This window comes from Pantherophis guttatus, chromosome 2 (genome assembly GCF_059756535.1).
Source record: "Pantherophis guttatus breed Tessera chromosome 2, ASM5975653v1, whole genome shotgun sequence".
NCBI lineage: Eukaryota > Metazoa > Chordata > Lepidosauria > Squamata > Colubridae > Pantherophis > Pantherophis guttatus.
In genome coordinates this window covers 92,288,926-92,361,014 of record NC_142064.1, presented here as the reverse complement: position 1 = coordinate 92,361,014, position 72,089 = coordinate 92,288,926, and the positions used below count along the sequence as shown (strand labels likewise).

At 40.5% G+C, this 72,089-nt stretch overlaps 2 protein-coding genes, 1 long non-coding RNA gene and 1 pseudogene across 3 annotated transcripts; 1 reads left to right on the top strand and 3 right to left on the bottom strand.

Annotated features, from left to right (window-relative positions):
• Positions 1-394: 394 nt before the first annotated feature.
• Positions 395-8,702, bottom strand: LOC117662021 (uncharacterized). The gene is made up of 4 exons (XM_034411277.2): positions 8,676-8,702; positions 3,208-3,275; positions 2,022-2,431; positions 395-530 (listed from the first exon to the last, which is right to left on the bottom strand). Exons 2-3 carry the CDS (start codon positions 3,259-3,261, stop codon positions 2,039-2,041), a joined length of 447 nt encoding a protein of 148 aa, XP_034267168.2. The 5' UTR covers positions 3,262-3,275; positions 8,676-8,702; the 3' UTR covers positions 395-530; positions 2,022-2,038.
• A 5,680-nt stretch (positions 8,703-14,382) lies between these two features.
• On the bottom strand, positions 14,383-20,171 carry LOC117662020 (uncharacterized). Its single transcript, XR_004590243.2, has 4 exons — positions 20,084-20,171; positions 17,394-17,461; positions 15,524-15,724; positions 14,383-14,519 (listed from the first exon to the last, which is right to left on the bottom strand). It is a non-coding gene; the product is annotated as an uncharacterized LOC117662020 (long non-coding RNA).
• Positions 15,951-16,384, top strand: LOC117662018 (complex III assembly factor LYRM7-like; annotated as a pseudogene).
• A 36,202-nt stretch (positions 20,172-56,373) lies between the features above and the next one.
• Positions 56,374-60,621, bottom strand: LOC117662017 (uncharacterized). The gene is made up of 4 exons (XM_060690216.2): positions 60,583-60,621; positions 59,404-59,471; positions 58,019-58,567; positions 56,374-56,515 (listed from the first exon to the last, which is right to left on the bottom strand). The coding sequence occupies exons 2-3, from the start codon at positions 59,455-59,457 to the stop codon at positions 58,049-58,051; spliced, it is 573 nt and encodes a 190-aa protein (XP_060546199.1). The 5' UTR covers positions 59,458-59,471; positions 60,583-60,621; the 3' UTR covers positions 56,374-56,515; positions 58,019-58,048.
• Between the last annotated feature and the right edge of the window lie 11,468 nt (positions 60,622-72,089).

Here is a 72,089-nt window from a genome sequence, read left to right as displayed (position 1 = left end):
ATAAAAATCTAATAAAATAAAATAAATAATAAATAAATAAATAATAACTTCATGCAGAGATAGTGAGTCAATTATCTATTACTGAGTTTAAACATGTTTGAGATAAACACCTGCCCTTTGGACCAGTGGTGGTATTCAGCCAGTTCTATCCAGTTTGAGCAAACTGGTAGCAGCTGTGGCAGGAAGCTCCGCCCATCTACCCAGACATCATCATGTTCCGTTTTTGAAGCTCTGTGCAGTGTGGAAGGTCCTGCAGGCGTGCGCTCACATTTATGAACCAATAGTGAAGGTAAGTGAATATCACCCCTGCTTTGGACAATGTTTCCATCTCACTCATAAACACCCTCACCCACCCACCTACACAAATCTAAACAAAAATGTAGAAGAAGAAATGTAATGTTTGTCAAATTTATTTAAAGGAAAATACTGCAAAGTTGAAAAAGTCAATCTAAATCAGGATCATTTGTTCAGTTGTGCCAGAAGCAAATGGGTGTCTTCTAGATATCTTGCAAACAGCATTTCAGCAAGATCTACAAAACAGGGGGAGGGGGAGAAAAGATGATCAGGTATTATCTCAGAACTCCCTCCTCTACAACTAGAGTAAGTGTTACCCGCCTACTTTGTAAGTTAGTTCTCACAGCTCCCGAATAATTGTTATGTTCTTTGCTCTAAGCAGCCTTTCTCAAGAACTCATTCAGATGCATTCCCCATGGGTTCTCCATGCCAGAAAGACAAGTTGTTGGGGTAACTCCTGCATAGGCTTAATTTCTTTTCCTCCATTTCTCCTCTTTGATTCAGAACGTCAAGGGACAAAGGATCAGGGAAATAGCGCACTCTGCTCCCAGCCACAGAAACAGTGATCAGTGGCTCTATAGCATCTTCTCTATTCACCAGCAAGGGAAGGTCAAGTTGGGCCCAATGCCAGAGTTTGACTTGTCACTTTGGTCTGCCATTATGCAACTGATGGCCCTCCAAGCTCATTCACACAAATGTCTTCCAGCTACAAGATTTGTTGGGTAAGGGACCAAAGAAACAAAAGCCCAAAGTGCACTATGAGAAGTGGTTCAACTCTGCAGTGCACTTCATTTCCACAGGCCTTTTGAAAATCCTTTGCTTTGACTGACATATGACAGGGAATAAAAGTGATATGTGACTAACTGCCCTCCATAACTTAGCACAATGTCTCTTTTTCTCAAAATGAGCCTGGTTGCCCATGTGCAAGGTAACCTATCATTCCATAGGTGAAGCTCCTTTGTCATTTGCCAGGAGACGTGGGAATGTTGCTAGAGACACTGTTACCAGAGGAATGGATGGAGTAGCTGCCTTAAGAAAATATCCACTACTCACACAAGTGAGAATGCACGCACACGCTTGCCCGCCACTTCCGGGGCCCAGTTCCAAACCGCTCAAGGCCCAGTAGTGGGCTGCAGGCTATGGGTTGGGGACCCCTGCTATATAATATTACCCAGTATATAGGATATTATCCAGGATTTAGACCTTCTTGTTATAAAGTAAAACTATAGCATAAAGGACACCCAAACTTTAGTTTTCTATCACTTTTCTATCATTTTTCTGTCACTAGACTTTCAGCCCTTGATTGGAGTTCTGGTTTCTTAAATGAAAAATAAAAATCAGGTTTAGTAACCTGAAAAAGGTTAAGCACCTATGCTACAGAAGAACCAAGCTGGGTAAAGAATAAACAGCTGTTTGATGGTACTTGGGCAAGGAGATTTCAGCCAAAGTTTTAATTCTCTTGGTAAAGGGCAGAATTTGTATTACCATCTATTTTTCACAGAATGACCCCAAATGGGTCACAGCAACCAATTAATAATAAAAAAAGGTATTCCCCCCCCCGCCCCAACACGCGCACCAAGCTCCCAGAACCATTCCATCCTGGCCCAATGCTTCAGGCAACAGCTTTCCTGTGCCTGAAGGCTAAAAGGATAAATAATCTTGGGATGGTAGTAGAAGTAGCCCACAGCATATTCCCTTTTAAGGTGAAATATCTCAGAAGGACTTACCAGTCAACAGAACAGGTTTAGCCTCCGGGAGGCCCGGGAGGTCCTGGAGGTCCTGGGGGACCTGGGGGACCTGGGGGACCAGGGGGACCTGGGGGACCAGGGGGACCTGGGGGACCTGGGGGACCTGCAGGTCCTGGGCCTCCTGGAGGACCTGGAGGACCTGCTGGTCCTGGGGGACCTTCAGGTCCTGGGCCTCCTGGAGGACCTGGGGCACCTGGGGCACCTGCAGGCCCTGGGGCACCTGCAGGCCCTGCAGGCCCCGCTGGGCCTCTGGCCCCTGGAGCTCCTGGTAGCCCTGGGAGACCTCTACTGGCTGGTCCAAGAGGATAGCGATAAGGGCCATAATTTGGAGCTGGATAAGATGGATATCGGTATCTCCGTCGTTCATGGCTTCCACTTTCACTGCTGGCCTGGAAGGGAAGGAGAAGAATGAAGAAAACATCATGTGAAAATGGATGGGTAGATTTAATGTTGTGGTTATAATTAATTTAATTAATTTAAACCATTCAATTTTTTGTGATAACTGTTTTTGACCAAATCAGCTCATCAGCTATGCTACTTATGGAACTGATTCCCCGAGCCAAATCAATCATCCAGAATTGCAGCTCATCATAAGAGCACCAAATATTTTGGTTGCTTTGGGCCAAGTATCTGGAAGACCATATGAAAAATGAGGATGTTGCCTTCCAAGGAACATCATCCCAAATCCACCTTGGGAAATTTTTTAACAGGAAATACTTAGTTTGAAACCTCTAAAGTATGCCACTGTTTCCCGGCATTAGCAATTATAAGATGTGTGCTCATCAATTCCCAGAATTCCACAGCCAGCCATTCCACACATTTAAAAGTTGCCAAGGTTGAGAAACACTGCTCCGTGCTTATGAGAAGAAGAATCTGATTCAAGTCTTTGCAAGTGATGAACTTGCTATATGAACTCAACATTCCCTCCCTCTCCCTTTCTCTGTCTCCCTGATTCTTCCATCCCAGCCTCCTTTTGCAGGAATAATAATGCTGACTTCCCTCACTGGACCTTCAAACAAGAACCGTGAGAAAACGATTGTCTGCCCAACCCATTCCATAAACACCACATGATCCCCTGACCATCAAATTCTTACTGCCATTTTTTTCGAGCATTAAATAAAACCTAGCTATTTCTATCATGCAATCACAATGAAATAATGTGTACCTCTAAAGGAACAACGAGGGCGAAAAGACAGGCAAGAACAATCACAATCTTCATTTTGTTGGATAAATCTGTAAGAACAAATAGTTATTAGTTATTAACAATTAGGCAACTAAATGCCAAGATAATTCATGCTGCTCAAGAAAAAAATTGTTGATCTCCAAATGACTATTAGAACTCTGTCCTACCACAAGGTGGACATCTGGAATTTTGCTTCCCAGATCCCATGGATCTACCCAATTGTGTTTAAGAAAGTGATATAATCATGCATTGATTTCTAATGAATATCAATGGTAAAAAAGCTTTCAACATTCAACATGAAAACTTCCTAATTATCTTAAAACAAATCTAAACTTTTATCCCTCCCATTGGCTGTAGCAGAATCTGTACTGAATCTTCTGATTTATATTTAAGAGACCGAGACACTAGAGACATTAATGGTCTTGAACAATGTGAAACTTTTGATATTACACCCTTCCAAAGTAGAATCCTCTCAGTGGCTGAATTCAGGTGATGGAAACTCTTGCTTCAAAACCTCTGAATTTCTAACAGACAGAAAAGACTATCGGTTCCTCAGTGACTAATTCTCTGAATCCTTTGCTTGAACCTAAGCTTTATCTGACTATGAGCATTGGAAGGAAACCATTAATAGAAAAAAGTATTGCTATTTTATATAAACACTTTTATGTTCTCCTTTATTCATCATGGTAAGAAGAATACAACAGTTAAAATATACATAGACACTACAATCCTATGATCCTCAGGTGATTGGTCCTGAATTTGGTATGTAAATTTGAAGGAATGTATCTTTCTCATACATAAAAGATGAATTTGATTTTGACTTGCTCTATCAAATCAGGAGAAGAAAAGAGGGAAATAAAACAGGGAAAGGCAGCCAACCCTTATAGGCTGGCCTATAAATTAAAAAAGGAAAATGAAAAAGGGACAATTCAGATACTAGAAGACGCTGAGGGAAATCTTTTAAACAAAGAAGAAGACAAATTGGAAAGGGCGAGAGAGTATTATGAATCCCTATACAAAGAAGAGGAGGCCTCGGAAGAAAAAATAGACCAATATCTGGCAAATGCGGAGCTCCCACAAATAACGGAGGAAGAAAAGGAGATGCTAAACGCTAAGATAACAATTGAAGAATTTAAAAAGGCTCTCTCCAAACTCAAAAACAACAAATCACCAGGCCCAGATGGATTCCCAGGAGAAATATACAAAAAATTTGAAGAAATCCTACAACCTAAATTAATGGAAATTTTCAATGAGGTTTTGATGGGCGCAAAAATTCCTGATTCGTGGAGGGAAGCACATGTTACACTCCTGCCGAAAGAGGGTGCCGACCAAAAAAAAATCCAAAATTACAGACCGATTTCGCTTTTAAACACTGATTACAAGCTATTCATGTGTATAATGGCAGAAAGAACCAAAAAAATATTAAATAATTGGATTCATAAAGATCAAAATGGTTTTCTCCCGGGGCGACAAATTAGGGATAATTTGAGAATCATATTAGATACTTTAGAATATTACGAAGAACACCCAGAAAAGCAGTTGGCCTTAGTTTTCTTGGATGCCCAAAAGGCATTCGACAATTTAAATTGGAACTTTATGACCAAGCAAATTAAAATAATGGGATTCGGGGAAAACTTTGAAAAGACGATAAAGACTATCTACGACAATCAGAGGGCGAGCATTCTAGTTAATGGAGATAGGACAAGAACATTTCAAATTAAGAAGGGAGTAAGGCAGGGCTGCCCCCTGTCACCACTATTATTTATTCTGGCTCTAGAAGTTCTGCTACGTAAGATTAGAAATAACAAAGAAATCAAAGGCCTAAAAATTAGAAAAGAGATCTATAAAACGCAAGCCTTTGCGGATGACGTGGCACTAATACTAGAAGACCCATTAACATCTGGACAAAAAGTATTAGAGGAATTGGGTAAATATGGCGAGGTGGCTGGCTTTAAATTGAACAAATCTAAAACTAAAATACTAACTAAGAATGTAACTGAGGCGCAGAAGAAAGAGATAGAAGGAACTTTGGGCCTACAGGTTGTCCCAAAAATAAAATACTTAGGAATTTGGCTAACCAAAAGGTGTTCATCTCTGAGAGAAGATAATTATACTCCACTAATTAATAAATTAAAACAAGATTTGGATAGATGGAAAAAGATTAAATTGTCACTTATAGGCAAAATCGCGGCAATCAAGATGAACATCCTCCCCAAGATCTTATTTTTATACCAAAACTTACCAGTGATTTTAGAGAAAATTTTTTTCCTAGAATTAAATAAGATCACGAGGGATTTCGTTTGGGAGGGGAAAAAATCGAGGATTTCACTCAAAATCTTACAGGAAAAAAGGAACGTGGGAGGATTTGGACTCCCGAATTGGGAAATGTATTATAGAGCAGCAAAGCTGATATGGATAAGGGAATGGATCACTTTGGAGAATAAGAGAATCTTAATGTTAGAAGGCCATGATTTACAGAGAGGGTGGCATGCGTATTTATGGGACAAAGATAAGAAAAAGAAAACCTACTTCCACAGGCATAAAATCAGGGACTCCCTAATACAAACGTGGGCGGGGATTAGACAGAGATATTATACAAAAGTCCCAAATTGGCTCTCTACGGTAGAGGCATTGATTTATCCCAACAGGTGGGGAATGGAGAAACTGTGCAGATACAAAGACATCCTCGACGGAGGGGGAAACCTTAAATCAAATGATGTCCTGAGAGACCAAGACATAATTTTAGATTGGTGGACTTACATGCAAATAAAATCAAGATACCAGAAAGACAAGGATGAATTTGGTTTAGAATTAGGATACAACGGATTAGACAAAATTCTGATGGGACCAGGAAAAAAAGCGTTGGCCAAGCTGTATAATTACTTATTAGATGAGGATAGAGATGAGGACATAATCAGAAACCAATTGAGAGCGTGGGAGAGAAATATCGGACATAGTTTGAACTTCAACGAATGGGAAGAGGCGTGGAATAAAAATTATAAATTAACTAGAGCAGCCACGTACAAGGAAAATCATTACAAAATGCTTCATAGGTGGCACTTAGCACCTGCAAGATTAGCACAGATGTTCCCCAATGTACACCCAAGTTGTTGGAAATGCGGTCATGGTCAGGGCACCTTCTTTCATATGTGGTGGACATGCCCCGAAGCCAAAAGATACTGGAGCAAAATTCAGAGATGGTTGAAAGACATACTCAAAGAAGAAATTGATTTGAACCCAGAAATATTTCTCCTGGGAATGGTAAAGAAAGGGCATGGAAAGGAAAAGGTCCACCTCCTAATACACATAACTACAGCTGCCAGACTGGCGTACGCTCAATACTGGAAAAAGAAAGACCTACCACCAGATGACCTTATAATTAGCAAAATATTAGAGTGTGCAGAGATAAGTAAATTAACATACGAGATAAGTGATGATGAAAACTCAGATTACGATATGATATGGGGAAGATGGTACGAATGGATAAATGATAGAATCAAGGAAGGAGTTAAAGGTGCGGAAATTAATTAGAAATGTATAGTATAAATGACACCAGATATTTTTTCATGTATATATGTATAAACACTGCGAATCCGATGTCAAACAAAATTGCTATTATATTTTATTTGTCTTTAAAAAAAAAATCAATAAAGTATATATAAAAAAAAAAAACAGGGAAGGGCAAAGCGCCTGTTCTTCTAAAAGCATAACTGACTATTTGGTCACTTTAAAATGAATGATGGCAATAATATCAAATCACCAGGACCAGATGGATTATACCAAGGTTCTTTAAGGAATTGGCAGACAAGATCTCAGAACTACTGAACCATATCTTTCAAAGACCCTAGAGTACTGGGGAATTGCCAGAGGACTGGAAAAGACCGTGATAGTGAACCTATGGCACGTATGCCAGAGGTGGCACGCAGAGCCCTCTCTGTGGGCACGTGCACCTTTGCCAGCTGTTCTTCTGGGTTCCATTGTGTACATGCACACCAGCCAGCTGCTCTGTTCCAGGTTTCGGCGCTCCGGTGCATGCTCCAGTTTTGGCACTCAGTTCCAAAAAGGTTAACCATCACTGGGAAAAGAGCTGATGTAGTTCCTATCTTCAAAAAAGGAAAAAAAGTGGATCCAGGAAACTACAGACCTATCAGCCTGACATCAGTATCTAGAAAGTTTCTAAAAAAGATAATCAAGCAATGAATCTGTAAACATCTAGAGGCAATCAAAGTGCATAAGCGGAAGCCAACATGGGTTTGTCAAAACAGATCAGGCGAGACAAGTCTTATTGCATTCTTCAACAAACTGACAAAATGCTGTGGATAAAATATACTTGCATTTTAGTAAAGCATTTGATAAAGTGGATCACAACCTACTACTTGACAAAATAGAAAAACGTGGGTTAGACAGCAACACTACCAGTTGGATTTGTAACTGGCTGACCAACTGCATTCAATGTGCTGTCCTTAATGGAACTACATCTACATGGATGGGGTACCTTAAGGCTCTGCCCCTGTGCTCTTCAATATCTTCATCAATGATTTAAATGAGGGGATAGAAGGGGCACTCATCAAATATGCAGATGACACCAAACTGACAGGAATAGCCAATACTCCAAAAGATAGGCTCATGATACAGAGGGATCTTGACAGACTTGAACACTGGGCCTTATCTAACAGAACAAAATTCAATGGTGAGAAAAGCTGTTGAGACTCTAGAATGACAGCAACCAAGATGGTTAGGGGACTAGAGGCTAAAACAAGCAAAGAACAGTTGCAGGAATTGGATATGTCTAGTTTAATGAAAAGAAGGGCTAGTGGTGATATGATAGTGGTATTCCAGTATCTAAGGTCTGCCACATATAAGAGGGGGATCAACCTATTTTCCAAAGCACCTGAAAACATGAGAAGAAGCAATGGATGGAATCTAATAAAGGACAGAACCAACCTAGAACTAAGGAGAAATTTCCTGACTGTTAGAATAATTAATCACTGGAATGACTTGTCTCCAGAAATTGTGGGTATTCCTTCACTGGATGATTTTAGGAAGAGATTGGACAACCATTTATCTGAAATGGTATAGGGTTTCCTGCTTGAGAAGGGGTTGAATTAGAAGACCTCCAAGATTCCTTCTGATTTCTGTTAAGACTTGTTTAAAATAAACAGAGCACCTCTATGCTATATTTTGAGGTTTCTCTGTTTTGGATAACAGTTGACCATAATATTAAAAGAAGCAGTTCAATATAAAGACCTGCGGTGCAAAGTAGCTGTGAGTAAATTGATTTCTGTGATATAGCTAAGGATGTGTTGCTATTTCTGTATCACCCACTAATTTCAAAATATCTCAAAGCCATCAAAATTCACTGTCTGATATTTATGCAGCTCTTCATGTCAGTAATTCTGCTTGCCAAATAACTGCCGAGGAAGCGTCAAAACAAAAATATTTTGACTTACCTTTTTCTTTGCAGTGCTGCTTTTGCTCTGCTCTCTCTGAGTGATGTTCTGAGATGTAGTGGCAGTGGTTTTATACTCTCCAAAATTTCCTGGGATTAGGTAGATGGTCTATCAACACAGCTTCTGGGATTAGAAGAGTTTTGCCTTAATGCATGTAATAATCTTCAAAGATCCCATTTTGAAATATTTTGGGTTTTCCAGAAGATTGTTTTGTGGTAAAGTTGAGCAAGTTACTTTAGAAATTTGTTCTCAAGAGTTGATAGTTGTGATCCAGCAAGAGACCTGAAGAGTTTCTTTTAGTTTCTTCTTTTAATTACCGTCAAGTCAAAGTGGATTCATAATGAATGACTCCATAAATACATATTATTTTCTGCTATTGACATGGAAGTGATTTTCCATTTCTTTGTTCTGGAATGCTTTTTTCTCATTTTCCCAATTTAGTACACAATCCTAGGATTTCTTTCTAGACTACCAGAATTTTTATTAATTATTAGAATTCTACACCACACATCTCAGCTAAGAGACTCACAGTTTTACTTTATGGGGAGCGAAAAGGTATAAACAATTTGATTGTAGAAATCCTTTCCTGTTCCGTTACAGTTGGCAACTTGGCGTTAAATCTTAGGACAGTGATGGCTAACCTTTTAGTCATTGTGTGCCGAAAGCGTGAGTGTGTGCAGCCATAATGCAATGTGTGTGTGAGACTCCTGTGTGCCCCGCCCCCTGCACATGCAGGCGTAATCCCCGCAGTCCCCCTGCCCCCCACGCATGAACATGCATCTCCCGCCTATTCAGTTAAGGTCCTGGAGCTGTGACTCATCAAGTAAAGTCAGAAATCTTGAGGGTCCAGGTACTGAAGGTTTAATTGCTCATTAAATTGACCAAGTGGTATGGGCATATTTTTAAAAACGAGTGAATGCTATATACAATATTAGGGCTTGTCCCTGGCTTGGCTTATTTCTTTAGAACAGGGGTGTCAAACTCGATTTCATTGAGGGCCACATCAGGGTTGTATTTGATATTGGTGGGCCGGGGTGGGCATGGCTGGAATGGGTGTGGTCAGCTCAATGTCACTCGTGTTGGAGGCGCCTGTGGTGGCCTGAGTGATCTGCTGGAGAAAACAGGCTCCCGAGGTCCGTTTTCGACTGTGGCGGCCTCCTGCAACCCTCTGCCAGTGAAAATGGAGCTCGGTGGAGGTGTGTGTGGCCTGCCCAAGATCCATTTTCACTGGCAGAGGCACTGCAGGCCAACCCTTCGCAGTTTCCAGGGCGGCCCCATGGGCCAGATCTAAGCATCCCGTGGGCCAGATCCAGGCCCTGGGCCTTGAGTTTGACACCCCTGCTTTAGAATATCGGACTGTTTTTCTGGATGTTTGTACCTCCCTATTCACTTGCCTTGTCCTAGGAAAAATCCGGCCTCTGAGTCAGATAAATCACCATCTAAGTTTCAGCATCTTCAATGGAATTCACCATTGGCCAATATTTTTAATTCCCCCATGCTTTCATAAGGTGAGCCCCACTTCAGAATTCAATTTTTGCCACATGTATGACCTGCTTTTCCTCAGACAACTCTAGCTAACTTTCATGGGGTTTTCTCTTCATTTTGTCCCACAACAACACTGTGAAGGAAACTGAACTGAGAGTAACTGGCCCAAATTCCAAGCTATATTCAAGACTGGCTCAAATTAATGCTGGAAGCTGGAGATTAATGTCAAGTGGAGATTTGAGTCTCTTGAGTCCTAGTCCAGCATCTCAATATTTAAGGACTACCTGTAGATGCTGTTGTAGTAAATTCTTGAATTGAGCAAAGGGCTGGATTAGTTGATCTCCAGGATTCTTTCCAATCTATAATTGTTTGACTGAATCTAATTTTTTTTTCTCCGTATTGTACTTTGATATTATCTCTAATGTTACTTTCTTCTAGATAAAAGACTGCTTTGAGCAACAGTGCAGTGAACTATTAGAGACCTTTCTTAGATATTCCTTTTTCTATTTGCTAAGAGAATGCGGCCTTCTTGAATTAAGATGATAAAACTAACAAAACAAGACATTTTCTGCACTTGCGGTTTTAGGGTTTAGGATTAGATTTTGCCAAACCCTTAATATTAAGAGAATGTAAGTTTGTTTACATCTGTGGCTCCCTGAGGCAAAGAAGAATTCCTACAAAATGAAGCAGGTGGAACCAGGAAAGATTTACAAGTGATGTGCTGCTTGGTAATAGTGCAGAAAGAAAGGATATAAAAAAGAGGCATATTTTTCTTTATGAAATACCTGGATGGTGAGTATTTTGGGTGGAAGGGAGAAGAACTGAGCCAACTGATTAACAGATTTATTATTTGATCACAGGAATAATTCAGTGTTTCTCAATCCAAGGGTTCTTCCTCATAACTTCATAGCCAAGTTAAAGTTCTTGAAATAACAGAAAACTACACAGTCATAAAAATGTGTGGTCTCCACTGGGAATCCTTATCCTGCATAGGCTCAATGCCAGCTACTGCATTGACTCAATGACTCAATGTCATTCTGTGTGGAATGCAGGGCACGTTAAGGAAAGAGATTTCCCACAATTTTTCTTTTTTAATCTCTAGCCAAATGTCATCAGGTGTAAGAAAACATCCACCATCCATTTTCCTTGTTGTGGGATAGAGATGGGGCTAGAAAGGATCATTTTGACAGGTGGAAAGATAGGCAGGCATAGCCCATTGTCAGAATTCATGCTGCATTGGCAGCAATGTTTTATGTGATATATTCAGTTTGTAATTGGGCTCTTTTGGAGAAAGCCTTAATGCAATCCTCAAATAGATCTATCCTGCACTACTACTAAGCTTATGTTAAAAGAAGTCTAACACCAGCTGATTGTTGGGTTCCCTTTGAATGCAACCAGAAGAAAATACTTGCACAGAACCAGAGCTATTCCTCTGGATTCTTTTGGATATATATTTAGTGCTCTTCCAAAAGAGTGAGAAACCCATTTTCAAACACAGCTAAAACAATGACTGACAGTCATGGGGACATTGTACCAAGAACCAATAAAGAACTGGTGCTCTCTCTCCTGCTTCATGCTATATCCACCACTGCTCATCTGTTATTCATATTGATCCAAATCTCTGAGCAAGATATCATTTCTGTAAACTGAAGGGACTCAGGGGAGGAAGGAGAAGGAACTGATGGGCAGGCTGGAGTAGCTCGCTTTCCACTCAGCGGAGCTTCCCCATCGAGCAGCAGGAGGAGGAGGAGGAGGAAGCGGCGGGAGAGGCTTTGCCGGGACCCAGAGGTGGCGGCTGTAATATGGCGCTTGGTACGCAGAGGGTGGGAGAAAGAAGGTCTTCTGAGTGTATCTATGGATGTTTTTTTGCATTTTTTTCTGCAACCTCTTAAAGTTGTAGAAAAAAATGCTTTTAAAAGTTAAAAAAAAAAAGTTGGCCATGCCCACCCAATCACATTACCTTCCTACAAGCCACACCCACAAAATAAGCCACGCCCACAGAACCGGTAGTAAAAAAATTTAGAACCCACCCCTGCCTTACATGCTTAATATGCAATAGCCATTTCTATAATAACCAACATATCTAATCAGCAAAATCCAAAGTCAATTTTTCCCCCAACTCAAGCACAAAATCCAAAAGCAGTTTCCAAAGTTGGATATGTTCTTTTCTTTGATTAAAGCAGTTAATTTAGCCATCTCTGCTAGTTTTATCAAAGTCAAACCGGTAGCTTTTTAAAACTAATTTAAACTCTTATTTCAGTTATAAGAGACAGAGACATCCTTCCTGAGGTGACATCCAAAGAGGTATCTTTACAGAGAACCTTATTTTATATTTGTTCTAAACCCTTAGCATGTCCAACAAAAATCAACATTTATTTTAACCTTGTCATACCATAGGTCAGTGATGGCTAACCTTTTTGCCATCGCATGCCAGGAAGGAGGAGCAGGGGAGGTTCGCGCGCGTGTGTGCCCACACCCATAATTCTATGAGCCCTGCCCTGTGCATGCGTGTGCAACCCCCACTCCCCCCCCCCACTCCTGCCACATGATGGCTCGCTAGGCCCGTTTTTCTTTCTCACCTGGCTCCAGATCCTCTCTATGCATCTGGGAAGGGCGAAAACAGCCTTTCCCACTCCCTCAGAGGCCCTCTGAAGGCCTGAAACGGCCCATTTCCCAACTCCCAGTGGAACAGGAAGTGATTTTTTTTGCTGTCCCCAGCCTCCAGAGCCTCTCTAGGAGACTTGTTCTCTTGCATGGAGGCCAGTGATGGGTTGCTACCAGTTCACCCTGAATTGGGCGAACCGGTAGTGGCGGCAGCGGGAGGCTCTGCCCACCCGCCCAGATATTGATGTGCATGTGCAGAAGCATTGCGTGCACACGTCCACGAGCGAATCTGTAGTGACGGGATTTGAAACCCATTACTGATAGAGGCTATTTGGAAAGATGGTTTAATGGTGGACAGGACCACATGGTTTGAGGTCCTGGACAAAATGAGTACATGGATGTGTGTGTGAGAGAGAGATTTAGACTTGGTTTCTTCTTACAGTAACAGAGTTGGAAGGCACCTTGGAGGTCATCTAGTCCAATCCCCAGCTCAAGTAGGAGACCTATACTAGGGATTTGAACCACTGAACCGCCGACCTTTCTGATCGACAAGCTCAGCATTTTAGCCACTGAACCACCTAGCTAGGCTAATGATTCTTCTCATCATCATGTTGATAATTCCAAAAATGTCACAAAAATATGAATTATAAGGTTAAATCCATTTAATTTAGGCGTTTATAGGCAATATTATGGTCTTTGGCTCCCTTGTGTGGTCAAACACCATCACTGTCCTATTAAGGTGTAATGTACAAGCAAAATTCTAGTCTTGAGTTTCCTCTTGTGTTCAAATATCCCATTACAGTCAAGCAGCTTTAAACCTGGTGTTAATTTCTGTCCAATCAGCTTCAAGTAAATTGGAATTCTTCCCCCCACCCCCCATCCACATACAACAAATATCTTAAAAGCTCTACTCAGACTCTGAGGTCCCCTGTTTTCATAAGATGAGCTCTGCTTCAGTATTCAGTTTTTGTTGCATGTATCACCTGCTTTTCCTCAGACAACTCTAACTCACTTACATGGGATTTCCCCTCATTTTGTCCTACTACAACACTGAAGGAAACTGATCTGGCCAAAATTCCAAACTGTAAACTCTGTGGTCAAGTGGGGTCTTGATTTTCTCAATCTTACTTCAGCATCCCACCAACTAGGATCTGAAAGAAAAAAAAGTGTTTTGAAAAGCACTGAATCAAGTGCCCAAACAATTCTTTTTGATAATAGCTCATCTCACTTGTTTTCCTAATAGTGCTCTTTGTACAGCCTCTAAAGCGTGTGTGTGTGTGTGTGTGTGTGTGTGTGTGTGTGTGTGTGTGAGATTACAATTGGTGGAAGTTTTGTTACATGATTTTCACTTCATTTATAGTTATATGTGTTAATAATGAGGTTGAAAATTGAAAAAAGCTTTTAGTATTTGATAACTGGCCTTTCTTTCGGAAGAAGAATGTCTTCAATTCCTTTTTCTTTTATTTTCATTTTTAAACCTGCACATTTTATTCCAGTCCTTTAAACTGATGAGGCAGAATATGCCCCCAGCTCCAAAGGCCAGTCTTTGGAAAATGTTTCCCATGTGTTCAAACCACACCACAACCATACAAATATAAACAAATATCTTCAAGAAAAATGTAATTCAGTCAAATTTATTTAAAGAAAAGCATGAAAGCTTTTAAAAAGTTGATGTAAAGCAGAATCATTTGTCAGGCTATGCCAGAAGCAAAAGGATATCTTCTGAGTATCTTGTAAAAAATACTTCAGCAAGATCTACAACAGAAATGTAAAAACAAACAGTTAAAAAAATATTATCATCATTATTTACTTTATTCATTAAACACGAAACTCAGTCAACTGAACATTCAAAAATGCATCACAAATACCATTGACTGGTGCTAATGGTTGATACAGGTTGCTGCCAGCGTCCTAGGTATCAACCAAGTACCTTCTTAAGATGTATGATGTTCCAATTAGCGCAGTTTTTTGCAGTTCCACTGGTGTTATTGCAGGAAGCTGCAATTTGTTGATGTATCTTATAAAATTATTATTGTTGTTGTTGTTGTTGTTTATTATTATTCCAGAAATCCTCCCTTCATGAATAGACTAAGTGTTGCCTTCCTACTTTATTAGTTAATTGTCACAGCTCCATAATAACTGTTCTGCTCTTTGATTCTAAGTTAGGCCTTTGTCTTTACTGGGGGTTCTGGGAATTACAGTGTGTGTGTGTGTGTGTGTGTGTGTGTGTGTGTGTGTGTTTTAAAAAAGAACAGGTTCTGCCATTTTGAGCTCCCCACTTCTACAGAAGAACCAAGCTGGCTTCTATAAACAGTTCTTTGGTGCTTCTTGGGCAAGATGGCTTCACCTAAAATAAGGGTAGGGAACTATGGCCCCTTTATGACCTGTGGACTTCAATTCCCAGAATTCCTGAGCCAGCAGTCTGGGAGTTGAAATCCATAGGTCATAAAAAGGCCATAGTTCCCCAGCCCGATTTTGAGGTTTAATTCTGTTGATAAAGGGGGGAACTTATATAAGCATCTATTTGTCACAGAGTGATTCTAGATGGCTCACAGCAACCAATAAAAGCAACCACTAACACTCCTCCCCACAAACTCACATACCAAGGTCCCAGAACCATTCATACTGCTAATTCCTTGACTGCATCCTATGCTAGCCAAATGCTTGTGGGAATAGACAAAGGATATGTTATCATGAAATGATAATAGGAACAGCCCTATAAATTCTTTTCTGTGGTGAAATATCTCTGCAAGACTTACCAGTCAACATAACAGGTTTTATTTAGTCTTGCTAGCAGGTGGTATGATAGCTGCTAGAGCCCTCTTTAAATCCTCAAATAAGATGCCACCATAGGATGGAGGATACATAGGGGCAAAATTTGAAAATGGCATTTGGTTTGGATATGATGGATAAGATGGATATAGCCATTGTTCACTGCTTCCACTTTCACTACTGCTGGCCTAGAAGAGAAGGAGAAGAATGAGGAATACATGAGATTGAAAAAGGTATTTAATGTTGTAATTATACTGTAATGTTGCAATTATATTTTACTGTTGTAATGAAAGGGTATTTAATGTTGTAATTATAATTACTTTTTTTAAAAAAGCATTTTTGTGATAATTGTTTTTCATCAAATCAAAAGGTAATATCAGTAGTACTATTTATGGAACTGATTCCCCTAGCCAAATGAAGCCAGCCATCAGCAAAGATTGCAGCCCATCACAAGAGTAACCAAACAAGCATTTTAGTTGCCTTCAACCAGCCAAGTATCCAAAAGACCATATTAAAAAAATCTGGATCCCAATCCCAGTGATGTGCAGAGATCTTGAAAGGTTTCAAGGTTTTACATAGGACAAGGCAAAATGTGTTCAAAGGTGACACCAGAAGCTTAGACGCTGCAAAACTTAAGATAAATGAAGAATTCAAAAATAATAAAAATGAGACTTCTCCTGAAAAAAATAGCTGAGTTTATAAAGTTAGCTTCAGATGTGGAAGTTATAGGTAGAACATATGTCCTACAAGGTGTTTGTGTGGATGCCAACAAAATTAAGCTTTTACCAAGAAAGGAGGTGCTGCGAGAAAATGCCCCATTCGGTGATACACCAAAGCAAAGCACATGAACAGAATAAAACTTTTGATTAATTAACAGTGCCATGTAATTTTAAAAAAATAAAATAAAATCACTTTTCTATAATACTGGCCTAAATAAAATGTTCAACAAAAAAAAATAAAATCTGGATCCCAATTTTCAGTTGGGTTGGGAGGTCATAGAGGTTGATCTTCCCAGCAGGCCGTCACCTTCCAAGTCTTCAAGAATATCATCCCCCGATTCACCTTCGGAATATTTTTTTAACAAGAAATACTTTGAAACCTGTGCAGTGTACCAGTGTTTCTCAGCATTGGCAACTGTAAGATGTGTGGACTTCAAGTTCCAGAATTCCCCAGCCAGCCATGCCACACATTTTACAGTTGCCAAGTTGAGAAACACTGCTCCAGGCTGATGAGAAGAAGAATCTAGTACAGAGGTAGGTTTCAGCAGGTTCTGACCAGTTCTGGAGAACCGGTAGCGGAAATTTTGAGTAGTTCGGAGAACCGGTAGTAAAAATTCTGACAGGCCCCGCTCCCATCTATTCTCTGCCTTCCAAGTCCCAGCTGATCGGGCGGAAATGTGGATTTTGCAGTAACCTACCCCTGGATTGGAATGGGAATGGACATTTTACAGTATCCTTCCCATGCCATGCCCACCATGCCACACACACCAAGTCATGCCACACACACCAAGCCACACACACAGAACCGGTAGTAAAAATATTTGAAACCCACCACTGATCTAGTAGTTCAAGTGTCTGCAAGTTATGAATTTGCTATATGGATTCAACATTCCCTCTCTCTCCCTTTCTCTGTCTCCCTGATTCCTCCATCCCAGCCTCCTTTTGCAGTATGGAATAATAATGCTGACTTCCCTCACTGAACCTTCAAACAAGAATCTTGAGAAAATGAATGCTCTGCCCAATTCATTCCATAAGCACCACATGACCCCCTGACCCTCCAAATTTTGCAGGTTTTTTTCCCAAGCATTAAATGAATCCAATATATTTCTATCATGCAATCACAATCCTTAATGTTTACCTCAAAAGGAACGATGATGGCCAAAAGACAAGCAAGAACAATCACAATCTTCATTTTGTTGGATTAATCTGTAAGAATAAGCAGTTGTTTTTTAAAACTCTCATAGTAAAAAATGAATTAGTCACACATGTAAGGTTTCATATATTCTGAATGCTAGTTAATTCCTGTGCTTCGGGAGGGGGGGGGAATGGTCTTCTGAAAAGAAACAGAACTAATCTGATTCAAAGTTGGACCTTCGTGAACCTTCCGAAGAGAGTCATGATCTGAAAGCTACAGAAAGGTAGGTAATATTCATTACAATTTGTTTTACACAAATTAACTATTTTTATAAAATAAAGGTTATTCTTTTTTTTTTATGGTTTTCTTTTTCAAAATTCCAATACATAATCGAACTGACAGTGTCATTTTCCCAAAAGACAGGTTGGATTAGTTGTAAGTCTTGGTGTATTCAGGTCTTTTCCTGTGTAAGATTGAGAGTATCTTGGCAACGTTTCAATGAGGTCCCACTCGTCATCTTCAGGCTGGTGTCTTCGGCTTCATGCATGTGCAAGCAAAGCGTGATTGGAGATGCCGTCTCTCTATAAATACTGGTGGGGAGGTGTGGAGTGCTGGCTTTGTTGTTGTAAGCGGGTTAGTTGACTGTGTTGTTACATCTTAATTAATTGATGGAGTTGATGTTTGCAGATTAGTCGGCTGTTTTGTAACATCCTGTGTGGACAAGGTCCTAGCTGTGTGCCCATTAGACTTTTGTGTTATAATGACCTGGGTAATGGGCCATGTGGTAGCATCCTGAGCTCCAGTGTTGTGACATCCTGAGTCTTGTGCTGCAACATCCTGGGTAGTTGGCTGTGTTGTAACATCCTGAGTTCTGTGATGTATTGTCTTGAGCAGATGGCTGTGATGCAACATCCCGGGCTTTGATTTGGCTCCGAATCTGAGGTCTTGTCATGTGCTCATGGCATGTGTTAGTTTGCTTTGTGTGGGGATCAGAGGGGGGCGCAGCCATCTTAACTGCCATCTTAGCAGTTAAGTCTATTATGCTGATTCACCAATGATTCCACCAAATCGCCGCTTATTCTCTCACTGGAAATCTTATTCTAACTTGAAAAGACCAAACTCAATTTCTGAAAGCAATCTTTGATCCTGCAATGTTCCAAATACACACTTACGATGACACCGCCTGCTTCGAAAATTTTCTCTTCCCTGTACTTATCGGCTCATCACAGCCTCAAGTCTGCCATTACAAGCTGTCAGACACATTCGCGTTGGATCAACAGAGATGTCCGTTCATGCCGTGAGTGATCGCCCTTCAGTTTGCCACACTCTGGACTCCCTCTCTAGTCCGCAATGCCCTCCAGGCGTTTTACACCCCGAAAGGTCCCCAAAACGCAAAAAATCTGGGTTTGAAAAACAGAGGCCATTCTCCTTCCCCCTCCACACTGTGAATTGCCAACCGGAAATCCTAAAATAAAGGTTATTCTTAAACAAACAAATAAACAAACAAACAAACAAAAGTACTCAATGTATTTAATTCAAATCTGGTAGGCAATATATTTTAAAACTATACCTGCAAATTTCCCATTATGTGTCTAGAAATAAAGTAACAATCCTTTAAAATTCAACATGTAAGAATGAAAGAATACCATTAAAAAACAACAAGAGCCTAGCATTAAAAAAACACTGAGACTAAAGTGTTGGTGATCTCCATTCTATTTGTAAAATCTACTACCTTTACCATTACCAGATCTAAGTTACAAAGCTGCAGATGACAAGTGGCAGTCTCTTCAACTGTGAAATAGACATCTGGAATTTTGGTTCCCAGATCTCATGGTTCTAATTATACCTGCAAATGCTATAGAATTGTATTTAAGAAAGCGATGTAATCATGAGTTGATTTCAAATGAGTATCAATGTTATTCATTCAGCATTCTCTTGAAATCATCATCCTAATTATTTTAAAAGAAAATCTAAACATTGGTCCTTCCCATTCACTGTATCAGAGTCCAAACTGAATCTTCCGATTTATATTTAAGAGACAGAGACACTAGAGATATTAATGGTCTTGAACAATTGTGAATTTACATTACGTGTGAAAAGTGACATTACACTTTTCAAAGCCTTTGGGTAGAATCCTTTCAGTGGTTACATTCAGGCTGTGGACCTTCTTGCTTCATAAAAAAAATACCCCGGAATTTCCAAGAGACAAACAGAGAATACCATGGAAGGTTCAGTGACTAATTCTCTTATGTGAATTTGAAGGAATATATCCTCCCCATTCATTAAATGTTTGCTTTAATAGAAAATGAATTTGATTTTGACTTGCTCTGTAACAGCACAGAAAAGGCAAGGAAACAAAAGACAAGAAAAAAAAGAAATGAAAGACTCTGTTCTTCTAAAAGTATGGCTGACTATTTGATCACATTAAGAAGAATAATGTGTTTTGTTATAAGAGTTGACCATTGTATTAGAAGAAGCAGTGCAATATAAAGAACTGGGGTGCAAAGTAGATATGAGTAAATTTTCTTCAGTGATATAGTTGACCATGTATTGCTGCTTCTATATACCCCACTGAACTCAAATTATCTCAAAGCAAAGTAACACAATTCACAAGCTGATATTTATGCAGCTCTTCATATCAGTAAGTCTGTTTGCCAGATAAAAAGCATCAAAAGCAAAACCTTCTGACTTACCTTTTTCTTTGTGTTGTAGGCTTGCTCTGTTCTTTGTGTGTGATGTTCTGAGATGTACTGGCGGAGGTTATGTACTCTCCGAAACTTCCTGGGATTAGGTGGAACATCTAATAAAACATCTGCTGAGATTAGAAGATTTTTGCCTTAATCTCTTCCAAATATGCATGAATTAATCTTCAATATTCTTGTGTTTTGAAATGTTCTTTTTAATAAAGTTTTTTTTATTTTTTAAACACACAAACAAACATACAATGCATCTTTTCTGAACAGAATATTGGCCCGGTTTTAGATTTGTACAGATTTTTGTTAATCTTTAACACAATTTTAACACAATTTTATATATAAATTTTCTCATACCATTTATTCTCTCTAATTCTAAGAAACCAATATTACCTTCATCTTAACTTCTCATCCTAATATAGTTCATTTTTTCTTTCCCCTCCTTAAAATTTGAACCCCTAAATTTAAATTCATATAACATAATACCATCCCCAATTATTACCTTAAATTCTCTTATTCCAATCACCAATGATTCTTTTATCAACTATTCCAAATAATAGATTTCAACAATTAAACATATTCAATAAAAAAATCAATTAAGTATCAATCTTACTCCAATACCTCTACATTTACATTCATAAAGCATAATACAATTCCCAATTATTTTCTTAAATTTATAACCTAATACCATTCCCAATTATTTTCTTAAATTCTTTAGTTCCAATCTCAAATAATTTTTTCTTTGTCAACTTTTCCAACTAATAGGCTTCAACATTTTTATAACATTTTATATCATTTTTATAAAGACCAGTTAAATATATGTAATTAATTCATAATCCAATATATAATTAAGGATATTTCATTTATTACAATCCCCTTCATTAATTAAAAACATTCCAATTATTCATACACCCATATAGTTTTAAAATCACTTCATTAAAAATACAATTTCATCTTTTCCCTAGTATTCATTTTCTTTACCCCATATTCTCCTTCCATTTCTTTCTCCTTTTCTATCTTTATATTTTACTTTCTTTTTCTTACCCCTTCTTCTTTTTGTATTTTAAAATCCTGATCTCTCTTTTCCCTAATCCCAATGTTTTGTTTTTTAAGATCATAAACTCTTCTATTTTGCTGTATCTTTCCCATTATTTTCCATTCCTTTCCCCTTTTTCTTATTTTCTCACTGAGAACCCCAGTGTAATCATTTAAGTTTTTTATATTCTTTCTATTCCATTCTCTTTTATTTTATTTTTCTTTCCCCTTTTTCCATTTTTTCCATTGTTAAACCCAATGTAATAATCATTTAATTTTCCATAATCAATCTCCTTTTTTTCTTCTTCTTTATTTTCAGTCTGTTTTCCTTGCTTCTCGTTGTTTCTTTGTCAGCTTGAATGTATCCTAAATCAATTTTTTGGTCATCAAGTTTCAATTTTCCATGCAACATTGTAGTCATTTCCCTTATTTCCATTTTCAATGATAGGTACATCGTTATTATCATTTCCTTCAGTTCCTGTGCCATTTTGTTCTTTCTAAAAAGTTCAGTGCTATAATGATTTTTTTCCCTCCTGAAGATGGCTCTCTACAATCCACGTTTACAATTGACAAACTTAAAAGGCATCCATTTTGGTTGCAGTCCGTTTTAACAGTTTTTACTTACACCAAGTCAATTTAAAATTCAGTCCAGATTTATATAGTCCAAATTCCACGTTACATTCATTAGGTTCCAATTTAGAGTCATTAATCAGTCCTTTCTATTACAGGCTTTTCTTCGTTGTTGTTTTTTTTAATCTCCCTTTAAAGTTTCCAAATTGAAAAAGAATCTTTTTGGGTTCTTGGGTTGTTGTTTTTTTTAAAGTTCTCCAAATATTTTAAATTCAAAACAATCAAATTTCAAGTTGGGTTCTGTTACTTTGTAACTTCCGCCTTACTCTTCTTCTTCTGTCCTTTCCCATGCCTATCAGCTGCTATTATGACACCAGGACATTTGCAATTGTTTTAAAAATCCTTCCTTTTTTTTTCTCCTTTCTGCCTATGAGTTAAATATCACTCACCCGGCAGCAATATTTTGTTCAATTCTCTGCTCCTGCACATCACTGGGTTGCCCCAGCTTACTGGCGGTCATAATGGCTGCTGCCCCACGCTGCAGAGTCAGAGAGAATTTCCTCTGACCTCCAAGGAACTTACCTGTTTCTCTTGGTCTTCCAAGGTGCCTCTCTTTCTTCTCTGTCCCTACAGGACAGATCTGGTCCGAAGACTCCTCTGCAGTGGTTTGTCAGCCCTGGATTTCGAGGAGCTCATCAGAGCCAGCTAATCCCTGACTGTCCCGCCATGATGCTTCCGGTCGAATCTTGTGTTTTGAAATGTTTTGGGGTGTCGAGAAAATCAGTTTGTGGCAATGTGCAGCAATACACTTTGGTGGAGGTGGACCAGCAAGACAGTTTATTTTAGTAAGAGGAAAGTTACCTTCAAGTCAAACTGCATTCCTAATTACTCCATGTATACAGTAGTGGCCAAAATTGTGGAAACCTTTTGGGAAAAGTGTATTTTTGAGGTTTGATTGCTAATAACACCACTTTTTTCGGAGTTTCAAGATAATAATATTCCACTGCTGGAATTGCCTTGTAATGGCCTTAACCCAATTCAAAATCTATGGAGCCGACGAAAGAAACTTGTTAGTCAAAAGCGACCCAGCAATAAAACCCAGTTAATAGAAGCAATTATTCAATCTTGGTTTCACATTATAACAGCTGCAGAACTAAAAGACTTAGTTCACTCCATCGGAAGATGTTGTAAGGCCATAATTCATGCTAAAGGTTACCCAACTAAGTATTAACTGACATGATAATTTTTGTATACCTCATTTTTTCTCTGGTGATAATTTTTGTATACCTCATTTTTTCTACATGTTTCACTTTTCTTCTTTATACCGTAACTGTTATTCTAATAGCAAATCCTTCATAAAAGTTATTGCATTACATTCTTGATTAAATTGTCTTTCCATTGTTATATAATTTTATGGTACTACTCCAAAAAAAAAAGTGTTATTAGCTAGTTTTAGAAAATACACTTTTCCCAAAAGGTTTCCACAATTTTGGCCACTACTATAAATATTCTTTTCTAGTATTGATATGAAAATGCTTTGCCATTTCTTTGCTCTGGAATGCTTTTTTTCAAGTTCCCAATTTAGTCTGCAGGTTGACTTGAAAGTTAGCTCAGGTCAAACTGGATTCATAATAAAGTCATAATCAATGGCTCCATGGATATCTATTCTTTTCTAGAATTGATATAAAAGTTCTTTTCCCATTTCTTTGGCACAGTTTTTCTCAATTTCCCAATTTAGTCAACCATCCTAGAATTTCTTTATCCTCTGCAGTCCAAGAATTTAATTTTATTTATTATTAAATTTCTATACCATACATGTCACCTAAGTGACTGACAATTTTACTTCGTGGTAAGCTAAAAGATACAAGCAATTCGGTTATGTAAATCCTTCTGTGTTTACTTATGGTTGCCGCTGTCTCTTAGAAATGTCTGATACTAATTTATAATGTGTCTTTTTTTTTTTAATTTGATTTATATGCTGCCTTCTCCGGAGACTCAGGGTGGCTTACAATGCATTAAGCAATAGCCTTCATACTTTTGTATATTTATACAAAGTCAGATTATTGCCCCCACAAACTGGGTCCTCAATTTACCCACCTTAGAAAGGATGGAAGGCTGAGTCGACCTTGAGCCTGGGGAGAATTGAACTCGTAGTAATTGCAGGCAGTTGGATGTTAAATGCTGCCTAAGGAGGCATTAGCCTCTACGCCACTCAGGCTCCTTTAACTAAGATTCTTTAACTAACTTTAACTTTAACTAAGATTCTGGTTAATTAGAAATGCTGTGTGATTCAATCTAAGTCATAACATTATTCTGCCTTCATAGAGTTTTAAGGAAGTTTTGGCTGTAAACACATATGTCATAAGGTATACCTAGTTACTGATTGATCCCTCCTTCTACAGCACTTGTAGAAAATCTGAATGTAAGCTGTGCTTTCACTACTCCCTTTCCAATCCTGATTATCTGTCTCATGTTCTTTACTACTAGTTTATCTACAGTTCTTCCTCATTTTAATAAGCCTAAATCTGCAAGTCAGATTCACACAAAGAGGCCTCTTCAGTTAAAGTCTCTTCAGTTAAGGTCCTAAAGCTATGATCCACCAGGTAAACCATATAGCTTAAGGGTCCAGAAACTAAAGATTTAATTCCTCATTTAGTGGTATGGTTTATCTTGAAAAATTAGTGAATGCTATAAATTAGGATTTGTGTTTGGCTGGGCTTATTTCTTTAGAATATTGGGCTGTTTTTTTTAAATTGTTTAGCATTCTTGTGGCTATAAATTAAACTTATTCACTTCCTCATCCGAGGAAGAATTCAGCTTCTAAATCAGATGTAAGATTAAGAGTCTTCATTGGAATCCACAGGTGGACAACACTTTCAACATTGCATGATTTCCCCCACGTCTTCATGGGCGAACTCTTCTTCAGAATTCAATGGTTGTTGCATGTATGACCTGCTTTTTCTCAGACCACTCTAGCTCACTTACATGGGGTTTTTCCTCCTCATTTTGTCCCATAAAAACACTGTGATGGAAACTGATCTGAGAAAAATTGGGCTCAAATTGATTCTGTAAACATTGTAGTCAAATGAAGATTTGTACTAGTTCAGCATCTCAGTCTTCAATTTAATCTCATCAATAAAATGCTCATGGCCTTCATATGCATATAGTTGCTGTAGTAGTAAATTCTGAAACTGGAGAAAAGGTTGGATTAATTCATCTCCAGGGTCCCTTCCAATGTATAATTCCATGACTGAACCTCAAATTTTTTTCCTCCATATTCATGTTATGCTTTGATATTATTTCTAATGTTATGCTAGTCTAGAGAAAAAAACCCTGTGAAACAGCACAATGAAATGTTGCAGAAGAGATCATTAACTTTCTTAGATATTGCTTTTGGGTGGAGAAGTGATGTTAAATTTACTCTGTACAAAACAATTGGGTCAGACCAGTGGTGGATTGCTCCCAGTTTCGGCCGGTTCAGGCGAGCCGATAGTGGTGATGATGTGATGTCACCGAACTGGTTCTCTTTGACTGGGAGCTGGGCCCTCCCACCCATCCCTGCATTAAACTTACCTTTATTTCTCATTTTTTAGCTCAGTTGATAGGCACGGCAGAGTGGATTGCTGCACCTCAGCTGGGTAGAAATCTAATGTGCTTGCGGAGAGCACAAGTCCTTTGTGGCGATCGCAAAGTGCAAAGCGTGTGCGCGAAGAGAACCGGTGATAACACCGGTTGGAACTCATCACTGGTCAGACGTTCCATTTAATTGTCACCTGTGGAAGATTACACTCCTTAATCCAGAATTTTGTCTTCCTTTTCCTATTTGCTCAGCGAAGGGGCCTTCTTGAATTAGGATGATACAACTGTGACAAACTGGAGAGTTTCTACATTTGGGTTTTTAAGGCTTAGGACTAGATTTTGCTAAACCCTGAATATTAAGAGATTGTGGGCTTTTTCAGATCTTCGGCTCTGTGAGGCAAAGAGGAATCCCTGTAAAATGAAACTGGTTGAACCAGGAAGGTTTTACAAGTGATGCTTCATAATATTGTAGAAAGGGAGGGTGTAAAAAAAGAGGTATGTTTTACTTTATAAAATACTTGGATAGTGAGTATGTTGGGTGGGAGGAGGAAGAAGAATTGAGGCAAGTGACTAAGAGTCTGTTTAATTTTTTAAAAAGTGACTGTTTAATCACAGGAATAATTCAGTGTCTCTCAATCAAAGGGTTCTTCCTCAAACCAAGTTAAAGTTCTCTAACTAACAGAAACCTATGCTGGCATGAAATGTGTAATCTCCACTGGGAATCCTTATCAATGACAGCCACTGGTGATGCCCTTATGTGTGGAATTCAGGGCTCATTCTAGAAAGAAACAAATAGATTTCTCCAACTTTTCTTCTCTCCAATAAAATATGATCAGACATGGGAAAACATCCACCATCCATTCTGCGTGATGTGGGATGGTGATGGGGCTAAAGAGGAGAAGAATTTTGACAGATGGAAAGTTAGGCGGCCATAGCTTATTGTGGGAGTTCATGCTGGATTGACACTAATGGCTTATGTGAGATATTCCGTTTATAGTTGGACTCTTTTGGAGAAATCCTTAAGGCAATCCTGAAATAGATCTATTCTATAGTACTACTTACTAAACTTATGTTAAACGAAGTTAAAAGAAGTCTAACATCAATTGATTGTCGGGATCTCTTTGAAAGCACCAGAATTTACAGGGTGGACACTCCTCTTATCATTTTAAAGAAATAATTTGATTCTCCCAAAGTTGTTTGGGCCTATTCATGCCATGGTGAGATGTTCCTGGCATAGCGGTACTCTATCCTTTCCTTGCTAAGAAAAGAACAGCCATGCAAATATCAGAAAATAATGGAGAATAAGAAGCTGGACCCATTTCAGTCTGGCTTCAGGCCCGGTCACAGCACGGAAACAGCATTGGTCACATTGATAGACGATCTCTGGCATGCCCGGGATAGGGGTTACTCCTCTGTCCTGGTCTTACTTGACCTCTCAGTGGCTTTTGATACCATCAACCATGGTATCTTACTACAACAGCTAAAGGGTTTGGGAGTGGGAGGCACTGATTTTCAGTGGTTCTCCTCCTACCTCTTGGGTTGTACGCAGTTTGTGCTGGCAGGGGAGCAGAGGTCAACCCCTAGGCCCCTACCTTGTGGAATGCCACAGGGGTCAGTTCTCTCGCCTCTCCTGTTCAAAATATACATGAAGCCACTGGGTGAGATCATCCGGGGATTCGGGGTGCGGTATCATCAATATGCTGATGATACCCAACTTTTCATCTCCACCCCGCATCACCCCAACAATGCCCTTGACGTGATGTCCTGGTGCTTGGAGGACATACGGGTCTGGATGGGGACGAACAGACTTAGACTCAACTCCGACAAGACCGAGTGGCTGTGGTTACCGGCACCCCACTTTGTCCACTATGTTCCATCGCTATCCCTGGGGGGGAGGTGTTGACCCCTCTCAGAGAAGGTATGCAATTTGGGAGTCCTCCTGGACCCACGGCTTAGCTTGGAATATCATCTGACTGCCGTAGCCAGGGGGACCTTTGTCCAGGTGCATCTGGTTCACCAATTGCGCCCCTTTCTGGAACAAGATGCCTTACTCACAGTTGCTCATGCCCTCATCACCTCTCGTTTGGACTACTGTAATGCACTTTACATGGGGCTGTCCTTGAGGAGCACTCAGGAACTTCAACTGGTGCAGAATGTGGCCGCACGGATTGTTATGGGGGTGCCATGGTACTCCCATGTTACACCACTCCTTTGCGGTCTGCATTGGCTCCCGGTTGTCTTCAGAGTGCAATTCAAGGTGCTGGTGATCACATTTAAAGCCCTATGTGACCTAGGACCAGAGTACTTGCGAGACCACCTCCTGCCACCCGTGGCCTCCCATCGCCCGGTTCGCTCCCACAGAGTTGGCCTCCTCAGGGTACCTTCGGCTAGACAATGTCGACTGGTGACCCCTAGAGGAAGAGCCTTCTCTGTGGGAGCCCCTACCCTCTGGAATACGTTACCCCTGGAGCTCCGGATAATCCCCGACCTCCGAACCTTCTGCCGGGCCTTGAAGACCTGGCTCTTCCAATGGGCGGGCCTGGGTTGATTCTATACTGATTTTGTAGCTTTTTATATTCTTAAATCTTAAATTTGAATTGGTATTCCCACATTTAACTTTATTTATTGGATACTCTGTTTTAATTTGTTTTTTAACTTGTATTTTCTGTTTCTTATTGTTGTGAGCCGCCCTGAGTCCTTCGGGAGAAGGGCAGCATATAAATCAAATAAATAAATAAATAAATAAATAAATAAATAAATAAATAAATAAGTATTATATATGAATTAAAACTGTGACTCTGCAACCCCCTGAAATCCCAGCGCAAGGTAGACTTGCTTGGACTTCCAAACTCTAAGAGTTCTAGAAGGACTTGATGAAGTGAAAGGTAAAACTTCCATGGAAAGGTATTGTACTGCATTGTACATTTGCATTGAGTCCAAAATTAGTTTATATTCAAATCAAAAATTCCTTGTCTTTTCCATGGAATTCGGTCTAAATCTTTGTTCTTGGTAAGTAAATATCACTCCCAGCGGAATGGGATCTTTCTCTTCCTCAGGTTGTCTGTTAAGAAACTATAATTTTTTCTCTTTCTCAAACTTCTGACAGGGATTTCCTCCAGGATGATTGTATCCACATTGTCAATTTTCACTGTTGATTTAAAGTGACAATCTAAGACTTATTCTCTTGTTTTCTTTTTTTTTTCCCCCTTACAATGTGAATTAAAACAGCTCTCAGTACTTTTCATGTGGTGGCAAATCATTAATTTATTCTATACATTTTGTCTAATTCTGTTTCGATGTTTTCTTCTTCCACACCAATTAATTAAGCCAAGGATTTAATCATTCTCTCCTTTATATAATGTTGGGTATACCAGGGCCTCCTGGTATATTCTTCTTAGACATTTCAGAAACTGTTCAAAATCTTAACTGAAGTCCTTTATTTTATCGTTTTATCCTTTATCATACCCTTTCATCCAAATCAGTTTCATCCTGAATGTCTTTCTTCTCTGATTTGTGCTCAAAAAAATAAATTCTATGCTGTCTAAAACATCTGTTTAATTTCTCCAGTTAGCTGATGTATTTCCTCATAAAGTTTCCTTCAGAGCATATCAATTTTTAGTTCAAGGTTTGTACCCATTGCTAGGATTGCTTTATGTGTTTTTCTGGAATATTCCTGCATAATAGCTCTTAGGGACTCAGATTCACCCGATCGTCTTTTCTTTTCTTTTCTTTTTATTTTTCTTTTCTTTTTTCTTTTTCTTTTTTCTTTTTATTTTCTTTTGGGGTTTATATACCATCCTACTCCCGAAGGACTCAGGGCGATGAACAGCCAAAAAGATAAAACACACAAACTATAAAATTTAAAAGACAATATAAAAACCCATTAAATAATTTGGCCCAAAACAAATTAAAACACCCCTAATGTTTTAAAACAAATTTACAATTTACAATTAAAAGGGAAGTTAGGCCAGGCCAGCCTGTTGAAATAACAAGGTCTTGAGGTCACGGCGGAAGGTGCGCAAATCCAGGATTCTCTGTATCTCCGGGGGGAGCTCATTCCAGATGGCAGGTGCCCCCCACAGAGAAGGCTCTCCCCCTGGGGGCTACCAGTCGACACTATTTAGCCGACAGCACCCTGAGGAGCCCCTCTCTATGTGAGAGTACTGGCCGGTGAGAGGCTACTGGTGGCAGAAGGCGGTCCCATAAGTACCCAGGTCCTAAGCCATGGAGCGCTCTAAAGGTGGTAACCAAAACCTTGAAGCGCACCCAGAAGACCACCGGGAGCCAGTGCAGCTCACGCAGGAGAGGTGTTACATGGGAATACCACGTCGCTCCCATATCATTCTTATCATTGTCATATTTATACTTCCCAAAATATCACAAACATATGAATTATAAGTTTAATTCCATTTAATTAAGTAATTTACCAGCAGTATTATAGTATTTGGATCCCTCCTATGATTGAACAGTACCACTACAAGTTTTTTCTGTTAAGGTGTAATTTATAAGCAAAGTTCTGGTCTTGACCTCCCTCTTGTGGTCAAATATTGTATTACAGGCAAACAGTTTTTTTATCCCCACAACAAACTTAGAAGCACCAGTTAGAAAGTCTTTATTTAAAAACTGCAGAACATCAGGTAAAATCAATATTAAAAGAATAGAATCCTCAAAGACATATAAATCTTTAGGTTTCAAAAATAGTTTCCAGCTACAATTTTAAAATCATGGAGCTTCAAAAATGACATTTTTTTTAAGGAGAAACAAACTGCAGTCAAAATGAGCCTCTTTTGAAACAGAAAATTTAAGTATACAAAAAAGATGTGTCTATGAATTAGGGGGCATGCTTTATTGTCCATTTAAAAAATATTTTAAAATGCCTGATTCTTCCATGGTGAATTTGCTTCTTGGTTGCCCTGTCCCCAGTTGAAGACTCATCCAATCTGTTTTTTCCTTTGCTCCAAAGCTTCTTGGAGAACCCAGCTACCTGCGAGATCACAATGTTGATTTTGAAGATTCCCCTTCCCCGTGGAAGTTTCTTGAAGCCTAAAAACCAGCTCCAAGTATGAAAACCCTACTCCCTCCAAATTGGTAGAAATGCCTTCAGGTGGCCTACTGAAAAATTTCTTTGAGTGGGATATGACTAGTATATAGAATCTGGGAGATGAGAATTTCACTGGGAAGAGAGGAGCCAAAATTTGTGTGATTTATGTAAAACAAAGCTGACTGGCTCAGAGCTGCCTCTCAAAGTCCCAGAGCAAGTTAGACTTGCTTAGACTTCCAAACTCTAAGAGGTCTAAAATACCTTCATGAAGTAAGAGGTAAAGCTTCCATGGAAATGATGCACGATTATTAGTTCCAGACACTATATTTCGCTCAGTTATCTAGAACACTATTGTCCAAGACAATTAAATTCACCTGTCACTTCAGACTATACAACAGGGATTTTGTGTGTTTGATTTTTGTTCCAAAATTAAATATTCTGTTCTGCTACTATTGTCCCCAGTTTGGGTCTGAGCCTGGTGTCAAGGCTGATGAGGTATATCAGACACAAGGTGTAGGTTTTGATTTCCTTTTTATTGGAGCGCTCCAAGAAAAGGGGGCCAAAATGCCAAGAACCCCAAACCATAGAATTAAGAAAGCTTTATACATTTTCACTAAAGCAGAAGGCAGGATAAGGCAGGATATATAAGAAATATCATCCAATAAACATTTTAGTAAAGATCTAACAATTATTCTATTGGTCTCTAGTTATCCCTGTTCCTAAGCCTTGGCTAATGAATGCTTCAGGAGTTACCTAATACACATTCTATTTGCTATAGGCCATCTCTATTCCTAACTTCTAGCTGAGATCTTCAAGTTGCCTAAATCTTTGTTACTTTTATCAGCTTTCTAACCACCCAGAACTGTTACAAGCTTTATATGTGCATATTCCCTGTGAATAAGCATTCTTTGTTCTTGCCAGACAGACTCCACAACGACACACTTCCCAGTTTATTTTCAAGTGTATGCCATAACCTTGCTTTGTTTTAGCAGAAAGACCATCACTACTATACTATGAATCTTATTTTCATGCAGAGCTTTTGTGATGGTAAAGTCATTCACACTGACTTTAGCCCACATGAGAGAAGCCAGCAGCTTCCTGGATGTTGTTCTGTTTTGTGCTTGTGCGATTTGTGTGGTCTGCAATCTTGGAAGGATTCTGACAGGTTGGACCTGACCTGTGGAAGGATTTACTATTGTCCCTAATCTTCTCCCTCTCCAGACTGATAACCATAAATGAGTGGAGTTTTCAGAGATTCTCTTTGAGTCAGATATGACCAGCCTGTAGAATCTGTGAGATGAGACTTTTATTGTGGCGAAAAGAGCCAAAGTTTGTGAGATTTATCTAGGACTCATCTGATTGTAGTCAGTTCTCACAAAATTAATTGATGACAGCAGTATGAAGCAATTAGCTTTTTACATACTGGGACGTCACGTGTTTGATGACTTGGTTTATGAAGTAAATGAAACAAATCCCATACTTGGTTGTTCTTAGTACACTTAAATTTATTTTATATATCAGAAAACTCTGATTATAGTATTAATTTGTAAAATATGCAAAACTTTAGAAAATCTGAAAGGAGCAAATATATATTTTTACTCAGCACTATGTCAAATATATCTCCATCTTTTTCTTATTTATCTTTAATGTATTTCACTGTTTCTGAAATTAATTTTAATTTTAAAATACCTATTGTGGCCTGTTCTGTTCTGCTACTTTTCCCAATGTTCGTATTAAAAAGGAGGGCGCTTGAACACCTGTTTGGGCCTTATTCCAGGTAGCAATAGTGCGCCATTGGAATATTCTAGGGAGCATTTGCAAAATGGAAAACTAGTTCAAATACAAGGTTCCTGAATGAATGGAGTATAATTTTAATCTGAAACAGCAATGTCTCTCTTTTTAAAGCTCTCTGAATACCTTATTAAAAAGTTGTGTTTTCCAAACAGCCATTTTTTGCACGATTGCTTACTTCCATTTGCTCTGACACACAAAAAAAACTTAGATAATCTCTCTAAATAGCTCTATACCCGAGCTACAGATAATCATCGCTATTGCAAATCTCTCTAAAATCAGATTTATTTTTATGTCTTTTGCCAAAGACTTATGTTTTGTCCCCAAAAAGTCAAGTTAGAGGCTTTTCTTCTATGAAATCAAAACTTAAAAGAAGCACAGTTTCAAAACGTGCCACATGAACACACAGACAGACACAGACAAAGAGAGAGAGAGAGAGAGAGAATGAAACAATTTTGCACATGTAATTCCCTCAAACTGCAAATTGTTCCTGCATATTTTGTTTTATTTGTTAGATCTGTTTAATCTGTTTATTTCTTGAAGCCTGGGCTGCCTGTTTGGCTTTATGCTTTATTTGGTTTTACAGGAAGCTTTCTAGCTGGGGATATATATCATCCAGACTCCACTAGAGTTGAATATAACAAATTTAAATCATGCTAAATAAATACATTTAAGCCCCACTGCTGAAAACGGAAATACACCTTTTTTTCCATCCTAATCAATTATTGACATGAATCTTGATCGACCATGCTCCATGTTCAAAGGTACAGGATTTGATAGGATCGGAAAGAAGAAAGGATGTTTTCAAAAGCACTGAATCAAATGCCAAAGCAATTCCTATTGGCTAAACGCTTACCTCACTTCCCCCACCCCAAATAATTCTCTTTGCCCTGCATAGAAATCTTGTGTAGATGTGATTGAAATTGCTGGAAGCTTTGTTGCATGATGATTGCTTCATTTTGACTTATATATGTTAATGATGAGGCTGAAAAATTGAAAGAAAGTTTCAGCATCTGATAACTGGCCTTTCTTTTTGAAGAAGAATATCTTCAATTCCCGTTTTTATTTTTATTTTCTTTGCTATCTTAAACTTTAAAATGATGAAATAAAAAGTGTTCCTAGCTCCACAGGCCAGTTTTTGGGAAATGTCTCTCATCTGACTAGGTGGCTCAGTGGCTAAGACACTGAGCTTGTCAATCAGAAAGGTCAGTAGTTCGGCGGTTCGACTCCCTAGTACAGGTCTCCTACGTGAGCAGGGGGTTGGACTAGATGACCTCCAAGGTCCCTTTCAACTCTGTTACTGTTACTGTTATCTCATTCATAAACACTCAAACCCACAAATGTACCAAAATAAGAAAAAAAAATAGAAGAAATATAATGCTGCTCAAATTTATTCAAAGGAAAGCATTGCAAAGCTTTAAAAAGTCCATCTAAATCAGGGTCATTCATTGGACAACATTCATTGGACAGTGCCAGAAGCAAAAGGCTACCTTCTAGTATCTTGTAAAGATCATCTTGGCAAGATCTACAACAGAAAAAAACACCAAATTGTTATGTATCGTTCAGAACGCCTCCCTTTATGTATAGACCAAGTCTTGCCTGCTGTCTTTATAAGTTAGTTGTCACAGCTCCAGAATAACTTATTCTCTTTGGTTGTAAACTAGTCCTTCACCTTTAGATTGGGGTTTCTGGGAATTACCAGGGTTTTTATTTTTCAGTTGGTTTCTGCAATTTTAAATCATCCCTCCCATCTACAGAAGAGCCAAGCTGGCTTCTGTAAACAGGTCTTTCACGGTTCTTGGGTAAAATGGCTTCATCCAAAGCTTTCATTCTTTTGGTAAGGAGAAGAACTGATGTAATCATTTATCTTTCACAGAGTGATCCTAGATGGCCCACATCAGTGAAAACAAACACCGCAATCGCTACCAGCACCCACACACCCACACACACATGGGCACCAAGATCCCAGAATCACTCCTAATGCTAATTTCTTGATTCCATCCCATCCTAGCCAACTACCTGAGGAAATAACCAGGTTTTCTTCTAGAAAATTAAATAGATCTGTCATCATGAAATGGTAGCAGGAGTAGCCCACAATATATTGTCTTCTGAGGTGAAATATCTCAACAGAACATACCAGTCAATAGGTTTCATTTAACCATTGGAGAGGCTGCTTGGAGAGCAACTAGAGCATTTACTAAAGCATCAATTATATCCTTGGTTAAAATATCTGGACATGGTAGAGAAGATGGGAATCTCCATCCTTCATTGCTTCCACTTTCACTACTACTGGAAGAAGAAGAGAAGAATGAGGAAGACATCAGGTTAAAATGGGCAAATGTATTTAATGTTAGAATTATTTTAAAATATTTTATTTATTGTGATAATTGCTTTTGACTAAATCAGCCTATCATATGTGCTATTTACGGAACTGACTCCCCAGGTGAAATCAAGCCGGCCATCAGCAAAGATTTCGGCCCATCACAAGAGCACCAAACATTTTGGTTGCCTTCAGCCAAGTATCCAGAAGACCATATAAAAAAATCTGGATCCCAGTTTTCAGTTGGTTTGGAAGATGATGGGATTGTAGAAACTGATCTTCCCAGTAGGGTGTTAAGGACATCATTCTCAGATCCACCTTTGGAAATGTTATCAACAAGAAATACTTACTTTGAAACCTCTACAGTATATCAGTGTTTTTCAGCATTGGCTGAAGATGTGTGGACTTCAACTCCCAGAACTTTCTAGCCAGTCATTGCCACACATCTTACAGTTACCAAGTTAAGAAACACTGCTCCATGCTAATGAGAAGGAGAATCTAGTTCAAATCTCTGCAAGTGATGAACTTGCTATATGAACTCAACATTCCTTCTCTCTCCCTTTCTCTGTCTCTCTGATTCCTCCACCCCAGCCTCTTTTTGCAGTGTGGTATAATAATGCTGACTTCCCTCACTGAACCTTCAGACAAGAATATTGAGAAAATGAATGCTCTGCCCAGCCCATTCCATAAATACCACAAACCCTCAAACTTTTGCAGCTTTTTTCAAGCATTAAATAAATCCTAGATATTTCTATTATGCAATCACAATCCTTAATGTGTACCTCAAGAGGAAGAACGATGATCAAAAGACAGGCAAGAAAAATTACAAACTTCATTTTGTTGGATAAATCTGTAAGAACAATTAGTTTTTAGTTATTAACAATTAGTTAACTGAATGTCAAGTTAATTCATGGTGCTCAAGACCTAACATTTTAAATGTTTTAATTGGTTTGTATTTTTAATTTTGGGCCAAATTTATATATATTTTAATTGTTTTTTAATATTTGTATTTCATGTTTTTTAATTCTGGCTGTACACCACCCTGAGTCCTCAGGGAGAAGGGCGGTATATAAATTTAAAAATAAAAAAATAAAAATAAAAAAAATAGTAGTCATTTGGAGATCTTTTGTTGGTCTCCAAATGACTGTTAGAATTCTCTCCTACCATGAGGTGGACATCTGGAATTTTGCTTCCCAGATCTCATGGCTCCAATTATATCTGCAAATGCTTTGCAATTGTGTTCAAGAAAGTGATATAATCATGTGTTGATTTCTAATGAATATCAATGATTTTAAAAAAAAACTTTCAGTGTCCTCTGGAAAATGTGTTAATTATTTTAAATGCAAATCTAAACATTGGCTCTTCCCATCAGAGTCTGAACTGAATATTCAGTTCATTAGACATTAGGGACATTAATGCAGATCCATTACAATTTTGATACTACACTACATTTGATAATCCTCTGAGTGGCTGCATTCAGGCTACAAACCCCCTTGCTTCATAAAAAAACAAAACAAAAGAAAACTGAATTTCTAACAGAAAGAGAAGACCATGGGAGACTCGGTGACTAATTCTCTGATTCTTTTATCCCCAAGCTTTACCTGAATGTGAGCATTGAAAATAAACTATTAATTTAAAAAGTATTGGTATTTCCTCGGTCAATGGACCCGCTCTGAATTTGGAATTTAGATGTGAAGGGATGTATCTTTCTAATACATGAAACGTTTGCTTCATGTAAGAAGTGAAGATGAATTTCACTTGCTCTGACAAAGCAGGGAAGGAAAAGAAGGAAATGAAATAGGGGAGGACAAAGGCCCTACTCTTCTAAAAGCATTGCTGACTCTTTGATCATTTTAAAACGAATAATGTACTTCTTATAAGAGCAGACCAAAATATAAGAAGCAGTACAATATAAAGAATGTGGCCATAGGTAAATTGATTTCAGTGAAAAGATCAAGCCTGTGTTGCTACTTCTATATTCCCCCACTAACTCAAATTATCTCAAAGCTCTCAAAATTCACAAGCACAATTTATGCAGTTCTTCATACCTGTTTGACAAATAATAGCTGAGGAAGCATTAAAACAAATATTTTCTGATGTGTAGTGGCAATGCTCATATATTCTCTGAAACTTCCTGGGATTAAGAAGAACATTCAACCACATATATTCTGAGGCTGAAGAGTTTTGCCCTAATCACTCCCAAATACACATTTAATAATCTTTTAAAAGTCTCATTTTGTGGCTTCCAGAAGATGGTTTTGTGGCAAAGTTGAGCAAGTTACTTTAGAAATTTCTCCTTGAGATTTGATGATGGTGGTCCAACAACAGACCTAAAGAGTTTCTTCTAATAAAGTTACCTTCAAGTCAAGCTGCATTCATAATGACTCTACGGAGCCATGTTCTTTTCTAATATTGACATGAAAATGCTTTGCCCTTTTTTTGTTCTGGAATTTTTTCCCCTCAATTTCCCAATTTAGTCTACAATCCTAGAATTTCTTTAGACTCTCCTGGCCAATATCTACCATAGTTTTATTTTATTATTAAATTTTTACACCACATATCTCACCTAAGTAACCCACAATTTTAATTTGCTACAAGTGAAAAGATATAAACAATTTGATTGTAGAAATACTTCCCTGTTCAGTTATGGATGGTGCTTATTTCTTAGAAGTTTCTGACACCCGTTTCTGACGTGTGTCTTTAACTAAGATTCTGGTTAATTAGAAATGCTCTATGATTCAATTTAAGTCATGTCATCTTGGCTTCATAGAACTTCAGGGAACTTTTGTTTTTAATCATATTTTTAGATTTGTTACTGAAATTGTTTTCACTGTCTTATTTTTTTTTTCAACCTCAGACAATAACTCCAATATGGTATGGTTTTTTTAAGAGCAATGAAGATGTGGAATATAAAGTTTATGAATCAATCAGTCTATTTGTTTCTTATAAGCTCAACTTTCCAGTTTCCCTGTAGAACAAAAATAGCAAGAAGATAGATGATAGATAGATAGATAGATAGATAGATAGATAGATAGATAGATAGGAAGGATAGGATAGGATAGGATAGGATAGGATAGGATAGGATAGGATAGGATAGGATAGGATAGGATAGAACAGAACAGAACAGAACAGAACAGAACAGAATAACAGAGTTGGAAGGGACCTTGGAGGTCCTCTAGTCCAACCCCCTGCACAGGCAGGAAACTCTACACCACTTCGGACAAATGGTTATCCAACATCTTCTTAAAAATTTCCAGTGTTCAGTCATTCACAACTTCTGCAGGCAAGTTGTTCCACTTATTAATTGTTTTAACTGTCAAGAAATTTCTCCTTAGTTCTAAATTGCTTCTCTCCTTGATTAGTTTACATCCAGCTTCTTGTTCTACCCTCAGGTGCTTTGAAGAATAGTTTGACTCCCTCTTCTTTGTGGCAATCCCTGAGATATTGGAACACTGCTATTATGTCTCCCCCAGTCCTTCTCTTCATCAAACTAGACATACCCAGTTCCTGCAGCCGTTCTTCATATTTTTTAGCCTCCAGTCCCCTAATCATTTTTGTTGCTCTTGTTGCACGCTTTCTAGAATCTCAACGTCTTTTTTACATCATGACGACCAAAACTGAATGCAATATTCCAAGTGTGGCCTTATCAAGGCATTATAAAGTGGTATTAACACTTCACGTGATCTTGATTCTATCCCTCTGTTTATGCAGCCCAGAATTGTATTGATAGATAGTAGACAACTGTGTTGATAGATTCTATCAACTGTGTTGATAGTAGACAACTGTGTTGATAGAACTGTAGATAGATAGATAGATGACAGACAGACAGACAGACAGACCTTGTACAATGTTAGATACAACAAGGAGAAATAGAAAGTCAGTTTGACTGGGGGGGGGGAAACATACCTAGCTAGTTATGGATTATTCCAGTCTTTATTATCCGTCTCATGTTCTTTATTGTCAGTTTATCCACAGTTGTTCTATATTTTGATAAGCCTAAATCTGCAAATCTGATTCACACACAAAGGTCTATTCAGTTAAGGTTCTGGCGGTGTGATCCAACAGATCCACAAGCCACAAATCTTGAGGATGCAGGAATTAAAAGTTTAATTCCTCATTAAGCTAAGCAGTTGTTTGGCTTATGTCAAAAAAGGAGTGAATACTTCATATTGGACTTATGCTTGGTTTGGCTTATTTCTTTAGGGAATCATGTTGTTTTTCTAGTTTGTTTAGCATTCTTGCGTTAATAAAAAAAAAACAAAAAACCCTATTCACCGGCCTTGTCCTAGAAAGAATCTGGCTTCTGAGTCAGATGCATCATCCTTATCATCTCAGTTTCAGCATCTTCAATGGAACGTACAATTGAGCAAGATTTTTGACATTGCATAATTTCCCCCAGGTTTTCATAAGGTGAGCTCTGCTTCAGAATTCATTTTTTTGTTGCATGTACGATCTGCTTTTTTCCAGACAATTCTAGGTCGCTTACATGGGTTTTTTCTCTCATTTTGTCCCACTATAACACTGTAAGAGAAATTGAGCTGAGAGGAATTGGCCAAAATTCCAAGCTTCAAGCTCTGTAGTCAAGGGGAGATTTTAGTCTCTTGAATTCTAGACCAGTATATCAATCTTCAATTAAATCTTGTTACCAGAATACTCATGGCCTTGATGTAGCACCGGGGGAGGGGGGGCTAATTAATTAAGCACTCACACCTTCCCAGGAGCAGCCTTTCCCAAGGACTCACACTGGGACTGTTGTCGAGGGGCAAATCAATGTAACCTAGTTTGATGTCCTCAACTCCTCAGTTCTGCTCCAGGTGAGGGGTGAGCTCCTGAACTCCTTAGTTCTGCTCCATCTCCTCAACTCCTTAGTTCTGCTCCAGGTGAGGGATATGCGCTGTGCAGGCACAGATAAACATTTGTTCATCTTGCCCTTTCTCACCCGCCAATCAACTACACAGAACCAAACCCAACTCTACTTCTTCTCCTGCCTGCTATGAGGTGCTTATTTAAATTTGATTTCCAATTTCTAAATGATGTCATGGAGATAGGACAGGGAAAGTCAAGGGTTGGATGAGGTTTGGGGGCCATAAAGTGTGCAGATCTGACCTAGGATAGGCATCCTGTTATAGTAAATAGGGTGAAGGGCTGACTTAGCTGATCTCCAGAATCCATTCCAATCTATAATTCTATGACTGAATGTCAAAATGTTTCTTCCATATAGAATAGAATAGAATAGAATAGAATAGAATAGAATAGAATAGAATAGAATAGAATAGAATAGAATTCAATTCTTTATTGGCCAAGTGTGATTGGACACACAAGGAATTTGTCTTGGTGCATATGCTGTCGGAGTACATAAAAGAAAAGATTCATTCATCAAGAATCATAAAGTACAACACATAATGATAGTCATAGGGAAACAGTCTATATAAATCTTAAGGATACCAGCAACAAGGTTACAGTCATACAGTCATAAGTGGGAGGAGATGGGTGATAGGAACGATGAGAAGATTAATAGTAATGCAGACTTAGTAACTAGTTTGACAGTGTTGAGGGACTCCATGTTGTTCTTTGATATTATTAAAGAGTATGTGCAACAGTGAAATGAAATGTTATAGAGAAGGTCATCACCTTTCTTAGATATTCCTTTTAAGTGAAAAAGTGCTGTCATATGTACTCTGTACTTGATACAATTGTCTCAGATGTTTTGTTAGTCCATCACCTGTGGAGAATTAGGAAGATTATACTCCTTAATCTAGTATTTGCTCTTATTATCCCTCCTCCTTTTTCTATTTGCTAAGAGAATGGACCCTTCTTGAATTAAGATGATAAAATTGTGGGAAGCCAGATAGTTTTTACATTTGAGTTTTTAGGGCTTAGGGCTGGATTTTGCTAAACCCTGAATATTAAGTGATTGTGGGCTGTTACAGATTTACAGCTCATTGTGGCAAAGAAAAATCCCTGCACACTGAAGCAGATTGAACCAGGAAGGTTTTACAAGTTCTGTGGTGCTTGGGAATGTTGCAGAAAGGGAAATAAAATCTATGTTGCCTTTCAACCAAATCTATATACAGCTGCCAAAAAAGCCAACACACTCTAGGCTTCATTAACGGATAGAATCAAGATCATGTGAAGTATTAATACCACTTCATAATGCCTTGGTATAAGGCCACACATGGAATACTGCATCCAGTTTTGGTCGCCACAATGTAAAAAAGATGTTGAGACTCTAGAAAGAGTGCAGAGAAGAGCAACAAAGATGATTGGGGGACTGGAGGCTAAAACATATAAAGAACGATTACTAGAATTGGGTATGTCTAGTTTAATGAAAGGAAGGACTAGGGGTGACATGATAGCCTGTTCCAATATCTCAGGGGCTGCCACAAAGAAGAGGGAGTTAAGCTATTCTCCAAAGCACCTGAGGGTAGAACAAGAAGCAATGGGTGGAAACTAATCAAGGAGAGAAGACATCTAGAACTAAGAAGAAATTTCCTGACAGAACAATTAACCAGTGAAACAACTTGCCTCCAGAAGTTGTGGGTGCTTCAACACTGGGGGTTTTTAAGAAGAAGTTGGACAACCATTTGTCTGAAATGGTATAGGGTTTCTTGCCTGAGCAGGGGGTTGGACTAGAAGACCTCTGTTATTCTATTCTATTCTATATGATGTAGTCAGAATTGACTGATGTGTTTTATTGATCTGACCATCTGGGATGACAGTGTTTCATGTAACTGAGTGAAATACAGATTTTTGTTTATAACAATGCGTCATTTCCACAGAAGATTGACCTCTTACTTCTAGTCCTCTCAGATTTTGGAAGTCCAAGCATGTCTATCTTCCTCTGAGAAATTAAGGGGGTTGCAGAATCACAGTTCTAATGTGTAATATTGAAATAATTATAATTTCTAAATATTGTTCTCATTTATCTTTAACTTTCTCCATGGTTTATGACATCAATTTTACTTTGAAAATGCTCATTCTGATCCATTCCATTATTCTCTTATTTTTGCATTCCTGTTTTTCTTTTCAAAAGGGAAAGGATAGGGTACTGCTAAGGCATTTTGCCCACCAACATCTACCAATGGCAGGAAGAGACCCAAGAAACTTTAATTTTCTGTTATGTGTCAGGGTTCCAAGTAACACCCCCAATGAAAGAAGACTCTGAGGCTTGAAGTTCCTCAAAGTTCCATTTTATTAGAGATGTCATACTGGCACATCTGGGAAAACCCGAATCTGAAAGCTTCCAGGTTTTCCCCACTCAACAGAAAGTCCAAGTCCCTGCCCCAGCACCCACATATCCATCACATGGCCCAATCAAAGCACCATCCCAACTGGAGAGGCCTCCCAGTTCCAACCCTCCAGGTGCAGGGCAAGATGTCCTTGACTCTCTGAGAAAAGAATCTTATTATGACTATATATCACCCATGCTCCATACAATCCCTCCCTCCCAGTTTCCCATAGTAGGAAATGTGGCAGGCATGAAGGCCCAGTGCAAAAGATAGCTTCCAGGCCTGACATTATGTTTTTAATCTTTATTTTATCTCCAACCAATACATGAGAGAATGTAAATGAGTCCTTAGCTGTATTGGCATTCAAGCAAATTTTTCACATCAAACAGACAAAAAGCGATGGCAGTTTTGCCATGAGTGCTATCGCAGGTATTTGCAAGATCCAATTATTTCTTTAAAAATAACAAAAACTACTAGTCCCTTTCCTTAATGTCCACATAAGGGCATCACCCTTGGCTGGCATTGAGCCCAAGCAAGGTAAGGATTCCCAGTGCAAAGGGCACATTTTCTACCAGTATAGTTTTCTGCTAGTTTGAGAATTTTAACTTGATTATGAGGAGGAGATTTGAGAGACATTAAATTATTCCTGTGATTATTTTACAAAGAAAAGTATACATCTTTTTCGCACCCTTTGCTTTCTGCAACGTTATGAAGCAGCACATCACTTCCTGGTTCAATCTGCTTCATTTTGCAGGGATTCTTCTTTGTCACACTGAGATGCAAATCTGAAACAGCCCAGGATCTCTTAATATTCAGGGTTTAGCAAAATCCAGCCCTAAACCCTAAAAACACAAGTGTAGAAATTCTTTTGTTTCCCACAGTTTGATCATCTTAATTCAACAAGGCTCCATTCTTTTAGCAAATAGGAAAAGGAAGACCAAATCCTAGATTAAGCAGTATAATCTTCCTAATTCTCCACAGGTGATGGACAAACAAAACTTCTGAGACAATTGGATCAAGTATAGAATACATCTGATGTCACTTCGCCACCCAAAAGCAATATCTAAGGAAGGTGATGATCTCCTCTCCAACATTTCATTGCACTGTTGCTCATAGTCTCCTCACCCTCTAAACTAGATTCACATTAGAGATAATAACAAAACACAACATGAATATGGAGGGGGAAGATTGAGTTTCAATCCAGGGGTGAGTTCTACTTACCTTTACTATGGGTTCACAATGGGGCCATGCACGCACTTGCTTCGCTTGCGTGCCCGTGCTCTTCTGTGCATGCGCAGAAACGTTCTGATGATGTCGGGGTTGATGGGCGGAACCTCCCGCCGGTTTTACTACCGGTTCTATAGAACCAGTGTGAACCGGGGGCAACCCATCACTGGTTCAATCATAGAATTATACTTCGGAAGGATTTCTGTAGATCAACGAATTCAACTTTTTGTCCGTTTTAGAATTTACTACTGCAGCCACCAAGGACATATCAAGGCCAGGAGCATTTTAGTGATGTGATTAAACTGGAAATTGAGATGCTAGACTAGGACTCGGAAAAACTCAATTCCCCACTTGTCTTCAGAGTTTACAGAGTGAATATGAGCCAATTACTGTCAAATCAGTTTCCCTCACAGTGTTGTTGTGGGAAAAAATGAGGAGAAAACTCCATGTAAGTGAACTAGTGTTAGTTGAGGAAAAATAGGTCATACATGCAACAAAAGTTGAATTCTGAAGCAGAGCTCAAGTAATGAGGACATTGGGGACATCATGGAATGTCAAAAAACTTGGCCAACTGTGGTTTCCACTGAAGAAGTGGATGAAGTCAGAAGCTAATTGTTCCTCAGACAAGTGAAAAGGGGGAATTTATAATCATAAGAATACTAAACAATCCAGAAACACAGCCAGATTCTCTGAAGAAAAAAGCCAAGATAAGCACAAGCTCTAATATATGGCATTAACTCATTTTCAAGATAAGCCAAACCACTTGCTCAGCTTAATGAGGAATTAACGCTTTAGTTCCTTGATCCTCCATATTTGTGACTTACCTGGTGGATCACAGCTTAACTAAATAAGCCTATTTGTGTGAACCAGTCTTGCAGATTTAGGCTTATCAAAATGAGGCACAACAGGGGAACGAAGTGATAATAAAGAACAGACAGATAATGAAGACTAGAATGGGGCAGTGAAACCACAGTTGTTATTCAGATTTTCTAAAAGTGTTATAGAAAGAGGGATGTATCCATAACTAGGTATTTACTTTTTTACCAGTAAAACTGGTTTTCTATCTCTGGTTGTTATATATATAACATTGTACAAGATTTGTATATGTTTTGCTGTTTTTCTTATAAAGGGAAATTGGAATCTTGCCCTTTTAAGGAATAAACAGAATGGTTTATTTATAAACTTTATATTCCACATTTTCATTGCTCTGTAAAAAAAAAAAAAAGAACAAAGTAACCCCATATTGGGATTGTTGTTTGGGGACGATGATGATGATGATTTTATCCCTTGAGTTGGGTCTGACTCTTAGGGGTTTTATGGGCCAGGTCTCTCTACTTTTTACTATCTTGCATTGCTTCTTTGACTTTTTCTGGCTGGTGTCAGCTTTGATGGGGTCCATCACCATGTTCTTTGGGATCATATTCTAGTTTACTTGCTTACAGTAAATGCCACTCCATTTGTTTTCCTCGTATCACGTTCTGAATAATAGACAGACTTGAAAAAGCCATTGTCTAAGCGATGAAGCTCACTGACACCAACGAGATCAATTTCTAATTGACTTTTAATTAAAGACACATGTTATAAACTAGTATCAGAAGATTCTAAGAAATGACACCAAGTGTAACTGAAGAGGGAAGGATTTACAGAACCAAATTGCTTATGAAGTTTGCTTTCACCACAAAGTAAAATTGTGAGTAGTGTATATGATACTGTATGTGTGGTGATGTAGAAATTTAATAATAAGTAAAATAAAATGAAATTCTGGAACATATTGGACTGGAGAGTCTAAAGAAATTCTAGGGTTGTAGATTAAATTGGGAAATTGAGAAAAAAAATCCAGAACAAAGAAATGGCAAAACATTTTCATGTCAATATTAGAAAAGAATATGCATTCATGGAGTCATTATGAATCCAGCTTGATTGGAAGGTACTTTTACTTATATTCAAAGAAACTCTTTAGGTCTTGCTGGACCACCATCATCAAATCCTGAGGAGAAATCTCTAAAGTAACTTGCTCAAAGATTCTGCCCAAAAACTTTGGAAGAGAGCAATCTCAAAAGTGTAATGAATCCACATTGTTTGAGATCATTAATGTCTCAGTGTCTTTTTCTCTTAAATATAAATCAGAAGATTCAGTTCAGACTCTGATACAGCCAATGAGAGGGGCCAATGTTTACACTTGCTTTAAAATAATTAGCATGTTTGCAAGAGAACACTAAAGACTTTTTTATCATTGATATTAATTAGAAATCAGCACATGGTTATATCGTTTTCTTAAGCACAATTGGGTAGAGCCATGGGATCTGGGAAGCAAAATTCCAGGTGTCCATCTCATGGTAGGAGAGAGTTCTAATAGTCATTTGGAGACCAACAATTTTTTCTTGAGCGGCATGAATTAACTTGGCATTCAGTTATCTAACTGTTAATAACTAATAATTAATTGTTCTTATAGGTTTATCCAACCAAATGAAGATTGTGATTCTTCTTGCCTGGCTTTTGGCCATCATTGTTCCTTTTGAGGTATCCATATTATAGATTGTGATTACCTGTCAGAAATACAGGTTTTGGGGTGAAGTACCACCAGTACGCTGATGACACCCAGCTGTACATCTCCACCCCAGACCACCCCAACGATGCCCTTGAAGTGATGTCCCGGTGCCTGGAGGCCGTGCAGATCTGAATGGGGAGGAATAGGCTCAGGCTCAACCCATCCAAGACCGAGTGGCTGTGGTTTCCGACGTCCCGATATAGTCAGTTGGTGCCATCACTGACTATTAGAGGCGAATCATTGGCCCCCACGGAGAGGGCGCGCAACTTGGGCGTCCTCCTGGATTCACGGCTGTCTTTAGAAGAGCACTTGATGGCCGTGACCGGGAGGATTTTTCATCAGGTTCGCCTGATTCGCCAGTTGCGTCCCTTTCTGGATCGGGACTTGTTATGCATGGTCACTCATGCCCTTGTCACCTCCCGCCTGGACTATTGCAATGCTCTCTACATGGGGCTCCCCTTGAGGAGCACCCAGAGGCTCCAACTGGCGCAGAGTGCGGCCGCGCGGGTGGTAATGGGAGCGACATGGCGTTCCCATGTAACACCTCTCCTGCGCGAGCTGCACTGGCTCCCGGTGGTCTTCCGGGTGCACTTCAAGGTTTTGGTTACCACCTTTAAAGCACTCCATGGCTTAGGACCTGGGTACTTGCGGGACCGCCTACTACCACCAATAGCCTCCCACCGGCCGGTACGCTCCCATAGAGAGGGGCTCCTCCGGGTACCATCGGCCAAACAATGCCGACTGGTGGCCCCCAGGGGGAGAGCCTTCTCTGTGGGGGCACCTACTATCTGGAACGAGCTCCCCCCAGAGATACGGAGGATCCCGGATCTGCGCACCTTCCACCGCGCTTTAAAGACCTTATTATTTCACCAGGCGGGCCTGGCCTAATTTTCTCCCTGTTTTATAAAAGATTTTTAATTTTTAAATATCTTTTAGTATTTTATACATTCAATTTTAAAATTGGTTTTAAAAAGTTTGGGGTTTTAAATTTGTCGGGGCCAAAATTATTTAATTTGATTTTATTCTACTTTTAAATTTTGTATGTATGTGTTTTATTGTTTGGCTGTGCACCGCCCTGAGTCCTTCAGGAGTAGGGCGGTATAGAAATCAAATCAAATCAAATCAATCAATCAATCAATCAATCAACCAATAAATAAATAAATAAATATGTAGGATTCATTTAATGCTTGGAAAAAAAATTGCAAAGTTTTGGAGAGTCAGGAGTGGTGACTGTGATATGTGGTGTTTATGGAATTTGTTGGGCAGAATGTTAATTTTCTCAAGACCCTTGTCTGAAAATTCAGTGAGGGAAGTCAGCATTATTATTCCATACTACAAATAGAGGCTGGGATGGAGGAATCAGAGAGACAGAGAGAGGGAAAGAAAAGAAACATTCAGTCCAGGTAGGAAGTTGCAGAACTTGCAGAGACTTTTAACCAGATCCTCCTGCTCATTAGCACAGAGCAGAGTTTCCTAATCTTGATACTTTAAGATGTGTGCATGGCTTGCTAAGGAATTCTAGAAGTTGAAGTCCACAAATCCTACAGTTGCCAAGACTGAGAAACAGTGACATACAGTGGAGGTTTCAAAGTAAGTATGTCCTGTTAAAAGACTTTCAAAGGTGGATTTAGGTTAATGTCAGTGGTGGGATTCAATTTTTTTTAATACCAGTTCTGTGGGTGTGGCTTTGTGGGCGTGGCTTGGGCGTGGCAGGGGAGGGATACTGTAAAATCTCCATTCCCACCCATTCCAGGGGAAGGTTACTGCAAAATCCCCATTTCCTCCCGATCAGCTGGGAGTCGGGAGGCAGAGAATAGATGGGGGCGGGGCCAGTCAGAGGTGGTATTTACCGGTTCTCCGAACTACTCAAAATTTCTGCTACCGGTTCTCCAGAACTGGTCAGAACCTGCTGAATACCACCTCTGGTCAATGTCATTTGAAGTTTTGGGAGGCAACATCCTGCTGGGGGAGGTCAACTTCTACAATCCCATGACCTACTAAACCAACTTAAAAATGGGGAGCAATTTTTTCTTGTGGACTTCCAGCTACATGGATAAAGGCAATCAAAACGCTTGCTTGGGGCTCTTGTGATGGGCTGCAATCTTTGCTGATGGCTGGCTTGATTTGACCTGGGGAATCAGTTCTGTAATAGTACTGGTGATGGAATGATTTCATAAAAAACAGTTATCACCTCAACTGAAATATAAAATCATTATATCTACAACTTGTAATCTCATTTTTTCTCATTTTAATCTAATGTTTTCCTCATTTTTTTCTTTCTCTTCCAGGCCCGCCCTATAGAAATTGAAAGCAGTGAACGATGGCCATTCCCATTTCATCCATCACATCCAAGCTACCCAACTCTGGGCAATCCACCTCAAAACCAACCTTTAAATTCTGGGTTTTACTATCCAAAGGAGATAATTTATGCTCTAATAATGGCTTTAATACAACTAGCAAGTAATATTCCTGCTGGGCCTCCTGGACCCTCAGGGCCTCCAGGGCTTCCCAGACCTCAAAGACCTCCAGTGCCTGAGGGGCCTATGGGTCCTGTGTGGCCCATGGGTCCTGAGGATCACCCTGGTCCCATATCTCCTGAGAGCCCTCCACAAACCATAAATCCTGAAAGTTTTCCATGGTCCATGAGTCCTGATAGCCACCCCCAAGACATGAGTCCTGAAGGCCCCATGGGGCCCGAGAGTCCTGACAGCCACCACCAAGACATGGGTCCAGAAGGTCCCATGGGGCCCATGAATTCTGAGAACCACCCCCAAGGCATGTGGTTCCACCCCATGGAGCCTGTGTAAAGTGGAGGCAAAACCTGTTTTGCTGATTGGTAAGTCCTCTCAAGACCTTTCATATCAGAAGGGAATGTTCTTGTAGGCTATATTCCAATATGGCCAGAACTTTTAGCCTTCCAGAAGGACAGGAAAGCTGTTTCTTCAAGCATTGGCCTAGGATGGAATGGAATCATGGAATTAACAATCTGAATGGTTCTGGGACATTGGAGTGTGTATGTTGGAGGGGAGGTTGGTATTTTTGTTTTCCTTGTTGTAAGCCATCAAGGATCACTCTGGTATATAGGTAGTTATATACACAGCTGCTCTATCCATTCCTCTGATAACATTGTCTCTGGCAACATTCCCTCTTCTCTTGGCCAATGGCAAAGGAGGTTTACCTATTAAATGATATATGATCTTGCAGATGGACAACCAGGCTCATTTTGAGAAAAAGAGACATTGTGTTGAGTTATGGGAGACAGTTTTCACTTTTATGCCCTGTTATATCTCAGTCAAAGCAAAGGATTGTCAAAAGGCCTGTGGAAATGAAGTACATTATGGTGTTGAACCACTTGCCATGGTGCATTTTGGGCTCATTTCACCCCTCATCCAACAGATCAGGTAGCTGGAAGAGGTTTCTATAAATGAACTTCACAAAATGAAAAAGTCAAGCAGGGCCATAAGGTGGACAATGGCAGAATAAAATGACAAATCAGAATCTGGCATTGGGGCAAACCTGATCTTCTCTTGCTAGTGGATAGAGAAGATGCTACAGGGCCACTGTTCATTGTTCCTGTGGCCTGGAGCAGAGTGAATTCTTAATCCCTTGACATTCTGAATCAAGGAGGAGAAATGGAGAAAAAGAAGGAATTACCCTTTGAGTGAGGGCCTAAATCTGCTTTCTCAAATACAATATCTTCCAGGCAGGTTGAACCCATGGGGAATGGGGAGTAACTGTAAATTGAGAAAGGCTGCTAAGAGCTAATGAACATTGATAACCTGTAGCATAATTGATACTCTGCTACTCAAAGAATAATCTCTAATTTAAGGGAAGTCTTAGTGTAGTCATAAAGGTCTGAAATAATTCCTGAAATTTTTTTTTCTGTAGATTTTGTGAGATGCTGCTTGCACGATACCTAGAAGACGTTTTCTGGCATAGCTGTATGAATGATACTGATTTAGACTGACTTTTTAAAGCATTACAATGTGTTCCTTTAAATAAATTTGGCCAGCTTTATATTTCTTCTTCTATATTTTTATTTATATTTGTGCATGTGTAGATGAGGATGTGTTGGTTTACAAATGAGATGGGAAACAATTGCTAAAGACTGGCCTTTGGAGCTGGGCGGAATGGACAATTGGCCAGAGTCACCTGGCCCTGCTTGCTTCACCCCAGCTCTCCCGCCCCAGCTGAGCTTCCACATGGGTGTTCATCCCTGGCTGCCCCTACTCCATAGCTACTCCATAGCTCCTCCGTTGCCACTCCTCCCCCATTGCTCCTCAATTCCATGTTGCCCCAGCAGATTAGCTGAGAGAGAATTAGCCACGGTCAATTCACTGTATGGGACAATTAGCTTTGCATCTTGGTGGCCAACCCATGTGCCAAGGAGTGCGCCTCTGCCTTTTCATTGGATGTGGCATGCAGAGAGGGTGCTGGATGGGTGCTGGGATTTTTCAAAAGGCTGTGCCCCGGGAAACAGGGAACACAGCGGTTGCAATGTGGGGCATGCAGGCTAGTCCTCCAACCAGTCATGCCACCCCAGAGGCTGCACAACACCTGGCCACCACCAAAGGGAGGGCAATGGATTCCACCCTACCTCATCATCCCAATGAAATGGAAGGGTCTTATACTATAAATCATATTAATCTAAGTATTGTATCATGCACAGTATTATATTGTTTTCTGAGGTATTGACGTTGGAGAAGAAGTTATGTTGCAAACTTCAGGAAAGTACAAGGAACAGAAATAAGGAACTTGTTAAATGTACCGATGAGCTTAATGACCTATGTTCTATATCATCCCCGTAACGAACTTATATTAAGAAACATATTAGCAGAAGTGTTCATGGAAAGAAAAAGACTGTGTAAGATAGTATCCATATATGGAAATAGAGTCAGAAGCGTAACGCCTCTGGCCTGGCTAGAATTGCAAAATGTATAAAAGGTACACCTTGGGCATAGCCCAGGGTTCGGAATCTGACATTTATTTATTTATTTATTTATTAATCAAATTTCTATACCGCCCTACTCCCGAAGGACTCAGGGCGGTGAACAGCCAAGATAAAATACAGACAATACAAATATTAAAAATCCCTTAAAATTATTAAATATTTCGGCCGAAACACAGATTAAAACACCCAATTTATAAAATCACGAATTAAAAAATTTAAAATTTAAGAATTTAAAAGAGGGGAGTTAGGCCAGGCCAGCTTGTTGAAATAGAAAAGTTTTGAGAGCACGGCGAAACGTGCGCAGGTCCGGGATCTTCCGTATCTCTGGGGGGAGCTCGTTCCAGATGGTAGGTGCCCCCACAGAGAAGGCTCTCCCCCTGGGGGCCGCCAGTCGACACTGTTTGGCCGACGGCACCCTGAGGAGCCCCTCTCTATGGGAGCGTACTGGTCGGTGAGAGGCTATTGGTAGCAGAAGGCGGTCTCGTAGATACCCCGGTCCGATGCCATGGAGCGCTCTAAAGGTGGTAACCAAAACCTTGAAGCGCACCCGGAAGACCACCGGGAGCCAGTGCAGCTCGCGCAGGAGAGGTGTCACATGGGAGCGCCACGTCGCTCCCATAACCACCCGCGCGGCCGCATTCTGGACCAGCTGGAGCCTCCGGGTGCTCCTCAAGGGGAGCCCCATGTAGAGAGCATTACAGTAGTCCAAGCGGGAAGTGACAAGAGCATGAGTGACCGTATTTAACGAGTCCCGATCCAGAAAGGGACGCAACTGGCGAATCAGGCGGACCTGATAAAAAGTCCCCCTGGCCACGGCCGTCATATGCTCTTCTAAAGACAGCCGTGAGTCCAGGAGGACACCCAAGTTGCGAGCCCTCTCCGTGGGGGGCAATGACTCGGCCCCAATAGTCAGTGATGGCGCCAACTGACTATATCGGGATGTCGGAAACCACAGCCACTCGGTCTTGGATGGGTTGAGCCTGAGTCTGTTTCTCCCCATCCAGATCCGCACGGCCTCCAGGCACCGGGACATCACTTCAAGGGCATCATTGGGGTGGTCCGGGGTGGAGATGTACAGCTGAGTATCGTCAGCGTACTGGTGGTACTTCACCCCGAAACCACGGATGATCTCACCCAGCGGCTTCACATAAATGTTGAACAGAAGGGGCGAGAGGACCGACCCTTGTGGCACCCCACATACAAGGGGCCTCGGGGTCGACCTCTGCCCCCCTGTCAACACAGACTGCGACCGGTCAGAGAGAAAGGAGGAGAACCACCGTAGGACGGTGCCCCCCACCCCTAACTCCTCTAGCCGGTGCAGCATGATACCATGGTCGATGGTATCAAAAGCCGCTGAGAGGTCTAATAGGACCAGGACAGAGGAACAACCCCTGTCCCGAGCCCTCCAGAGATCATCAACCAACGCGACCAATGCCGTTTCCGTGCTGTACCCAGGCCTGAAGCCCGACTGGAACGGATCCAGATACGACGACATGTGAATGCTCCGAACCTTTACTAGTAAATAAACCTGTGTTCTCCAACTTTTGTGGTCTTGTCTGGTGCATTTGGGAAAGTGGGTTTTCCCGCTTCACCACCTCCTACCCACTACCATGCTACCACGTTGGACCCAGAGGGGAGAGTCTGCCCTGCGGAGCAGCTTCACTCGGCTGCTGTGGTTGCCCAGGATCAGTGGTGGTGCTGCAGTCCGGTGTCAGGTGAAGCTCAGTTGTATGGCAGCCCAGTCAAATGGCCAGCCAGCTGACCAGCTCGCCATCACACAAAGAAGCAAAGAAAATGTCAAGTTTTCAACTAATAAACTTAAAGAATGGTATAAGTGGTTGGACGGAAGGAAAAACAAAAAAGAAAAATAGGGGGGAAAGATAGAAATGTTAAAAAATAAAGAAAAGATATGTTAAAGTATAAAAAATAGGAAATTGATATGAATGAGAGAAATACATTGTATATATTGCAATTAAAATATTGGGGACAAGTAGTAAATCGGAATAATATAAAGAGAAAGAAGGGGAAATTGTGAATAACAAAGAAGACCACCATGCAATAGCTGTAAAGAGAGCTTGTTTATAAATGTTGTATGTCTTGTATTGTTATATTGTGTTATAAAAATAATAAAAATAAATAAATAAAAACTCAAAGAAATCCAAACTCTGAGGCTCGAATCCACCTCAAAGGACTTCTTTATTGAGTACATCATATTGGCACTGATTAAAGGAAAACCAATTCTAAATACTTCCCGTGGTTTCAGTATAATTAAAAGAAGAAATAAACTCATCCCCAAGTGTCACAGGGTCACGTTGGCCAATTGTGTCAATTGGCAGGCTCTCCAAGCACTCCTTCCCCGATCTGATCTGTTCCCTGCGGAAATGACCTTGGTTCCTAAAAGAAAGCTCTCTCTTGTGTAAGATATTCCAATCTCCTTCCCCCCCCTTCCCTTTCTGTGTGGCAACTGAGGAACAGTAAAATGGCTTCTGCCAGGTTCAGTTCGAAATTGCCTTGTGCCCCTGCACAGAATACAGGCTCTCTCACAGAGAAACCCCTCAGACCAAGGGTGAAATCCAGCAGGTTCTGACAGATTCTGGAGAACCAGTAGCGGAAATTTTGAGTAGTTCAGAGAACTGGCAAATGCCACCTCTAGCTGGCCCCAGAACGGGGTGGAAATGGAGATTGTGCAGTATCCTTTCCCTGGAGTGGGTTGGGAATGGAGATTGTGCAGTATCCTTTCCCTGGAGTGGGTTGGGAATGGAGATTTTGCAGTATCCTTCCCCTGCCATGCCCACCCAGCCACACCCACAGAACTGGTAGTAAAAAATCTCCATCCCCTGAGAGACAGCAGGCAGGCAATGGGTGGGTTTCTTCATCACTTGAGGGGGCTTCATCAATGCCTCTGTACTCACCAACAGTGGGAGGGAGGAGTGATCATAATTCTCCCTTCCCCAATAAACAACTTTCAAAGGAAGTAGGGAAAAGCCTACTAAGTAACTCTCTTCCATGGACGGGGGCTTCTTCCTCTCTGGGCAGACTCAGAGCTCAAGAAAATAAACCATGGTGTGGCATCTTTGATTTGAAGCAGTTTCAAACGGGCCTACTTTGCTCCTCATTCCCTATCCCAGAAACAATGAAAGGATGTGGAGGGGCTATTTAGTGCAGAGCAGGGATCCAACCTGGAATAAAAGTGTAGTAGATTCCAAGCCTCTTGAAACCTCAGAGGGCCACCCCATCCTCCGCATCCTGCCAAACCATGGAACCCTCCACACATGCTGGATTAAAGTCCCCATGGTCCACAGCCAGAATGGGCAATACAATCCATCAGGCCTGAAAGGGACCAGACTGGGTTAAGCTGCTCTATCCTTTTAGAACCCTCAGGAAAATTTCCTCCTTGGTTGAATTTAGAAATACTTCTTTGACAAGCAATAAAATTGGGATCTTTCACTCAAGTGTTGGGCATCATTTCTCAAGGTAGCTCCATGAACCATGCTTTTAAAAACCTTAAGTATGCAGGTCTGCCCTGCCTGCTGCAAAACACAGTAAGGGGATTTCCCATTGCTTTTCCCTTTTAGCTAGGAAATATCTCAGTCTTGGTTCTACCTTCTACCTTTCTTGTATTATTATGGGCAGGGAAAATTCCCTGGAAAAACTTGATCCTGCTTTCCTGCTCCCAGACCAGAAATCTCTTGTTCTGCCTCAAACGGAGATGACAATTTTGGGAGTTTGGTTAACAGCTGGCTAGACCCAGGTGTGCAGACAACTTCCTTGCCTGAAATACAGCCATAAAATTTTAATCTCCTGCAGGAGACGGTGGCTGTCATGGCAGGCGCCTTTGCACATCAGCAGTGCTGGACAAGCATCTGGCATCTAGCAAGGCAGGTTTAGTGCATCCTTTTGAAACGCCACAGCAGGAATCGTGTTTGACAATTTCAGCTAACAGCGAGTCCAGAAAAATACCAGGTAAGGGGAGATGGATCTTGCGTGGCCAAGCCACAAGCATCCACTGCACCAGGCAAGGGCCGTTTATTGGAAACAGGAGATTTATGGACATGCAAAGGCAGCCTTGATTTTCCAGACCGTAGTGCAGAACTTCGAAAAGAAGGGAGGTTCTACCCTCAGGCTCAAGATCTAATAAGCTCAACAAGAGAGGAAAATTAAATCCTCTCTCCATGTTTTGCAGCAGGCAGGGCAGGCCTGGTTCATACATCTTTGCATACCTAAGATGTTTAAAAACGTGGTTTATGAAGTAGTCCTAAAGCTTCCTTGAGAAACGATGCCCAACACCTGGATGAAAGATCCCATTTTTATTGCTTAACAAAGAATTATTACTTAATTCACAGAAGGAGAAAATTTGCCTGAGGCTTCTGAACAGATAGAGCAGCTTAATCCAAACTGGTCACTTCCCAGCCTGCTGGACTGCAGTATCCATCCTGGCTGTGGACCATGGGGACTTTAATCCAGCATGTGTGGAGGGATCCGTGTTTTGGCAGGATGCAGAGGATGGCGTGGCCTCTTTCAAGAGGCTTGGAATCTGCTACACTTTTATCCCAGGTTGGATCCCTGCTCTGCAGTAAATATCCCCCGCACATCCTTTCATTGTTTCTGAGTTGGGGGAATGCAGAGCAAAGTGAGTGGGTTTGTTTGAAACTGCTTCAAATCAAAGATGCCACACCTTGGTTTATTTTCTTGAGTTCTGAGCCTGCCCAGAGAAGAAGCAGCCCCCATCCATGGAAGAGAATTGCTTAGTAGGCTTTTCCCTTCTTCCTTGGAAAGTCACTTTTTTGGGGAAGGGAGAGTTACTGTATGACCAGTCCTCTCTCCTGCTACTAGCAAGTACAGAGACTAATGCAGAAGATTAATTGATGCCTTTTGGGACATTCTGCCTTTTGGGGAGGGGGCTGATATCTGAAAGAGCTTTTACAGGGGAAGGTCTAAAGCCCCCTTGAGGAATGAAGACACCCCACCCACCACCCGCCTTCTGTCTCCGAGGCACCAGAGGGGCTTCTCTGCCAGGGACACTGCAGCCTAGCTGTCCATTCTCAGCTGCCCTGATTGGCCTCACCAGTTTGGCAGAGCTCAGCCTGGCTGGAGAGGTGTGAGGAGGGAGCCTACTGGACACAGCCTATCATGGAGGGCCTGCGGAGGCTGGCCATCCAAAGAGATATGGTTGGGGAAGAGGGCCCCAGGCGGGCCCTGGGCTGCACCCTCAGTGACTCTGCCTCTTCCCCACCGTGCTAGGCAGGGGTTCAGGGGAAGTGCCTCTCTCTACATATCCGCCTGCCACTCTGCCCAGCATGGCACAGGACACTGCAGCACTTCCACTGGTCCCAGACAAGGCATCGGCTGAGCAAACAGACTCTGCAGGGCAGATCCTCCCCTCCAAGTCTCAGGTGATGGTGCTGCACTGGGCAGTCAGTGAAGATGGCGAGGCAGGGTGAAACCCATTGCCTTCCATTTTAGGAGTGACAGGGCGCTGTGACACCACCAGGAAGGTCCACCTGGCAGACAGGAGCGGCTTGATTGCAACCACCATGTTCCCCGCCCCCCAGCACACAGCCTTTTGAAAAAGCTGGTGCCTGAGGCTGCTGCCCATCCCATCCATCTCTGTGTGCTGTATCCAATGAGAAGGCAGAGGATCACTCTCCAGCACATGGATTGGCCACCAGGTTAAGCAGCTAATTGTCCTGCATGGCAAATTGGCCACAGTGATTTGTCTCTGACAGAGATTAGCCAATCTCCAAGGGCAACATGGAAATTGTGGAATGATGGGGGAGGAGTGGTGGGGGAGGAGTGACAGAGGAGGGGCAACCAGGAATGAACACCGATGGAGGGTTGGCTGGGACAGGAGGGCTGGGGTGAAGTAAACAGGGCTAGATGACTGTGGCCAATTGTCCATTCCAGCTCCACCCAGCTCCAATTGGCAATTGTGTCCCATCTCATTTGTAAACCAACACTAGACATGCACAAATATAAATAAAAATAGAGAAGAAGGAATATAAAGCTGGTCAAATTTATTTGAAGGAACCATTGCAAAGCTTTAAAAAGTCAGTCTAATTCAGGGTCATTCATTCAGCTGTGCCAGAAACAAAACAAAAAAAATCTCTTCTAGGTATCTTGCAAACAGCATCTCAATAAAATCTACAAAAAAAAAAAAAAAAAGATTAACAGGAATTATTTCAGACCTTTATGACTAGACTAAGTTTTCCCTGCCTGTTTCATAAATTAGAGATTATTCCTTGAGTGGCAGAGCATCAATTATGCTACAGGTTATCAATTATGTTATTTAGCTCTTAGCTAAAGAACATAATTGATAACCTTTCTCAACTTACAGTTACTTCCCATTCCCCATGGGTTCAACCTGCCTGGAAGATATTGTATTTGAGAAAGCAGATTTAGGCCCTCACTCAAAGGGTAATTCCTTCTTTTTCTCCATTTCTCCTCCTTGATTCAGAATGTCAAGGGATTAAGAATTCACTCTGCTCCAGGCCACAGGAACAATGAACAGTGGCCCTGTAGCATCTTCTCTATCCACTAGCAAGAGAAGATCAGGTTTGCCCCAATGCCAGATTCTGATTTGTCATTTTGTTCTGCCATTGTCCAACTGATGGCCTTGCTTGACTTTTTCATTTTGTGAAGTTCATTCATAGAAACCTCTTCCAGCTACTCGATCTGTTGGATGAGGGGTGAAATGAGCCCAAAATGCACCATGGCAAGTGGTTCAACACCATAATGTACTTCATTTCCACAGGCCTTTTGAAAATTCTTTGCTTTGACTGAGATATAACAGGGCATAAAAGTGAAAACTGTCTCCCATAACTCAACACAGTGTCTCTTTTTCTCAAAATGAGCCTGATGAGCCTGATGAGATGAATTGTCCATCTGCAAAATTATATATCATTTAATAGGTAAACTTCCTTTGTCATGAGCCAAGAGAAGTGTGAATGTTGCCAGAGACAATGTTATCAGAGGAATGGATAGAGCAGCTATGTTATGCCTTTTATGTGAATGTGAATGTATTTATTTGCTATAGTATATTACATAGAGCACAGTAAATAATATACTACCCATTACTATACAATATTACCCAATACATAATATATTACCCAGGAGTTAGGCCTTCTTATTATAAAGTAAAACTATACTATAAAACTATACCACAAACTTTAATTGAACATATACACTTTTTCATTTCTAGGCCTTCATCACGTGACTGGGGTTCTGGTAATTATCAGATTATTGATTTTTTAATCAGGTGCTACAACTTGAAAATGCTTCACTACCTCTACTGCAGAAGAACCAAACTGGGCCACAGTTGTTTGGTGGTTCTTAGCAACATAGCTTTTCATCTCTTGGTAAAGAGCAGAAGTTAAATGCCACCTACCTCTCACAAAGTGAAACTTGATGGCTTACAGCAAGAGAGAGAGAAACTCCAGCCCCACCTCACCCCTCCAACACACACCAAGGTCCCAGAAGCACCCCTACTGTTAATTCCATGACTCCACCCCATCCTAGCCCAATGTTTGAAGAAACAGCTTTCCTGTCCTTCAGGAAGGCTAAAAATATCAATCATAGTGGAATGGTAGTATGTGGGCTACCACAGGCATATTCCCTTCTGATGTGAAATGTCTCAACAGGACTTACCAATCAACAAAATAGGATTTTGCTTCCACTCTACACAGGGACCTCAGGAGGAAACATGCCTTGGGGGTGGTACTCAGGATCCATGGGCTCCATGGGGCTTTCAGGACTAATGTGTTGTGGGATGCTCTCAGGACTTATGGGTTGTGGGGTGCTCTCAGGACTTATGGGTTGTGGGATGCTCTCAGGACTTATGGGTTGTGGGATGCTCTCAGGATTTATGGGTTGTGGGGTGCTCTCAGGACTCATGGGCCATGGGAAGTTTTCAGGATTTATGGGATCAGGATGACCCTCAGAATCCATGGGCCACACAGGACTCATAGGCCCCTCAGGCCCTGTTGGCCCTGGAGGCCCTGGGAGTCTGGGAAACCCAGCAGGAATATAATTTACTAGTTCTATTAAAGCCTTTATTAGAGGATCAACTATCTCCTTTGGATAGTAAAGGTTTAAAGGTTGGTTTTGAGGTGGATCACTCAGAATTGGGTAGTTTGGATGTGATGGATAAAATAGGAATGGCCATTGTTCACTGCTTTCAATTTCTACAGGGCGGGCCTGGAAGAGAAGGAGAAAAATGAGGAAAAAATAAGATTAAAATGATTTTTTAAAATGAGATTACAAGTTGTAGATATGATGATTTTATAATATTTCAGTTGAGGTGATAACTGTTTTTTATGAAATCATTCCATCACCATTATTATTACAAAACTGATTCCCCAAGTCAAATCAAGCCAGCCGCAAAGATTGTGGCCCATCACAAGAGCACTAAGCAAGCATTTTGATTGCCTTTGGCCACTTATCTGCAAGTCCATATGAATAATTGGGTCCCCAGTTTTAAGTTGGTTTAGTAGGTTATGGGATTGTAAAAGCTGATCTCCCCCAGCAGGCTATTGCCTTCCAAGACTTCAAGTGACATTGCCCCAAATCCACCTTTGGAAATCTTTTAACAGCAAATACTTATTTTGAAACCTCTACTGTATGTTACTATTTCTCAGTCTTGGCAACCATATGTGGTATGGACTTCAATTCCCAGAATTCCCCAACCAGCCAAACCATATATATTAATGTTGCCAAGATTGAGAAACACTGCTCCATGCCAACGAGGAGGAAGATCTGTTTCAGGTCTCTGCAGATTTATGAACTTCCTATATGAATTGAACATTCTTTCTCTCTGTCTCTCTGATTCCTCCATCCCAGCCTCTATTTGCAGGGTGAGATAATAATGCTGACCTCCCTCACTGAACCTTCAGACATGAATCTTGAGAAAATGAATATTCTGCCCAACCAATTCCATAAATATGACATGGCCCACTGACTCCCCAAAACTTTGCAGTTATTTTTTCTCAAGCATTAAATGAATCCTACATGCAATCACAATATGGGTACAGTACCTCAAAAGGAACAATGATGGCCAAAAGCCAGGCAAGAAGAATCACAATCTTCATTTGGTTGGATAAACCTATAAGAACAATTAATTATTAGTTATTAACAGTTAGATAACTGAATGCCAAGTTAATTCATGCCGCTCAAGAAAAAATTGTTGGTCTCCAAATGACTATTAGAACTCTCTCCTACCATGAGATGGACACCTGGAATTTTGCTTCCCAGATCCCATGGCTCTACCCAATTGTGCTTAAGAAAACGATATAACCATGTGCTGATTTCTAATGAATATCAATGATAAAAAAAGTCTTTAGTGTTCTCTTGCAAGCATGCTAATTATTTTAAAGCAAGTGTAAACATCGGCCCCTCTCATTGGCTGTATCAGAGTCTGAACTGAATCTTCTGATTTATATTTAAGAGAAAAAGACACTGAGACATTAATGATCTCAAACAATGTGGATTCATTACACTTTTGAGATAGCACCTTTCCAAAGTTTTTGGGCAGAATCCTCTGAGTAGCTGCATTCAGGGTATGGACCAACTTGCTTCATGAGAAAATAACTGAATTTCTAACACAGAGAGAAGAACATAGGTGGCTCAGTGACTGACTTCTTAATACCCAAACTTTACCTGACTATGAGCTTTGGAAATAGAAGAGAAAAAATATTACTATTTTATGTAAATACATTAATGTTCCTCTTTGTTCATCATTACTGTTCGTCTTTGATCATCAGAAGAGTTAAAATATAAACAGAAAATTAAATAAACCCTACTCTCCTATGGCCCGAGGACAATATGTCTTCTGAATTTGGAATGTAAATGATGAATCTGATTTTGACTTGCTCTGACAAAGCAGGGGAAGAAAAAAGGAAATAAAATAAGGAAGGGCAAAGACATGGCTGACTATTTGACCACTTTAAAATGAATATTATGTTTCATATACGAGTGGACCAAAATATTACAAGAAGCAGCGCAATATAAAAAACTGGGGTGCAAAGCAACTATAAGTAAATTGATTTCAGTGAAAAGGTTAAGCAGGTATTGCTATTTCTATATCCCCACTCATTTCAAAGTATCTCAAAGCGATCAAAATTCACAAGATGATATTTATGCAGCTCTTCAAAGCAGTAATTCTGTTTGCTAAATAATAGCTGAGAAAGCATTAAAACAAATATATTCTGACTTACCTTTTTCTTTGCGATGAAGTTTTTGTTCCGCTTTCTCTGAGTGATGATCTGAGGTGAAGTGGCAATGTTTATATACACTCTGAAACTTCCTGGGATTAGGTAGATCATCTAACCACACATCTTCTGTGGTTAGAAGACTTTCGCTCTGATCTCTTCCAAGTACGCATGTAATAATCTTCAAAACTGCTCTGTTTTGAAAAGTTTGTGGCTTCCTGAAGATGGCTTTGTGGCAAAGTTGGGCAAGGCACTTCAGAAATTTCTCCTTAGGAGTTGATACAAGGAAAACAAATGGAGTGGCATGTACTGTAAGCAAGAAACTTGCTAAAGCAGTGTATATATTGTCAACTATCAATGACCAAATTATGACCATCGGAATTCCTGCCAAGCCCCTCAACATCACAATTGTCCAAGTCTATGCCCCAGTGACTGCTGTAACAGAGCTTTTATGCCATGGTCCAAGAAACTCTGAAACAAGCACCCCAAAAGACATTGTTTACATTTTGGGCAAGTTCAATGCAAATGTTGGCAAGCAAGTGGAGTCCAGGCATCACTAGTCATTTTGGACTAGGTGAGAGGAACAATGCAGAGATTGTTTAATACAATTTTGCCAAGAAAACCAATTTAGATCATGAATATATGATCACAAGTATTGCCGCTTATACAAGTGGAGTTCATCTAGTGGATTTCACTGTAATCGTATTGTCTATGTTCTATGCAGCCATCAAAGGACCAGTTCTATTAAGACATATCCAAGTGCTGATTGTGGCTCAGATCATAAATTATTGTTAGCCAAGATTAAAGTCAAACTATGCCCTGTCAAAAAGGCAGTGCCTCCAAAGAAATTTGCTTCCATCAAAATTCTTACTACATAAACAACTGAGGTGAAAAATAGTTTTGAACTGCTGAGAAGATGCCTGATGAACTGTGGCAGGAGATTCAATCAACTATTATTAGAATTGTGGAAGAAAACACACCATACAACAAGCCAGAGAAAAAGTGCAAATGGCTCTCAGATGAAGTCATCAAAATAGATGACCAAAGAAAAGCAGCAAAGCAGCAAAGGCACATGAGAAGAAGCAAGAAAACTGAATGCAGCTTTCTAGAGCAGTGGTCACCAACTGGTGGTCCGTGGACCACTGGTGGTCCGCAAGAAAATTTTGCTGGTCTGCAGAAAAATTATTTGCATTTTTTATATTGCACTAAATCAGGGGTCCTCAAACTACCCTGGGCCCCTGGGCAGGATACGTGCAATGAATGTTCATGTTGCTACAGAGAGTCTCCCCATTCAGGGTCTTTTTGTGCAGGTTGGAGGGGGACAGAAATTCCAACTTGGGGTCTGCTTCAGCCTCCTTGTGTGGGGCTTTGAGCAAAGGCTGGAGGGAAGCACCGCTGGTGGCAAGGAGCTGGAGGGCCTTGTTCCAGTGGGACTGCACCATGGCCTGGAACTGGCTGACTATCTCAGCCCACTGAGCCTCCAGGTGCAGGTACCTGGCCTTGCACTCCTGCAGGTCTTCTTTCCTGCTTGGAAAGTCTATGCTCATAATCCTCTTTCTCATGGTGGCTGCTTAGCTCCAACAACTGCTTCCTGTTGGGGCCCTAAAGAGCCAGGCGGGCAGGTGAGGAGTGGCTGGGAGGGGTGAGTAGAGGCTGGCGAGGTGCCCCTCGATCTGAGTGACATTGAGTTGGCCACGCCCACTCAGTCACATGACCACCTAGCCACCCCCACCCACTCAGTCATTAGGCAGATCATATTAGTGGTCCACGGGATTTAAAATTATGAATTTAGTGGTCCCTGAGGTCCAAAAGGTTGGTGACGTCTGTTCTAGAAGACAGCAAGAAAGAACAATGAAGTTTGCTAGGATGAGCAATGTAAACTACTTGAAGACGTCTACATGAAGGGTCACACCAGGAATGCATTAATGCAAGTCAAAAAAATCAGTACACAATTGATTGCACATAAAGGCATCATCAAAAACAAGCAAGGGAAAGAACTACCTGACCAATAAGGCATCAAGAACAGATGAGAATATACAAAAGAATTGCATCCAGGTAGCAAAGGGGCCCAGCCTCAGGATGATGAGGAAAGAGAAGTAGAAAGAGAACCAGCCATCCTTGAGGAAGAGATCATATAGGCAATGAACCAACTGCCAAACAGAAGACTCCAGGTGTTGACATCATTCCTACCAAATACTGAAACCTGTAACACCCACAGTCATTAGAAACCTGTACCAGAAAATTTGGGAAACCAAGACGTGGCCACAGGATTGGAAACATTCCGTGTTCATTCCATTGCTGAAAAAGGGTGATTCTAAAAATTGCTCCAACTATTGTACAATTACTCTCATCCCTCACACCAGCAAGATTCTGCTTAAAATTATATAACAATGTTTAGCACCAACCATCAAAAGGGAATTACCAGATGTCCAAGCTGGCTTCTGAAGCAGTCATGGCACCTGTGACCATCTTGCAAATCTGCACTGGAAAAAAATCTTGTGACTATCAAAAGATGAGTTATGTATGCTCCCTCAATTACAAGAAAGCCTTCAATTGTGTGGATCATGAGAAGCTATGGAGCACATCTGGTCAAGTTGGGGAAATCATTGTACTCAAATCGGAAGCCACTGTGCTAACACCATATAGAGACATGGATTGGTTTAAGACAGAGAAAGGAGTGAGACAGGGTTTCATTCTCTCTTCTTTCTTATTCAACCTGTATGCTGAAATGATCATGAGAAAGCTAGATCTCGAAAAATCAAAAATTGAGGTAAAGATTAGAGGAAGAAACATCAACAATCTTTGATACGTTGACAATACACTTCTCCTCTCAGAAAGTAAAGAAGGCCTGGAACATCTGATCAAGGAAATCAAAGAAGGAAGTGAGAATTTGGGTCTCTTTCTGAACATCAAAAAAACCAAACTCATGACCACTGCAAGGAATGTAAACATCAAAATAGAAATTGACAGTGAAGAATGAAAAAAATACTTTAGGTCACACAATCACGATGAACATGAGCCAAATATGAAAAAGCAAGGATATCAGCCTGGCAATCAAATGTAGATTAGTCTGTTATATTGTGTTCCCCACAGCTAACTCTGGTTGTGAAAGTTGGGCCTTAAAAAAGCAAGACAGGAAGAAAATTGACTTGTTTGAGCTGTGGTACTGGAGAAGGCTCCTGTGTATTTCTTGGACAGCAAAGGCGACAAGCAAGACGGACCTGGTAGCTCAGCAGACTAAAAGCATTGTGATTAACACCAGCTGTCTGCAATTACTGTAAGTTCGAATCTCACCAGGCTCAAGGTTGACTCAGCCTTCCATCCTTTCTAAGGTAGGTTAAATGAGGACCCAGTTTGTGGGGGCAATAAGCTGACTTTGTATAAATATACAAAAGGATGAAGATTATTGCTTAACGCATTCTAAGCCGCCCTGAGTCTCCGGAGAAGGGCGGCATATAAATCAAATTAAAAAAAAAAAAGTAGTGGAGCCCACAATACCAGATATGTCACTGGAAGGAAAAATCACAAAACTGTGTCTCGCTTACTCTGGTCATGTCATGTAGGGTAATTCACTGAAGAAAGCATTTATGTTGGGAAAAGTTCGCAGTAAAAGAAAACCAGGCCACCAAGGAACACGATGGCTGGACACCATCAAAACTGACACTAGCCAGAACATAGAAAAACTCAAAGAAGTAGCACAAGATTGGGATATGTGGAGAGACCTGCCCCATAGGAACACCAACAATTGGACACGAATCAATGGATAACATCATCATTATCATCATCCCTAATATGGGAATATTTTGTTCTTTTTTTTTTTTTTACAGAGCAATGAAAATGTGGAATATAAAGTTTATAAATAAATAAATCTGTTTATTCCTTAAAAGTCCAAGATTCCAATTTCCCTTTACAAGAAAAACAGCAAAATATATACAGATCTTGTACAATGTTACATACAACAAGCAGAGGCAGAAAATCAGTTTCACTGGAGAAAAAAGTAAATATCTATTTATAGATACATCGCTCTTTGTGCGATAGTCCAAGAAACTCTGAATAACAATTGTGGTTTCACCGCCCCATTCCAGTCTCTTCTTTATTATCACTTTGACTACAGTTTTGCCTCATTTTGATAAGTCTAAATCCGTGGGCCTGATTCCCACAAAGAGGTCTATTCAGTTCAAGTCCTGGCGCTGTGATCCACCAGGTAAGTCACAAATCTTGAGGCTCCAGGAACTAAAGCTTTAATTTCTCATTAAGATGAGCAAGTGGTTTGGCTTGTCTTGAAAAATAAGTTAATGCCATATGTTAGACCTTATGCTTGTCTTGGCTTTTTTCTTCAAAATATCAGGCTGTTTTTCTGGCTTGTTTAGTATTCTGATGATTATAAATTCCCTGTTTTCATGTGCCCTGTCTGAGGAAGAATCCAGCTTCTGACTCAGAATATCATCCGTTTCTTCATTGGAAACCACAAATTGTTAATATTGCATGATGTCCTCAATATCCTCATTGCATGAGCTCTGCTTCAGAATTCAACTTTTGTTGCACATATCACCTGCTTTTCCTCAAACAACTCTAATTCACCTACATGGGTTTTTTTCCTTCATTTTTTTTCTCCACAACAACAGTATGAGGGAAACTGATATGACAGTAATTGGCTCATATTCAGTCTGCAAACTCTCTCTGCTGCATCATTTAACGTTGAATTCTGCATGGTTCCCCCCCCCCCAGCCTCCTCCCTTCCGGGGACTACCTTAAAGGGAGAGGCTGCAGCAGCTCCGCTGTGAATGGAGGGAGAAATGTTCGGATTCTCTCTGCTGCAGCAATTAACGTTGAATTCTGTGGCAGAGAGAAGCCGAATTTTTTTCCTTCCATTCACAGTGGGCGGAAGGGGTGAGCGAGTGGGTGGAAGGGGTGAACGGCAACTGGGTGACCGGTTGCCTTCTGCAACTCTCTGCCAGTGAAAATAGAGCTCAGGAGGGCTCCCTCTGGATCTACATTTTTGCTGGCAGAGTCATCACAGGCCAGTTCTTCACTGTCTCCAGGGTGACCCCATGGGCCAGATCTAAGCACCCCGTGGGCCAATTCCAGCCCCTGGACCTTGAGTTTACCACTCCTGCTCTATATGGTGACTGCTACGAAGTTTGGAAAGAAAAGTAGATGCCAATTATTGAAGAATGGACTTTAAAATTGACTGAGCTGGCAGAGATGGTGAAATTAACTGTATTGATTACAGACAACGGATTAGATAAATTTACAAGAGACTGGAAGCCTTTTCTGGACTTTCTAAATGTTAAATGCAATAACAGATGGTTAACAGAGGACTTTAAATATTAGTTTTACTTTTGGGGTTTCCTGTTAACGGCTTTTTTATATAGTGAAAAGATACTGGATTGATTGGATTGATAATTACCGTATTTTTCGGAGTATAAAACGCACCTTTTCCCCCAAAAATAGAGGGTGAAAATCTGGGTGCATCTTTTTTTTTTTATTAGAAAAGTTTTATAAGTACAAATTTTCCCATTCCCCCCCCCCTTTCCCTCCCTAACCCTCCCTAACCCTCCCCTGGTGCATCTTATACTCCGAATGTAGCCCCGCCCAGCTTCTCAAACAGAGGTTTCAGAGGCTGAAAAAAGCATCAAAAATGAAGCTTCAGAAAAGAAGCCTCCAAACAGCTTCAGAAAAGGAGCCCCCAAACAGAGCTTCAGATGCTTTTTTTCTGAAGCTCTGTTTCAGAAGTTTTCAGAGGCAGGGAGAAAAAGCAAAAAAAAGCAAGGCACAGAGCTCACAACCAAGGAACCTGTGCTAAAATTCACCTCTGGGGACAGCTGATTGGGGGGTATTCCAGGAGGCCAATCCACCTGCCAATCAGCTTTTTTCTTATTTTCCTCCCAAAAAACTAAGGTGCGTCTTATACTCCGGTGCATCTTATAGTCCGAAAAATACGGTAAATAGATTTCCACATTAAGGACATTATGTAACATAGTATTTTTATAATTAGTTTATAGTTACTTGGAAACCTGTTATGTGACGGGAGGAGAAAAGTAGAGGTAGGGTAGAAGTAGAAAAAGAAAAAAAAGTGTTGACTTCTGACTCTTTTTAGCACATTTGAAAATGATAACATTACAGCCTAAATTTTTTTTTACTTTTATACAGCAATATATACTAGTCATTTCTATAACAACAAACCCATCTAATTAGCAAAACCAAAACCAATTTAATTTAATTTTTTTTCCATTACAAGCACAATATCCAGAAGCGATTTCCAAATAGAAACGTAATCAGATATATTCCCTTCTTTGGATAAAGTAATCAATTTAACTATCTCTGTTGTGGGAAATAATACATATTTATGTTTGCACTTATTATTCTTTGTCATCATTTATATTAACAAAATTCACTATATTCTTTCAGATTCTTTAACATCAAGGAGGAGAAACACTTTTTTTACATCCATTTTAAAACATTAAACTTTTCTTTAAAAATATTTCTAAAATCAATAAGTTCTAGTAGTTCTTTTTTAAAAACTTCCTCTTAACATACATACTTTAAAATTCACTTTCAATAATATTTTACAAGCTTTAGAAATTACTCAAGCATTACATAAAGGAAAAAAATTAAAACCCACTTTATAAACACAAAACTACATTAAAGCTTTCTTTCAATTACATATATCAGACCAATAAAAATCCAAATAATTCCAATTAGCTTATTAAATTTAAGGCACTCCCTCCCACTTATCCTCATAGAATAAAATCTTTTTCTTCTCTGGAATATCTATCAAATAAATATAAAGTTCTCCTTTTCTCAAAGGATTCACAACATTGTAAGTATCCATGAAGAAAAAGTCCCAAACTTTTCTTCTTAAAAATTGTAGATTTACTTGGAACTCCTCTTTCAGTTACATTGAGAGATTTGTATTTAAACAGTCATCATAATAAAGATTAGTATCAGATTTATATTCCAGAATTTGCATTGTCAGATACTTGTGAAATTGCCTCAGTGGTTTCTATAAATAATTGCACCTCTGAAATATTTGTCTTTCTTCCAATTATTTGAGTAGTTTTCATAACATCTTTAGAACCTATAATTGGTCTATAAAGTGAATAGTTTTATTTCAATATTTCTCAAGCAGCTCTATTTCAAAAAGTCAAAATGCACCAGTCTCTATCTTCTTAACTCCCTCTTGTGGTCAAAGAGTAGATTTATAATAAATCGGTTAATGCTTCCTAGCCAATGAAAATTCATAAAAATCGGAAAGTTTCAGCCACTGCCGATAAAACAATCCAAAGATTACTTAAAAGAAATAAAACAGAGCCACAACTTTTTGTCCTTAATTTTTACCGTCAAAGATACTCCACGCTTCCTTATTTTATCTTGCCTTCAGCAATCCTCTTCCTTATTGTTTAACACAATCTTGGCACAAAATGGCACAATCTTTTTTTAAAAAAAGGAGCAAGTTGTGGCTTTAAAAAGTCTTTTTTTAGTTAACACAGATAACAATCCAATAAAGTGATTAAGAAATGAAAGGCACAACATATTGTCAGTGAAAAATAATTTCCAAAACAGCTGCTTTTTCAACAAGGAAGGGATTGCAGCCCTGCCTTTCCCCAACTGAACAGTTCACCAGTTACTCCGAAGAACAGCTCCTGAAGTTACTTGTAGATCTTTGCTATATGGAAGATCTTGTGGGTTGATTCTAGGACTCTCTCTAACCCAGTAAAGTCATAAAAACAAAGGGAATACGGTTTCCTTGTTAGTAGTTGAAGAAGCTTCGGTCCAGAGGAAATTCCCATAAATTGGTCAGTCGGCCATGTTCATTGGAAGCCCCCAAGCGAAGAAACATCAGATATTTTTGATATAATTGTCAGCATTCAATCAGGTTGGACTGCTTATACTTAATGTCAGGGTGAATGATATATTCACCATAATTCATCATAATTCTTTACACTTTTTTATTTTTATTATTAGTGTTTGGTGGTTGCTAGCAAGTTCTGCTTGCTTTGTTTATAAGTTAGTTATCACAGATACAAAATATCTATTGGGCTCTTTGGCTCTAAGCAGCCTTTTTTCAACTTAGTCCCCATTCAGATGTATTCCCCATGGGTTCAATGTGCCTGGGAGACATATCTTTGGGGAAAAGCAGAGTTAAACTCTCACTCAAGTGATAACTCTTGAGTAGATTTTATTTCTTTTTCTCCATTTCTCTTCTTTGATACAGAACTTCAAGGGACTAAGGATCAGGGAAATAGACCACTCTGCTCCCAGTCATAAGAACAATGATCAGTGATTCTGTAGCATCTTCTCTATCCACCAACAAGGGAAGATCAAGTTGGCCCCAATACCTGGTCACTTTGGTCTGCCATTGTCCAACTGATGGTCCTCCTTGACATTTTCATTTTGTGAAGCTCATTCAAAGAAATGTCTTCCAGCTACAAGATTTGTTGGGTAGAGGGGCCAAGGAAACAAGAATCCAAATTGCACCATCTTTTCTCTTTGTCAGAAGAAGATACCCTATGATTATCATTAAGTGTTGTACCTTATGATTCTTGATGAATGTATCTTGTCTTTTTATGTACACTGAGAGCATATGCACCAAAGACAAATTCCTTGTGTGTCCAATCACACTTTGCCAATAAAAAATTCTATTCTATTCTATTCTATTCTATTCTATTCTATTCTATTCTATTCTATTCTATTCTATTCTAAGAAGTTCGATTCTATAGTACATTTCATTTTACAAGCCTTTTGAAAATCCTGTTTTCACTGAGATGTTACTAACTGTCCCCCATAACTCACCCCAAAGTATTTTGATGTCTCTTTTTCTCAAATTAAGCCTGGTTGTCCATGCACAAGAATACCTATCATTCCATACGTGAAGCCCCTTTGTTATTTGCCAGGAGAAGTGGGAAGACAATGTTACCAACAGAGGTGGATGGAACAGCCTTTATGCCTTTTATGTGAATGTTAATGAATCTATTCTCTATAGTTCTATATATTACATAGAGTGAGCACTGAACTCTAGAATCAGACACAACTGGACAGAGACATCTTTTTTAAAATACAATATTACTGAGTATATAGTAGTATATTACCCAGGATTTAGGTCTCCTGTTATTAAGTAAACCTGTGTTATAAAGGACACCAGAAACTTTATTTGAACTTACTTGTTTTTCTATCACTAGGCTTTCACCCCTTGACTGGGATTCTGGTAATTATAAGGGTTTGTTTTTCTTAATGAAAAGTAAAAAATCAAGTCTTGCAACCTGAAAACATTTAAGCATCTTTTCTACAGAAAAACCAAGGTGGGTACTGTAAACAGTTGTTTCATGGTTCTTGGGCAAGATGGCTTCATCCAAAGCTTTTCTCCTCTTGGCAGGAATTTATATATATAAATATACTTATATATATATAAATTTATATATATAAATATACTGCGCATGTCCAAGATGGCGGCGCCCGCTGGGATGGCGATCTGAGGATGGGGCGCCGACCTACCCTTTGGGTCCTTTGGGGGTCGTTTTGAAGATCCTCGACTCCAGGACCTGTCAGGGGAGCTCCCGACCAGCACGGAGAGGGTTTTCTTTCCCTCCGTGACTGAGCCGAGGGGAAGGGGCGATGCGTGGAGCGCCAGGCTGATCAGCTGGGCGTCGGCAGCGTCGGCAGCGTTTCTTTCGCAGCCGGAGCCATCAATTAGTGGGAGCGGCGCTGTGCCGGGGGGCGCCCGCCGCGCGGCAAGTTTCGAAGCCCGGGGGGTGGCCCGAAGTGCTACACGATGTGTCGGGCACCCCCTGAAGACCTCTGGGACGTCGCCAGGCTCTTCGGGGGCTGGCAACGATGGCGCGGTGGTGGCGGCGATGGCGGTTGCTGTGGAGGCTAGCTGGCGGTCAGACGGCGCTGGGGACCCCCCCCTTTTTGGAGTAGGAGCTGGGGGGCAACAAACCAACAGGTCTGGGAGACCTGCAACCACGGTTGGGCGGAAAGGACCCGGAGCGATTTTCTGGGCCTCGGGAGGCCTCAATTTGTGGTTGTGCGGGGGGGGGGCTTGAGAAAGCCGCCCCATTTCTGCCCCATTTCTTTCTCCTCCAGCGTTCCCTTTTAGAACTGGGCCCACCTGGACCAACTGTCAGCCTGTGGGACTCATTGGCGCTATGCCCTATTATTATTACTATTCTGAATCCCCCTGACTCTGGAGAGGGCTATTTCCATCTGAATGGGAGACCGGTACATGGCTGCATCCCGTCGGCTGAGGGGGCTAGACATCTGCCTGACCACCGTGAGAGGGTGGCCAGGTGTCAGAGCCCCTGGGGGCTGAACCGGGACGCTTTCTACATATATGCACTTTACCAGCTTTCCACACATATGCACTTTACCAGCGAGGGGACTTTACCAGCGAGGGGACTTTACCATCGGTCTTTACCACCGGACAAAATGCCGTGAGAGGGCGATTTTTGGACCTGACCCCTGGACGCTGTGAGAGGGCGATTTTTGGACCTGACCCCCGGACGTTGTCTATATGCATCGGTTCATTGCTGCCACCCCACCACAAGAGGGGGTTGTCCAGCTGACCTAACCACCGTGAGAGGGTGGTTAGATCTATTTCCCCCTTGAAACTGTGGTCGTCCTGGCTTTGGACTATGTCCTCTGTTGTGAGGGGACAGGGGACTTGGTCCTGCAAATATGTCTCTGAGATCCCCCATTCTTTTATCTTCTCCTCGGTCCTTTATATACACCCTCAGGATATGGTCGTGTTACCCATTATGATTAATGTACTCAGCAGCGGAGCTTCTTGGTCTGCGAGACTCCCCCCTCTCGCAGGCTTGGCCCTCCATTCTATCGAGGGCCTACCTCGATGACGGGCTCTGGAGTCCCGAGAGGTGGCATGCCGCAAAGAGGGGGCTGCGGGGTTTTTTAAAATTGTCCTTGTTTAAACTTTTAAGGGGTTCTGGGAGGGGGGAGGGGGGTGGGATTGGAATTAGGATTGTGGGTTTGGGGGATAACCCACTAGGGGGAGAGTCGGGCTTGGCCAGGACGTTTGGCGGGGGTGGTGGGGGATCCGGAGGGGGTCGAGCTGGTCCAGACTATGCTTTCACCATCGGTACTGTGTGTGGGAGGGGTAGATATGGCGGGAGCAGGGGGCCATATCATGTTAAGGGAGCACGCACCCGCTGTCTTCAAGCGGTAGAACGCTCCGGCCCCCAAGGCTCCACCCGTTCTCCAGGTAGTACAGACCTTCAGGGCCCGGGCCTTCGTCTGATGTTGTGCAACGCCAGGTCTGTAGTAAATAAAGCCCCCCTCATCTGTGATCTTGTTTACGAGGGGGGAGCGGACCTGGCGGGTATTACGGAGACCTGGTTGGGCCCAGAGGGAGGGGTCCCTCTGGTAGAAATGTGCCCACCAGGTTTCCACGCATTCCATCAGCCAAGGTCACAGGGGAGGGGTGGGGGAGTAGCGGTTATTATTAGAGAAGGCCTTAGGCCGAGGGAGACCACTGTACCTCAGACAGCTGGTTGTGA

Bases quoted from the DNA above. Each gene is read 5' to 3' on its own strand.
- LOC117662021 (XM_034411277.2), bottom strand. From the start codon at position 3,261: ATGAAGATTGTGATTGTTCTTGCCTGTCTTTTCGCCCTCGTTGTTCCT. The intron at 2,432-3,207 runs GTACACATTATT...CTTCCCTTCCAG, and splicing joins CCCTCGTTGTTCCTTTAGAG to GCCAGCAGTGAAAGTGGAAG.
- LOC117662017 (XM_060690216.2), bottom strand. From the start codon at position 59,457: ATGAAGATTGTGATTCTTCTTGCCTGGCTTTTGGCCATCATTGTTCCT. The intron at 58,568-59,403 runs GTACTGTACCCA...CTTCTCTTCCAG, and splicing joins CCATCATTGTTCCTTTTGAG to GCCCGCCCTGTAGAAATTGA.